Raw genomic sequence first — 67693 nt, forward strand, 5'->3', positions numbered from 1 at the left:
ACTTTAGACGCTGTTTATGAACCCCCTCTGTATTTTCCTTGCTTTTAATGCGTCTTTTGCAGGTTAAAGTACTCGATCGAATGATTTTGTGTTCGATCGAGCACTTTCTGATGCAGCTGTTACTCGATCGAGGGATAATGTCCTCGATCGACCAGATCCAAACCCGTGTTAACTCGATCGAGTGATCCGTCATTCGATCGAGCTCTTCCAATACACCGGTTCACTCGATCGAGCTGTCCCAGGCGCTCGATCGAGTAGTTATGACCTCCATTTCTTTATTTTCGTCTATGGAGCCATTTGCTCGACTTTCTTTGACCTCCCATGTTCATGGTCGGTTTGGGGAGGTCCCTCCTTATGACGTTTTGTAAGTTTTCTGACTCCGTCTCTCTTTTTTCCTTTCAGTTTGCATTTCTTTCCCTATTTTTAGTACAATGAGGACATTGTACGGTTTGGTTTGGGGAGGTATGCATCCATATCTGTGTCTGCATGTTTCATTGCATTTCTGCCTCCATTTTTATTATTTTCGCATGCATCGTTGTTTGTTTCATAAATCCAAAAATTTTCAAAAAATTTCATGTTTAATTTGAGTCGGAACGTTTGAACATTGACGCTACTTTGAACCCTTACTTGAGCCCTGCATTTCCTTGACATTTAGTTGGCGTGATTATGTGCATAATCTACGAGTTTTTGTTTCTTCCTTATCTGAACGAATAGACTTGATTCATTATGTCGGCAAGCTACATTACATTCTGAGGTTAGAGCTTATTAAACTGGTGACATTCATGACCGGTTTCACTTAGGATGTGAGTAGTACTCTCTCTAAGACATGTAACATCAATTTGCATAAGCATGAGTCTAGTCTTCTTAATACCTGTATGCATTCGGTCTGTGGATGGTGACGCGTGTTAGGAGAGGCAGTCCCCTTGTTTCATTCTACCCATGAGCCTCACATAGCCAAATTGCCTTTTTGTCCTATCAACTACTTTCTATAATACTTCCTACCCTAGCTGAGCTAGTAACGAGTAGTTCTTGGAATGTTTTATTGCAATACGGTTATTTTATCTGATTTCAGAAGATGGTGGAAGGATTGAAGGGAAAGAAAGAAAAAGAAAAAAAATGTTGAATTGAAAATGAAAAAAAAAAAAAAAAAAGGAGAACGAAAAGTGCGAAAGAAAGAAAATAATGGAAAATGAAAAATCCTTGATTCGAAATGAAAAAAAAAGAGAATGAGAATTGCACAATCTTTCACACTCCCATGCCTTATCTATTTTTTATGGGGAGTTGACGATTTTTGATGTTTTGTGAGTTTAGTGCATAATTTTGCACCGCTTCATCTTGCTGTTATGAGTACGAAGATGGGATGTAGTTTATATTTGGATCCGTTGTTGCTAGCCTGGCTATTAACCCCACATATCCAAATTCATTTTAGCCCCTTCTTACCCATTACCTCACTAACCCAAATGTAAGTCCTCGGCACGTGTCTTGGTCATTAGTATGGTTGGAATGCATATGTACGGTTGTAGAGACTTTATTCATGTTAACTGCATGCATGTTCTTATAGGTCGAGTTAGGTGAGTGTCTGATTTCTTCCTATCTTTCACGTTTATACTCACCCTGTGCCTGATTTTGAGTGACGAGTGACCCGTGAGAGTCCGACATCTTCTGAATCTTGCAAGGTCGATGGTTCAGTAAGCTTGAAACATTAATTTAACTCGTTTGCACTTTTCAGTTGCCATTTTGTCATTTTGTTGCATTAAATTGGTTCTAGTGGATGATTTGTAGCTGATGCGTTGGTCCCGTTCCATTGTTCACCCTTAGTTACATTCATATTTGCTTGGGGACAAGCAAAGGTTTGGTTTGGGGAGATTTGATGCGTGTCTTTTATATAAGGTTTTCACCTCATTTTTACACGCATTTCTGTGCCTTTTATGTAGCATCTGGCTACAAATACCCCCGAATATTCTACTTTGGTCCGTTTATTGTATTTTGCAGGAATTGACCAGAGAGGAGCTAAATCGAGCCTTAATTGTCCCAATTGTATGCATTCATGGGAAATAAGGAGCCGGAGCTTGGACATCTAACATTTGGAAGACGCATGAGCTGAGTTCGGGAAGCAGTTCAAGTCCTAACATGCCTATATAGCTCGATCGAGTGGTCTACTGCTCGATCGAATGCTCTACACACTCAAGATTGGTCGATCGACCAGTTTAAGGAGTTGATCGAGGAAGTTCTGCAAGCAGTGCTCGATCGAGAGGTTGTTCTAGCTCGATCGAGTGATTTGCGTTCGATCGAGTAATCTTTCTACTCGATCGAGGGGTTTTCGTGTGCTTTTAGTTTATTTCCGCCTAATCTTTTATGGGCCTTTGTAATTAGTCCATAGATTAGGTTTAAGACGATTTTTCAGTATAAGACTGAGGAGAACATCACGTTACTCCCATCTCTTCACTGCGTACATTTTCGACTGCTACTTCTGTCACTATTCTTTGGATTCTACTCTCTACATTTGTTACTCGGATTCGGTATTATCAATCTAGTTATTTCTTAATCGTATTTACTGCTTTTAAATCCTTTTTTCTCTTTGCTTTATAATTGTTCATCAGTCTCTTAATAGTTTATTCATCATGCTTAGTTTTAATTATTTAGTTATTGTAATTGTTAATCCGATGATTATGAGTAGCTAATTTTCCTATGCTAAGACTATAGGGGATCCATAATTTGAAGGGAGAGTAATCGATTTACTAGGTTAATGCCAGTCCCGTCTTTGTTGTTTAAGTGCTACAAATAATTGTAATTGCCTAATTGAGTCGACGCAATTAGACCCTTATTCTTAGTGGACCTTGACCTGGACCGAAAGGTTGGAAGAGGCAGACTAGTAGCGAACAATAGAGTATTGCAGCGAGGGCGAAAGTTAAACTGTTTACACTTTAGGGTGAATTAAGGACCGAAAGGTGACATTCGCTACCCCTTAGACCGTACTGCATTGACCTGGGACCTAGATTACTCGACCGAATGATTATGGTGAACCGTTTGTCTTAGCTATTCTCCTTTATCTGTTAAACTCTTTCTTTTTATTTCTCTTCTCCTTGTCCTCTTAGTTTAGAAATCACATTTTATAAACCCCCAAATTGGTTACCTTGACGATCCTAGTTTTAGCAGACAATTTCCTACCTCTCTGTGGATTCGACCCGACTTCCCTAGCTATATTAGTTAGAGCCAGTTGGTTATTTTTGACAGGTACGCGACAGACGTGTCAACCAACGGAAGAGGTTTGTAGCTTTACAGTCTCGCAAGAAGAGACCAACCCGTTGTGTTAACACGACTATTTTAGAGGACCTGGGTGTTGCGACGGATGTCCGTCATATTTTTGAGACTTTGGGGTTCACTGGTTGTAGCGTTTACGGAAACATTCCTATGCTTTTCTGACCTTGGAGTTCATGAGCTCGTTTAAGTACGAACCGGCTGAGCAGACGGTGCAGTTTCGTCTTATGAACACCAGTTTTATGTTAACCATGGACCTGTTTGCCTCCCACCTTGGTTTGGCTAAACCTCCCAAGGGATCTCTCCGTGACATTCCAGCTGAGTGCGGGGTTTGCCGACTTATGCCCTGTATTACCGGGAAATCAGCCCCCACCGCTAGTAACATGTTGATTAATGATGTGCAACATGTTACCTTGGGGATCTTCCTACGTGCTGTGTCGAATCTTCTTTATGAGCGGCCTGATATGAGTAAGTTGAACTCCCACGAGTTGTTGCTTCTGATGGCCTATCTTAACCCTGACCGGACCGAGAAAGTGGTTTTCAATGCTCCCGCTATGGTTTGTGCCAGCCTTGTTTTGATGGCCTCTTCTAGTACTAGGTTCCTGAGTTGTGGTGCGATTGCCACCCGGCTAGCTGAAAAGCTAGCTTCCTTTGAGGCTTCCTTCGAGTACGTTCCCTTAGCCACCCCCGTACCTACCATGGATAGGGATTATTTCCTCGACCTGAAATGGTTGAGAATTTTGGCGGATGGTAGCCTAGCATGGAGGGTGTGGGGCATGAGCTGGATGAGGATACCGGCTCCTGAGCACCTCCCACCGACTGAGCCTTTACCTGCGACAGTGGTAGTTATCGATTTTGATGAGGAGGAGGAGGGTGCACCACCGGCGAGACAGACATACCTCATTGATGATGCGATCCTTCAGGTTATGTCCGAGCCGAGAAAAGAGGAGAATGTGAGAGCTACAGAGATAGACTCAGGTTAGGGAGATGACCACACCGTGTGAGGGAGAGGATGGTTGAGACCCAGCCATAGCCGGCAGCACCACCACAGCACCCGTTTCCTTGTTACCCTTACCTTGATACCCCGGAGACACGTGATAGCTATCTGACTGAGAGAGTGTCTTCTACCTTGACGCTCTGGAACATGCATGAGATGGCGTATTCTCAGGGCCTTGGGACATCGGGACCACATCCAGTTTGGTGGAGGGGAGTCGGAGATTACAGCGGGGTTTTCCACTCTTACGGGGTGGATGCGTCGACATGGGGAGCGCCTCAGTCCTACCCTTACGGCGGTTTGACCCCTTGGTATGTGAGGTCAGATGCTGGAGCCGGTGGTGATGCGGGTGTTGGTACGTCAGGAGCAGGCACCTCAGGTGGTGGTGGATATGAGTATGATGTTATGGATGAGCAGCAGCAACAGCAGGAGTGATACTCCTTTTCTTACTTTGTTAGTAGTTGTATCGGATGTTAGTTTGCTTTGGTTGGAAATTTATCTTTTCGTGCTTTTATGTTCGGACTTTATTGGTGGCCTTAAGGCCATATTTGCTTTCCTTAGACTTGTTTGCAGGATTTACGGTTGGGTTATCATCCGACTCGTGGCTATGCGATTATGTATATATAGATATTGATGTTGTGTTTGGGAGATTTTGAGCAGTCTTTGACCTGAAGCTACTCGATCGAGTAGCTAAGATACTCGATCGAGTAAGACCAGCTCGACCGAGTACCTAATCCACTCGATCGAGTGTCACTGTTACAGGAACTTTTCGAAAATTTATTTGTTTGAATGTTTTAATTTTGCATATTTTGATACTTATAATGGTCATTGATGGTTAGTGGCATAGTTGGGTCGACCTATTAGTTATACTTGGGTCCGTGCTTGACTTATAAATGACATTTTGTGGGAATAGATGTGACATAAAGGGTTCTTTTATTACATTCACAAGCAAGCCTAACTTATTCATTATCGAAAAGACTTGTTACCTATTTCGCAGAATTTCCATAGCTATATTACATACAATTGATATATGCATGTTTTTATGATTCATGATAATTATCCTCGTAAGGTAGCATATATTTGTATGTATGACAATGTTAGTTGGAATTAACGAGTAATGTCGACAAGGGCAGTTTGTATTGGACAATTTACTTAATGGTGAACTTCGGGGACGAAGTTCCTTTTTAGAGGGGAAGAGTATTGTCGCGAAATAAAAAGGCCGATATTATAATAATCTTGTGGTATATTATACTAATTTCATTGCTGTTAGTAATTCTCTCTATTGTCTCTGTTATGATTCTCGCATGAAGTTGTAATTGTCTTAATTGTTGTAGTTGTTTTAATTGTTTTGATGCGATTGTTTTAATTGTTGCAGTTGTTTCAATTGTTTTGGTGAGTAGTTTGTACGTTTAAGTAAAAGTTGAGTAAACTACAATGAAACGATAGTCATGAAGAGATGAGCGTGTCGGGAACGGTAACGAAGTGTTTGAATAGCTGTGTGGTATGTTTGGTATTGATGGTTATGTACTAATGAAAGTATAGTCCCGTAGTGCGTGGCTAAGAGTTTGGATAGTAGTTTAGCTGTGGGTCGTGTTGGTACATGTTATGAGTTTGGTACTTCAAGTTGTGGGTCGTAGAAGTTGGTATACATAGCGTGTCGGGCAGTGATGATGATGACATAGTGGGGTAATGCTTCTAGAGAGTAGTAACCTATGTCAAGAGAACGGTGCTGTCAACCTTGAGTTCTTGTCGTGAGGTTGGGGAAGGGTGAGTTGAACTTCGGGGACAAAGTTCTTTTAAGGGGTAAAGACTGTAATACCCGTCCTTTTAGGGGTTCGTTGACCGACCCTTGGGGGCAGGCAATAGCCCTTAGTGATGCGTGCCACAGTTACCATTTGCCCTGTTTGACTTTCTTTGTGGGTGGTACTCGATAGAGTAGAGGCTACTCGATCGAGTAGCTTGAGTACTCGATCGAGTAGGGGGCACTCGATCGAGTACGTTAGTTACTCGATCGAGTAGCGTCTTTCCAGCGAGAGTTTATAATCGTGTTTTGTCAAAACCGCATATCATTTCCACCTCCTTCCTTCAGATCTATAGGTCGCCTCCCTCCTTTTCCTTCACCAAATACCTTCCATGGGAGCCCTTGAGGATGCTAGTGTTCCGAGGACGAGTTGCTTGAGTCGGGTAGCGGTCTTAACGCCGTTGTGAGATGCGTAGGTATGTTATCATCATCGTCTTTGTCGTTGTCGTTCTTTGTATGGCTGTAGAGGTAGTAATAGGCTTGTGTATGGTTTGTTTAGGGATGCTTACTTGGTTGATGTCACATGGCTAATCAAGGAATCTCTGCTTTTGGTTAAAGGTAGGTTCGCCTACTCAGTCTCTGTTGGTTGTTAGAGTGTCGGTTGTTGTTGTGGATTGTTGTTATCGTTATTGTGGTTGTTGTTGTTGTCATTGTCGTTATCGTTGTTGTGATACAAGTGCTTGTGACTGATTGTCTGTGGTTCTCGAGGTGCATCCTCGGCTGAGTGGATTCGCTTGCGAGAGTGGCTTCACGCCCTAGTTTCGCCCTCCGTGGAACCCGCCACGGGAGGGGATGTGCACATTAATTGGACAGGGTTATCGCTCGATATGATGAGCGGGGCTTAGGTGGGAACGGCTGCTGTTCCCCACTGGCAGGGCTGGTCCAGTGGATAGTCGGTGACGAAGATTGGTTGGAGTAGTTGTGAATGTGTGGGTGTTTGGTTGTGGTTGTTATAGGTCGGTTATGGTTGTTGTGTCTTGTCTCAGTTACTGACCTTGTTTGGTTTGTCTTGTTTGTTTTGTTGTGTCTGCCGTGATCCCTTATGGTGAGCAGTCATTCTTAGCAGGTGTTGTCTTGGATGATTACTGGAGTCCGGGCTGGGATGCGTCCTCACGAGTTACGACAGGATGTAGTTTATAGTGATGAGTTGTATCTTCCTTTTAGCAGTTTGGTTGTAACACTTGTAAAATAGTTTAAATGTTCTTTTATTGACCTTTGATGATTACTTTCCTCGGGCAACCGAGATGGTGATGTCCTTATATGCTAGGGAAGGTCTTAGTAAGGCTCCTTGGTATATGGGGGTGTCACACATCCTATTGGCTTCTACCCCATTTACTCTCACACATTTACTAGGCCATTTATTTTAGTCATAACTAAACGAGAGTTGGGAGCGTGTTCGCTCTGATACCAAGTGTAACAACCCATATTATATAACAAAAGAAATAACTTAAATAAAGTAGATAATCATAGTATAATAATAATACCAGGGTCAAGGTGGTGAAAACACCTGACCAATCCGGACAGAGACTAAAACCAAATCCAAAAGTCAGTACATTATTAAAGGGGCTTGTAGATACCCGGTATCTGCTGAGACTCCAACAAACACCCGATGATTATCGGACTACAACATGTTTTGGAATCGGGGCGTTTGATCGACAGTTTGTGTACAACTTTATGTCGGAAAACTTAAAACGATTTCGAAAATAAAACATCTCAAAACATTTCAAAAATACCTGGAGTGTTTAATGCACGGCGACGGGGTCGCAATGACACTAACTAGAGTCAAAACCGACACCGGACCAAAAACCGACTCAAAAATTCAAATCCCGACTCCAACAACGAGTCAAACCGAGTCGACCACAAAAAACAAACATTTCAAACCTTCTATGCTAAGATTTCCCGGATTTATGAATGGTCAAGTACCAAACATATGACTACAAATCCTAGGATAGAACAAATCATGATTGCGTTTGTTGTGAAAGCGACAACACAACTCGAAGACCCGCGACGTGGCTCGCACCTCTTTGAGCAGCCCAGGTGGCTACGTCGCTCAAAACTCACACAACCACTCATTCTCCTATAATTACCCCTCAAATGCCACCCATTTGAGACTTACGCGAGTGTCCGCCCCCTCTTTTCTCCCTTAAAATTCTCGACTCGACTTCTTAAGTCACAATCCGACGCGTATTTACGACCTACCGATCGTAAACATGAGCCTTACACATTGTTTGGTACCGTCATCGTGCATTAAATCACTTGACCTACCACTTCGACCACTACACCATCACTAAACTTTTAAAAACACTCTTTTACTTACCAAAACGGTTTTAAACTGAGTTTTTTCCGATCAAACGAGTTGTTACACTTACGTCGGTCACTCGCCATAACCAAACATGTAAGTATGAGGGTGTAAAAATCCTCTTTTATTATGTTTTCATTTGTTTCATGACTCTAACATGCTAAAACATGCATAACATGAACCAAAACATGGAATAAACGAGCCAAAAGCGATTTTTGGTCCGAGGCGAAGCCCCTTAGGTCGCCAAGCGCTCGCGCCTAAATGGGGTATTCAGACCAGAAATCAATCGTGTTTGTTCTCGTCATTTCCCTTAATCCATTTTTCATATTTGTAATCGGTTTTTACCATTTCAAGTATTTCTGAAACCTTTTTGTTTCTTTCACATGTCTTAACCATAAAACATTTTTCACCCTTGGTTCCTCATACCATAGCGGTTAAATCCGTGTTTCGGTGATAATATTTGGTTAATGACATTTAGAAGGTATTTTAAAGCCTTTTATTTCATTTCCTCGCATTTTCAAACAAACATATTACTCACCAACACAAAATCATCCTTGGTTCTACATACCATGCCGGATTTTAACCCGGGTACGATGACGAGTATCGACTAATTACATTCAAAATGGACTTAAAACAATTAGTCCATAATCATTTTTCAAAACTATTCATGTCAAGTTTGTCAAATCGAACCCGACACCGAATATTATCAAATAATGATGATTATTCGAGTCTAGTTCTTCAAATCAACAAATGCGGTCTAAACGACCCTTTCAAAATCAAACCGGGTTCAAATACCCATTTTCAACACGTTTTATAATGTTTTCTAAATAGTCAGAACACGGCATACAATCCTTGGCTAACCCGCGCCTCAAGCAGGCCTTTTCTTTCTCATTTTCAAAACCAGAGGGAGGCCCCTTACATCGCCGGCTGGCTCGCGCCTCTTATAGCCGTCTGGTACAGGGTCTGTTCCCTTCCAACATTAGTCTAGGACGATCCTGACTCCGGCTAACCCGGATATAGGACGGATCAGATGACTATTCGATTATTCAAAACCATATTTGCAAAATGCCTTACTAAGACAAATGGATCATGTTATGCACCCTAAACCTAATACGGTAAATGGATGTTTAATTTCCGTCTTGCATGAAAATCAACCATTAATCCAACTCGATATCTTATACTTGATACTTGGATTAAATCAACCGACTTAGAAAGCTCTCACATGTTAGGTTTAAATCATTGGATGCGCATTCGTGCATTTAAACCGTTTTATCAACTTTTGCATTCAACCAACCAAGATCGATCAGTAGAGGCCGCTAAACGCGGGCGGGATTGGGTGTCTGATTAAAGGGCTTCCCAATACGTACCTTCACCTCTTACTCAGAAACTTTGGATAGTGGACGACCTTATCCAGGGCGTACGAGAGTCATTCTAGAGATAGGATGCTAAAGAGGGACGATTTCCTTATCTTTAGTACCTATGTCAAACGCTGCTTTGTGCTTCGATTTGACCGAGGTATAAAGTGGAATTCAAACGGGTTCCAGGCATCCCACAAATGCTTGGTGGCGACTGCGAACATCTCTAATCGTTGACCCTTACCGAGACGAAACCGACCGATCTAAAACGATCCGGTCGAAAGCATCTTTACGCCGCCGAGCGTGGCTTTCAAAAGACCGCTGCATGTCCACATATTGGCTTGGCGTGCAGGTGGCCCGTGACTACGGATTGGTTGGTGGCCCAAATCCACAGACCGAGACGTGGCCCATGCCCACAGATTGGCGACTCCGCTGGGGAAAACTAGGACACTTACGTCTTTGTGATCCCTAGATGGTGAGAATCGAACGAGGTCTTGGTTGGAATGCATTAATTGATATTACGGTCACAGTCGGGTTTCCTTGTCCGGGCCCACAACCTAACCCTTTTCGACCAGTTGGCTCGTTTTCGTCGGCGTGAGTTTTTCTCTTCCCTGCGTTTCGAATCCCGATTGAGTCAAGCATACCGTTGACGTTACACATTTCTGTTTCGTCAAAGAGCTTTCATCACTTTCGAGCACGAGGCTAGGGCACCCTCCTTACACATTTTGTTTGGATTGGTATCCCTCTCGCAAATCGGGGTTTGATTGCTTGGTGTGTAACCCACCCTTCTAAGCCAAAACCCATGTCAGCATGATGCATAATATAATGAACTGTGAGTGCTTATGTGCTATCTGATCATAAGTCCTTCCGTGTCATTTTCAAACTTTCAAAAACACCATTTTCGCGCCGTTATAATGGCCATTTCAAACCTCGGTCTTTCGCCGACCGATGCACGCCTTTCTAGGCCGTCGTAATGACGATTTTCAAAACCCGGTTTTGTATAACCATTTCAACACGCCTTTCTAGGTCGTCGTAATGACGATTTTCAAACCTTGTTTTGTATAACCATTTCAACACGCCTTTCTAGGCCGTCGTAATGACGATTTTCAAACCCGGTTTTGTATAACCATTTCAACACGCCTTTCTAGGCCGTCGTAATGACGATTTTCAAACCCGGTTTTATATAACCATTTCAAATCGCCTTTTTACGCCGTTATAATCGCCGCGTCTAGACACGGATTTTAACCCGTTTCGCGCAGACAATGGTTTTCTTTCAAAACCCGAGAAAAGCACACACCCTTTTCTCGAGACACTTTCAGATCCCGAGGATCATGCACCGTCCCCGAGACCTTTTCAAACATTTCAAACTCGATTTTCAAAACATACAATTTTGAATTTCAAAACCGTCTTGGGAAGCAACACACTGTTTTCCGAGCCGACTCAAACTCAAACCGTCTTTTGCAAATAAACTTAAGACAACCCTTTTCAACTGATCGACTTGCGGATATCTCTATCTTCGAAAGCCGTCAATAAAAGCGACAAATGAATCTTTTTGAAAATTCCTATTTTCGAAAACTTCAGTCCACCATTCCAATTCCGCCTCGTGTCTATCGAGTCAAAGCAAGCGTACTTATGGGTCTTTACTTATGAGTCGTATCATCACGAGACCTGTCCAATGGCGTCACGCCGTCATGTTGGACTCGTGTCAAAGGTTCGGTCAAACACCGTCACGTCATAAATCGAGTTAGCGCCGAGGGACCACACACGGTCACCCCGTCTTGTTGAGTCGATCTTTGTCTCGTCCTCTGTGTTGTCTGCGTTCAGTCTTGGAACCGTGTCGGATTGAGTTGTAATGTGAGCCGTTTTTCTGCCTCAGAGCCATGGCCCCGTCTTCAACTTCGTCTGTCAACCACAACAACAATGATAACAACAGAGATGTCATAACTGATCAGCTAGCCAGCCTGCTTACCGCTCTTAAGATCACCCTGGATCACGTCGAGACTCGTATCGATGCCCTGGAGAACAAGGAAATTGGGGAACATAATACCCCACCTCGATCGAAACGAGAGAAGAGGTGAAACTCTTGGAAGAACAGCTCCTTGCCCGGGGTAACAATATCCACCTTGAAAATAACCGAAGGTTCGAACCTGTTGGGGATCAGTTACCTGACAACTTCACCCTGACCTATGTGCCTAAGTTCAAGGGAGTGGAGGACCCACTTAACCACATCCGTGCTTTCAAAGACTACATGGCCATTAAAGGGGTCAAACAGGAGCTTTTTACCAGGATCTTCCCATCCTCTTTGGAGCCGATTCCTCGCCAATGGTACTACTCCTTGGACCCGAAAAACCTTACTACTTGGGATGAGATCGCAGTTGAGTTTGCCAAACAGTATGCCGACAATGTCGAGATCCAGGCCAACATCCATACTCTCGAAGTGCAAACCCAAAACGACAAGGAAGGGTTCACTGAGTTCCTAACCCGTTGGAGGAGGGTGAACACTCAGTTGTGTAGATACCTCATTTCTGCACCTCCGCAAACCACCCGGTGATGATTGGGCCGCATGTTTGCTATGCGGAACGATTTGTGACAGTTCGTAAGTTTATCGTCAAGTGATTGCTCAAATACTAATGTCTACCTCTTAGTTGTCATCTACGTGCCGATACAGTCGTTTTGAAAGTAATTAGAGTACATTTGGAGTCCGGGCCTAAAACCGTCTTCATTTTCTGATAACCGTTAAATCCCGAGTCAGGATGTTCTGGAATGTTCCGGATATTTCTATTCCATATTTTTATAAATATTTCACAATCTTTATCCTTTGGTAAACAATTTCCCGTAATATTCACATAAAATATTAAGGAAAACCAAATTATTCCGTCCTTCCATAACTCAAACACGGAAATCTTTCTTCGGCAGGAGGAAACCACCTGGGAACAGACGCAGCAGGTGTTGCGCCTCTTCCAAGAGACGCAGTGGCTGCTGCGCCTCTTCCCAGGTCCTTTTCTGCGTAATTTTCGTATCTTTTTCATATCTTTCCGAGATTCACTTCCAAAGACTCTCCGAAACCCTAATTCCTTCACGTGAGTAGTATAAATAGGAGCCTTCGCTCCTCATATTTCTCACGCGAGTGTCCGCCCTTCTCTTCTCCCTTTGCATTCTAGACCATTGTTCTTACTTTTTGGCGTCTACGTGCTTGAAATTTCGACCACGTAAGCTCAGATCCTTCTGAGTACCAGCCTCGTTTGCATGACCGACCAATTTGACCAACTCCACAATCAATCAACATAATTAATCTAATCGTTTTCCTCTTACGAGGGCACTTTCTTTACATTCGCGTCGAGCATCACTAATCGATATCTTAGTTCATCTCGTTTCGTCAAACATGTAAGTCTGAGGGTGTAAATCTCTCTTTTATTTATTGTATTTTACTTTTTGTAATCATCAATGTAAGGTTTATGTCGAAAACACCTTGTTAAAACCGATTTCTAAAACCATGCTTTAAAACATCTTTTTACGGATTTCCAGAAGACAAACCGTCGAGAAAGGACGCAGCAACTGCTGCGCCTCTTCGAAGGAGCGCAGTTCCTGCTGCGCCTCTTCGTGAGGCTGCCGCAGTTCCTGCTTCCTTTCTTCTTCCTTCGTCCTCTGTAATTTGTCAATCTTTTGTTTGTTTCCTGTTAATTCTTTGACATAATAGTCTAATAATTCACATGTATATTATCATTCATTCATTAGCATGTAATCTAATCATTAAATCCGACTTAAATCCCTTATAATCTCATATTTGCGGGTTTTCGTCATAAAATTCAATCTGGGTTGTAGAAATTCGATTTGTTCATATTGAGTTTCTGGAATTCGACCTTTGGCATATTTTCATCTGTTTATTGTCATGTTCATCGCATGTTTGTCGTTAATTCATCATGTTTAGTTTATTTCGTTCACCCATGTCACTAATCAATCATTCATTCATGTAATTAATTCGTAATATTTCGTCTCATCCATGTTTATTGTTTTATGACCCCCTTAATCACATGTAATTAACCTATTAATCACTTTCATCCGAGTAAATATCATAATCAATCATTAAATTTACCGACGAGTATTAACAACACGCAATTCGCTTACACGAGTAGAGTCAAAGTCAGAACAGACGCAAGAATGCTGCGCTTATTCAAAGGACGCAGCTTCTGCTGCTTTATTCGAGTTGAATTTCGCCTCGAACTCCGTTGTTGCCTTGACTTAGGTTAATTAGCTTACGTATAATTGACTATTATTCGTATTACCGCCTTCTATTTGGTTCGTTGATTTATTCTTTTATTATTTTTCTCAAATCATCCATTTTAAAGGTATTTTCGACATAAATCGCTTATCCCAATGTAATTATTGTAATTTTCATTATTGTAATTTTCATTATTGTATTTATCATTGTATTTTGTATCATTTGTATGTTTTCACATGTAATTGAACATTAAATCCTACTTCGACCCAATTGTATGTTAAACTAATTGTCCACCGACTTAGTTAATTCTCACATGCTAGGATTAAAACTTGGATGTTGCATTGCATGCATATAGCCGACGATATATTAAGTATAGATGATGTCCCTAATCATTAGTAGAGGCCGCTATCGAGGCGGGCGGGATTAGGTGTTCGATCAAAAGAGCTTCCTAATACGTACCCTCACCCCTTACTCCAGATCTCCGTGAACACCCGTGTTCATTGGCATACACGAGAGTCATTCTAGACATAGAATGCTAAGGGTAACGATTGCTTAGTGTTCATGTCTCTACTTTGTGTCTTGACATGGCACGAGGTATTCGAACGGTTCCAATTTCCCATAAAAATTGGTGGCGACTCCAACAAAAATGCAAACGCTTGTTCTCTTCCTCCCAAGCGCCCCCGTGGGCCCCCCACTGTCCACAGTTTGGCGACTCCACTGGGGATAATACACTTACGTGTAGCCAAGGGTGAAACTTTAACAAGGTTAGAGAATAATTTGTACTAGACAATTGTCGGTTTTCATAACTCGGTCTTCCTAGACCGTTTTATTCGGCCTTCCTAGGCCCAACCCAACCCATTCGACCAATCGTCCCGTCTAAACGGTCTTAATTCTTATTTGGGCCTAAGGATGGATAGCGTTTGACGTCATCCATATCATGATGCTTACTCTTGTTTGTATCAAGGGCCTTCACTACTTGAGGAAATGGACTAGGAATCGGCCTTACTCTTGTTTGGTACGAGCCTCTTCACAGACTTCGGGTTTGATGGTTCGGTATGGCAACCCACCCTTTAAACCAAAACCCTTTTAAGTGCACTCAGAATCCCGTTATAATGCTTGTATAAATGTTTGTACCTTACGTGATCACCATTTCTAAACGAAACCATGACAATTTTTGTAAAAATCAAAATTTCGAAAAAGGCCATTTGATTAGCGCAAAACCCAGTCAAAACTTTGTCCATTTGTCGAGTCAAAGTCCGGGTCACAAGCCTATTTCAAAACCTCACTTCGAGTCCACTCCTACAACTATACTATAGTTGACTAGGATACACATTTTCAAAATTCTTGTCCTTTCTTCAAAGCTCACTCAACACAAGTGGCACACACCCACTTCACGAGTCAAAACATTTCTTCTTTTAGCAAGTGTGTTAGAATGGTCGATCGTGTTTTGATTCGTCATCGATCTCTAATACAGTTTTCAAGATACCTGGATCCAGCGAAACAAACCTCCACCAACTTCAAGATGGTTATGATCGAATCCTAGCCGCGCTAGCCCAAATCCAAGTTACCCAAGACCAAGTCCATGATCGCCTTGAAATCATCGAGGGCCGGATCTATGCCGTAGAGGGGAGATTGCCTCCTCATGAAAGTGAAGTAATAGGTGACTCCGCGGATGAATCCTGGGATGAAAATCCTCCCATGGGACTAACTGTAGCCGAGAAAAGACTCCAATACTTAGAGGAGCAATTGATGTACCTTAAAGGGGATGACATTTATAGGGAGAATAACCGCAAGTACGAGGCCGTCAATTCCAAATTGCCAACCAACTTCAACATGATGGATATCCCTAAATTCAAGGGACATGAAAACCCTTTGAATCACATCCGTGCCTTCAAGGATTATATGTCAATCAAAGGCATCAAACCCGAGATGTTCTTAAGGATCTTTCCTTTATCTCTTGACACCATCCTGAAGCAATGGTTCTACTCCTTAGAACACAAGAAGGTCGCTACTTGGGAAGATGCCGCGATCGAGTTTTCTAAGCAATATACGGATAATGCCGAGATCCAAGTTAACATGCGCACTCTAGAGGTTCTTACCCAAAATGACAAAGAAGGATTCACCGACTTCCTAAGTAGGTGGAGGAAGACTAGTACCCAACTAGTTGAACGCCCGGATGAGGCAACCCTTGTGGAGAAGTTTGTGGATAATCTCAAACCCATTTATGCCAACCATTTGAGATACCAAAACATCAAGACTTTCAAGGACTTAACCGTACTAGGGACAAGGATTGAAGATGACATCCGTATATGGCTCTTGTCCAAAACGGTAGGTCGAGGATATCAAGGCTCAACAAGTCGTTCATACGGCTCCACTAGAAAAACCGATGAAGTTAACCTTCTCGAGCCATCCAAGAAGAGTACTCCACCAAGGAAATTCACAAATCTTGGGGACACTTACTCCAACGCTCTAAAAAGGTTAATGAAGCAAGGCAAACATCAACCCATTGGACCTACTCCCGAACCCGAAAGGAAATCCAAATTCTGGGACGAGAACTCGTATTGTGAATACCATAGGGGTAAGGGGCATGACACGAAAAAATGCTACAAGTTGAAAAATGTGCTTCAAGACATGATTGAAGATGGTCGACTACCAATACCGCCGGGAGGCAAACCTAACAACACTCAGAATCCTCTTGGAGTTCTAGTGATTACAAGTGACGAATCTACCTTAGATTGTTCACACCTCATTTCTCCAATTGAAGACGAAATCCATGCAATCAAGAGTGAGGGGTTCTACTCTACCATCTCCCCTACCATTTCCGACTTCATCACATGGGCAAGGAGTGTGGATAGGCAAGTTTGGGAATTAGAAAATGTGGTGACAACTTTACATGATCCCAACGCAACACCCAAGAAGCATGAGCCACTAATCTTCTCTCAAAACGCTACTATGCAAGAAATAGTCGCCGTGGTTGATAAACTAGTCGACCAAATCATACGACTAGAAAATGAAATCATGAGAATGAGGAAACTAGCTACAATCAATGGCGTTTGGGCCGACGACGATGAGGACGAGTATCTCATTGAGAACTCCCTAGTCAAGGAAATAGTCCAAAATGGTGAAGACCAAGATGTGGACCACCTAACTCGTTCGGGACGTCCATATCAAAGCACTACTCAAAATGGTCCAACCAACGTTGTCACACCAAATGATAACGAAGAGGACTCCACTGACCATTTGCTCAAGCAACTACAAGAAGACAAAGGTGATCTTTCGGTCGGCAATTAATAAGCGAGCTCATTCCCACATCGCCAAGCTTTACTGCAAGATTTGGCCAAACTAAATGTAGCACATAACTCGACACCCGAAGATGTAGTCAACTTGGTCTTCCAAGAATCACCAAAGTTAAGTAATCCTATTACTTTCTCAGATGAAGATTTGCCACCTTTTGGCGCTAGTCACAATCTAGCTCTTTACATCACTGTAATTTGTCTAAAGAAAAATGTGCCAATGACCTTGGTAGATGATGGCTCCGCGGTCAACATCATACCCCTCAAAACGGCATACAAATTAGGCATAAAAGAATCGGATTGGACCCCTACCAATAAAGGTGTGCTTGCATACGATGGTACACGACGAAAGGTGGTAGGACTGGTTAACATAACCATAGCCACAAGGCCAATTGAGCGAAAGGTTAACTTCCAAATAGTGGACATCGAAGCTTCCTTCAACATACTCCTAGGAAGACCTTGGATTCACGCTTCCAAAGCGGTAACATCCACCCTTCATCAAAAGATCAAGATCCCACTAAATGGCAAAGTAGTAACAATCACTTCGTCACCCATCAAGGCAATAATCGAAAAGCAGTCGAACAATCAAGTCCTTGCAGATCCAGTATATGAACTTTGGGGCTTCCAAAGCGTAAATGTCATAGGAAGCGAATTGTCACCCTTATACTATGATCCCTACTCCAACTTGGTGGTCAACCACATACTCAAAACCCAGGGATACTTCCCTGGAATGCCTTTGAACCCTACTCGAAGAAACACCTTCGCACCATACAAGGAAGGCAACTCAAAGAGGATACCACTCGGACTAGGGTACAAACCCACTAAAGAAGAGGTTCTCGAAATGCTCGCTCAAGTTCAAAACCGTAAGCATGTAGGAGTCCAAATGCGACCCTATCTCCCTACCCTAAACGGGTACTTTGTTGAAGAAGGAAGTCTAGAACTCTTTCACGGATTTCCCGAGCCTTGGCATTATCTCGAGAAGAAGCTAGCCGGAATCGAGATCTTTCACGATTGCTACTTCATCCCTCCAGAAACGGTTCCTACCGTCAAAACCCGTCAAGCACCTTGCTTAGACGAACAAGCTGCTAGTCTATTGTTCGGAGAAAATCGATTTGTTAGGGCCGCGCAGGATGAGATCATTACCATGATACTTCAAGACGATCGTTTCAACCCCACCGCGTTAATCATAGAAACCAACGCGAGTCAGCAGAAAGGATGGAGAAAATCAGTCAAGTGGACCAATAATCAAGGAAGACTCTTCAAACTCACCACTGGAGAAGGAGAGATGTTCAAAGGAGAACCAGAATACGATGAGTTCGAGTCGGAGTCGGAGTCAGAGTCGGAGTCTAGAGAAGTCATTAGAGGGTCTCCTCCTGTCGTCATCCCCACTCCCTTTGTTTCTCCTAGCTTAGCCTCGAGTAGTCACAGTACTTCGGGAAATGTCCCAACCAGTGTCCCTTTGCCGCCACTGACCATGGATCAGATGGCTTCTTTGTTTCAACTTTACTTAAACCTTAATATGAATAAATCAGGTTTTGCTTACTCTTTGTGTTATCTTGAGTCCAATTCTGTTTACGATGATACTGAGGATGACCAGGACCCAGACTCAATCGGAATACCTCCCCACGTAGCCAAAGAAATACTACAGGAAGAGGAAGGGGGACCAGTAATAGAGGACACCGAACCCATCAACGTAGGAACCGAACTAGAACCCCAAGAACTTAGGATAAGGACTACCTTGAGCTCTACCGAAAGGGCCGATTTCATAGACCTCCTAAACGAGTTCAAAGACGTTTTTGCTTGGTCCTACAAAGACATGCCAGGGATCGACAGGGATATCGCCGAACATAGAATCCCGATTAAGCCAGGTTTCAAACCTGTAAAACAGAAGCTTCGACGAATGAGGACGGAATGGGCTCTCAAGATTAAAGAAGAAGTTGACAAGCAGTTCAAAGCCGGGTTCATCAAAGTTTCCGAGTATTCTGACTGGGTAGCCAACATAGTGCCTGTACCCAAAAAGGATGGGAGAATCCGTGTTTGTGTTGATTTTAGGGACTTAAACAAAGCAAGCCCCAAAGATGACTTCCCTCTACCACACATCGACATATTGGTGGACAATACTGCAGACCACGCATTACTATCCTTCATGGATGGGTACGCGGGTTATAACCAAATCAAGATGGCCATAGAAGACATGCACAAGACCGCCTTTGTCACTCAATGGGGAACCTATTGTTATATGGTCATGCCATTTGGATTGATCAACGCCGGAGCTACATATCAACGCACCGCAACTACACTCTTACATGACATGATGGACAAAGAAGTTGAGGTATACGTAGATGACATGATTGTCAAATCCAATGATAGAGAGGGGCATATTGCGAACCTTCGCAAATTTTTCACAAGGCTACGAAAGTACAACATGAGGCTCAATCCTCAGAAATGCACATTCGGAGTAACATCTGGCAAACTCCTGGGATACGTCGTTAGCCAACGAGGTATAGAAATAGACCCTTACAAGATCAAGGCTCTGATCGAAATGCCACAACCTCAAACAGAAAAAGAAGTCAAAGGATTCCTGGGAAAAGTGCAATATATAAGTCGATTCATATCGAAACTCACCATGATTTGCGAGCCTATCTTCAAGAAGCTCAAGAAAACAGACCACGCCATGTGGGATGATGATTGTCAAAAGGCGTTCGACCGAATCAAAGAGATATTGGCTAAACCACCAGTGCTCATGCCACCTCAACGAGATCAACCTCTTGGTTTATTACCCACAGTAATCTCACAGTAACCGAAACAGCCATGGGTGCCATGCTAGCTCAGACCGTAGGAAGTGAACAAAGGGTTATCTACTACCTTAGTAAGAAGTTCTTGGAGTACGAGTGCAAATACTCACAACTTGAAAAGACATGCCTCGCTCTTGTGTGGGTGACGAAGAAGCTACGCCATTACATGCTTAGCTACTCCGTCAAAATATACTCCAAAATGGATCCAGACAAATATCTCTTCGAAAAACCCGTCCTCAATGGACGCCTAGCAAGATGGACTTTGATGCTCTCAGAATTTGACCTCAAATACGTGCCTCTGAAAGTTATAAAAGGTCGTGCCGTTGCTGAATTCTTCGCAGAAAATCCCATCAATAATGCACAAACAATAGATACTTGGTCACTTCCGGATGAGGATATACTCCAAACTGATGTAGACTCCTGGGACCTTTACTTTGATGGGGCATCAAATTTAAGAGGATTTGGAATAGGAGTGTTGCTCCTTTCTCCTGAAGGTGAGCATACACCAATCGCTGTCAAACTCGACTTCGAGGTGACAAACAACGCTGCAGAATACGAAGCTTGTCTAATCGGATTACAAGCGGCAGTAAGCTTGGGCATTAAAAACCTCCGAGTACATGGGAATTCATCACTGATCATCAACCAAGTTACAGGATCTTGGAAGATTCGAAGCGAAAGCCTAGCACCCTATCAAGCCAGAATAGACCAAGTTGCCCAATTCTTTGATCACGTGACATATCTACACCTACCTTGGGAAGAAAATCAATTTGCAGATGCTCTTGCAAAACTTGCATCTTTGATTAATATGCCAGATGACATGGTGGAAATGCCTTTGTGCATCGAACGACGGTCAGAGCCGGCTTATGTACGCCAAATCACCAATGAAGAGGAAATCGCACAGGAACCCTGGTTCCAAGCAATCCTGAATTTCAAGCTCAATGGTACCTATCCACCCGATATGGACAAGAGGGGACAACGTGCTATACGCCTACTATCTTCCCAATACGTTCTCATGCAAGGAGAGTTATACAAAAGAACACCTCTTGGTGTAATCCTACGTTGCCTTGATCATTCACAGGCACAAAAGGTGATGGAAGAAGTCCACGATGGAGAATGTGGTCCTCACATGAGTGGGCCCATGATGGCAAAGAAAATCATACGTTTAGGATATTATTGGACCACAATGGAATCCGATTGCATCAAATACGTAAGACATTGCCACAATTGCCAAATCTTCGGGAATATACAACACGTCCCTCCTTCATTGCTCTATACGATGACCTCACCTTGGCCATTTTCTGCTTGGGGAATTGACATAATCGGGAAGATAACCCCAGCCAGAACAGGAGGTCCCTGTTTCATCCTAGTGGCAATCGACTATTTCACCAAATGGGTAGAAGCGGCTTTCTACACTAGTCTCACGGCTAAAAATGTGGCAAAGTTCATACAAAACAACATCATCTGTCGATACAGTTGCCCACATGAGATCATTAGCGATAACGGATCACATTTCCAAGCTGAGACTGAGCAATTTCTAGCCAAGTATAAAATTAGGCATCACCACTCTTCGCCCTATAGGCCACAGACTAATGGCGCGGAGAGGCAGCAAACAAGAATGTTGTCACAATTCTCAAGAAGATGATCGACAACTATCGAGATTGGCCAAGCAAGATACCCTTTGCTTTGTGGGGATATCGTACATCTGTTAGGACGCCCACTGGGGCTACTCCTTTCTATTTGACCTACGGCATGGAAGCTGTACAACCAGTCGAGCTAGAGATACCATCCTTGCGTATTTTACTCGAAAGTCAAATCCCAGAAGCCGATTGGAAGAGGGATAGGTATGAAGAACTCATCCTCCTGGATGAACGTAGGCTACGCGCTTTGCATAATGTCCAAACATATCAAGCATGTATCAAACGAGCTTTCAACAAAAGGGTTAAGCCAAGAAACATCAAGGAAGGAGACTTAGTACTCAAATCGGTTAGAGCTCTTCTACCTGTTGACCCACGGGGAAAATTCAAACCTAATTGGGCCGGACCATTTCTAGTCAAATCCATACTTCCAGGGGGTGCGGTTAGAATCACAGACCTATACGGGAATGAGTTTTCCAACCCAACAAACCTCGACCAACTAAAACGGTACTATGCCTAGAATAGGAACAAAAAACGCGCCTCGCGTAACCTCACGTGTCGCTCTTGTGGCACTAAATAAACGGCCCCTGGTCAAGCTGAAATAAGCTAATGTCACTTTGCTCTTGCACTTTGACAATTTTCGTCATCCTGATATCATCAAATAAACTAAATTTGCACCTTCAGAGTAAGCAAAAAGCTCATGCTTATTTTCTAAGTTCACTACAAGCTCTTGTTTAGAACAATTATTCTTTTACATTTACTCGAACTACGCGCAAGGGTTTGATTTCATTTTTTTAAGTGAATACGTAGGCAATCCTTCACAGGATACAACCCACTATTTTTAAAATGTAAATAGAAGGATATTTGCATTGCATTTAGAATTCGACAAGAATAATAAATAGAAAATCACAACGGTTTCATAACCATTTAACCTTTTTATTTCATTCGTTCCCTAATAATAATAGTATGCTACATAATAAAAATAGAATAGGCTAGGATTCTAAAAACCCCACCTTTTTATTACAACAATAAATAATAATAATAATAATAATAATAATAATAATAATAATAAATAATAAATAAAGACTTGGGCTATTCCTCCATCTTTCCTTTGCCCTTGTCATTCTTGTCATACTTCCTGTCGCGACCTCGAGCCGGACGCTCTTGCGCCACTTCAGACCTAATCACTAACGATCTTTCTCGAGGCCTAGACTTCCCATTCTTGCCAGTCACCATCTCTACGACAGGAGAAGTTTTCGGTTTCTTCGAAGGATGAACAACTCGAAACCCGGCTTCTTCCTCTCCCTCAGTCAAATGCTTTTCTTTCTCTTTCTCCACCTCGCGCACCTTGTAGTCAGCGGGCTCGCGCTTCCTCAATCTCTCGCGCTCTTCTGGAGTAGTAGCTTTCCTCCATCGCAGATAAGAATCTGACACCCATAAGGCATTTGCAGAAGAGTTCAAGAACCATACATTTCTTTGAGCCCATTTAATGGCCCACTCCCTTCGGCTCTCTGTAGTAAGCGCCACAGCAGTCTGCGGGACAGTATCAACCTTCGAGATCGTCTGTTTTAGTCCAACTTGTCTCACCAGACTTTCCGGGAAAATGCACATCATAAATTCCAAGCCAGGAATGCGCACGGACCGAGTAGGATCCAAAGAAGACACTCCAGTGACAGATTTGAGATGCCACCACGGCACAATCCACCTAATCAACGAGTCATCATCACTCTTCAGTTTGTTCTCCCAATAATTGCAGACTCGGGTGAAATCCACCATGTAAAGCCCGGTCCTCATCGCAATTGAATGAGCATGATAGGAAGGAACATGAACTGGGGGCTCGATCAATCGAAGTCGTTCCATAAGCCAAACCTACCAAAAGCGGGTATTAGACATCGGAAAAGGGAAAAAAAAAAACGAAAAAAAAAAGAGAAAGAAATGTTCTTTTACCTGCAGAATGACGGGACTTCCCAAATACGGTAGGTCACGGTTGGCTTTCCTATTATCCAAGCCCAAAAGGATCTCTCCTAAGCATAAACAAGCTGGGCTCTTGCGCAGCTCTATTTGCTCAACAAGGCCCAGAAGACGGGGATCACCTCTCAAGTCTTCATCAACATGCCCTTGGAAGACATACACATGCAACAAGCAAAACCCGAATGCCCTTCGCCTGGCAACATGAGAAACGGTGGGGTCAGCCCTGTTAATAAATTGGTCAATGAACTCCAACATTCGCACTCCCTTCGAGGTCACTAAACGGTCCACCTTGAGTCTAGTCAACCCAAGCAAGTCTATAAACTTGCTCTTGTACCCTTGCGAAGTAGAAGGAATGACGGGCAAGTGTTCAGGATCCCACCCACCAATAGCAGCAATTTCTTCAGGAAATGGGCAAATATCGCCTCCAGGGAACGCAAAAACATGGTAATTCGGGTCCCAATAGTCAAGACAAGCATCCAAGAACAGTTTGACAACCTTGACGAGCTTTAAACTCAACAATGATCCAAGATTATAGGCGCCCATATCATATTTCTCCACGTTTGAAAATTCGTGGTCCATTCCTTTAAGCGAATCTCCAAAGTATTCATGATGAAGGATTATTTTTGAGAATTTTATGTAATACGACGAAGAAGAGACGGAAGATTTGTGTGAATAAAAGCTCTATCGACGTCTCTATTTATACTAATTTCTGTTTCCAAAAATGCGCCGACGAGTAACTTTTTGGGAACAAAGCGCAGACTCTTTGCGCCTCTTCAAAGGACGCACTCATGCTGCGCCTCTTCCTCAGCTTAACTTCTGTGATTTTCCGCGTTGGATCTTTCCTAATTCCATGACGAATAATTTCCTATTCCTACGGGATATTATTTTGGTAAATACGTGAAAGTTACCATATTTCGGGTTTCCTAACTTCCGCGGGCACGCTTTCCGGGACGACATCGACATTTTTGTCATTTTCGCACACTTGTACATTTTCATTTTAGGAAATAATTTTCATTTTTTTAATATTTTTCATTTTAGGAAATAATTTTCATTTTTATAATTCATTTTAGGAAATAAAGTCTAAATTTAAATTTGTTCCATTTATTTTCATTCTTTTAATCATCTCATTTCTAACTTATATATTTCTATTTTTTCTTTTTTTTTAGGGGCTAACCCTCCCTACCGTCCGGTCATTTCCGGCAAAATTTTTGCATTTTTTTTGCATTCTTTTGAGTCATTCGTTTTGCGCTAAGCAACGCAACCCAGCAGCAAAGGCACTCAGGCCATCTTATATACAACCAAAAAGGGAAATGTACAACAAACTGGGGGCTCGAACCCCAAACAAAGTCCAGAATGTTCAAAATGAAGGTCCAAATGTACAACTGTGCAAAATACAGCCAACAAGCAAAGAAAAACTAAAACAAAACTCTCTGGTCGCCCCTCCACTCTGCTGACCCTTGCCGCAAGAGCGGACAATCTCGGCGTCTCGAACCTCGAGCTCCCTCAACAAGCGAGCTGTCTCCTCCCGAGACTGGGTCAACTCTCGCTCCAGCTCGCGGTCCCCCTGTAAACAACAAAATTGGCTCATGTCAATCATTCCAAGCAATCGTTTCAAGAAAAGTTGGAAAATCGAAATTCGAAAATGAAATAGGCACAAGGTTCATACCTGACGGCCTCGACCACCGACAAGCGCCTCGACGGCAGTAGCTCGCAGCCGGTTGGCCACCCTCCATAACGCCACGAACCGAGACGGCACAACCTGCATTTTCAAAAGGAAGTTCTCAATAATTGAATAAACTCAATCAAATGTGTTCTTACACAAAAATCACACAAAATTAGAGGTTTACCCTCCGAATCAGATGCTGCCAGTCGTCCAGGCCAGCATCCGTCACAGCCACGTCAAAGTCGCGTAGCTCGGAGATCGTCGTCCTCCCGGTCGCTTCAGTGTACTCGAGGGTCTCAGGGTACTCTGGGGGCTCGATGCCCGCCGCCTCAACCTCCTGCAAAACCAAATATTTTTCATTAATCCATGATCTTTCATCATAGTTCTCGAAAAATCAAGTAAAGAGGAAGAATAAAGATGCTTACCACTACGGCCGCACGCCATGACCTCCCGTAGAGGAACGCAGGAGTAGTCCTCGCCGGGAAGAAGGAGGGCGTCACCACTAGCGCCGACCAAGTCCGCCTCCCTCTCGGTCTCGAAGGCTCACGAACATCGTCTGGGAGGATCGACGAGAACCGTCAACACGTCCCGATAGCACCGACGAGCCAAACGCTCGCCAGTACCACACGGGACCCATCGCGTCCTCCGGCGGCCGGCTCGAGCTCCTAGGTCGAAGGACCTCAGCCACAAAAGGAGGCGCGTCAGGGTACTCCACCCAAGGCTTGGGCACCCACTGAGACAAGATAAACAACGGAATCATTCTTATGATCAATTTAAGAGCAATATAGAAGCAAATGAATATAAGAGAAATGCTTACGCTGTCTAGCTGAAGAGCGTTCACATCCCGCCGGTAGACACCGTGCGAAGAACGCTTGCTCTTCGTCCTGCACATCACCCAATCCCTCACCACGGGATAGGCCTTCTCCAGCGGCTCCGTCCTCTTGGGCGCAAGGCCTGGAAAGTAGGAGTACACCCACGCCTGTAAAGCAAGATAGTCAATAACGATCTTTCGTGATTTGCTAAAGAAAGGAATGGATTTCGGTCTAAATGAAGGTTCATACCTCCAGCAGTAGTCAAGGTCCGACAGCGCCAGGAGAAGTCCCCTTCTCCATCAACTCCGGACGAACCATGGCCCTCATGAAACGATGAGGACCGCAAAACCAAGAATGACCCGGTCCCAACGCCCTAAGGAGCTCGGGTCGAAAGGAAGGGAAGAAGCTTCGTCGACAGACCTCTCTCCCTTGTCTCCGAGGTAAATCGAAGACAGAAACCACGAGCCACAAACGGACCCTGCTCGGGTTGACGGGGAGGAGGAGCCGTCTCCCTCTCGTCAATCGTCACCGTACCGCCGGGATCTTTCCCAAAGTAGTCTCGAACGTAGGAGCTGGGCACCAAACCCAGCATTGTGATGCCCTCGGCGACAAGTTCCGGCCGATCAACCTCCTAGCCTCGGCCGAGTCCACCCTCATGGCGGAGACTCGGCCACTCCGCCTCGATCCCGCACGGTAGACCGAGAAATCATGCGTAGTCCTCGAGTGACTCCCACCTCACCAAAAGGCATGTGAAACGTGGAAGTCGTATCCCAGAACCGGTCCAAGAAAGCGCGGACCAGGCTAAGGTTAGCCCGCAGCTTCCTCTTCGCTATATCCCTCCAGGCCTGCACCAAGGCACCGAACGCTCCGCGCTCGATCATGGCACGCTCCTCCACCGACAGCCACTCGTAGCACTCCATCGCTGTCGTGTAGCCCGAGAACGACCTAATGTTCCCGACCTCCTATTATGATTTGAAACAAAAGCTATCTTTAGTTTTTGAATGAAAATTGGAAGAGATATGAACAAATGAATGAAAGAAGATGAATAATGAGTAGTGAATTCCTATTTACCAAGCTCTTCACCGTCCTGTAGAACAGGTGACCCTCTGCAGCCCACAACAAGTGCCTACTCTCCCAGGTCTCAGCCCACGCAGGATCCCCTCTCAGCTGACGACCTCCTCGCCCAACGTTGGCTCGTCTCGGGGCCTCCTCAACAGCCTCCTCCTCATGGATCTCGTCCCCAGCAGCCATCACCGCGGCGGTGAAGGCCTGCTCTAAAGCCTCCTCAACAGTAGCAACATCTATCTCCATGGGAGTCCTCCCAGAAGTAGAAGCCTCATCACCTGCAACATTAAAGCAAATTTAGGCCGCGTCACGCGACGACGAGCCTTAGTTAAGGGATTTTCGAGCCTTTGGAAGCCCTGAAATCGCTCTTTTCTCGCCATCTTTTGCCATATTCTCACAAACCCAAACGCTCATGTGGTAATTTGGGTCACGTCAAGCCTAAATTGAAGCCTAGTTCTGGGTTCAAGTCGAAATTTCGACAGCATTTCGTTATAACAGCGATTATGCCCTAGAAAAGTGTCCTGAAAGAGTTGTCACAAACCAAAATTCCGAGATGATAGGAAGTTTACCCATCATCCAAGGATCCCAAATATCAAGTTTCATCGCAAATGGACAATCCTAAGGCTATTTTCGAAGCAATTTACGGTTTTAGTTTAAAACCGTCTCAAATTCACTCAAATGCTCAAAACTCAACGAAAATTTGAAAAAAATACATGGTTGTGTTCCTTATACTACCAATTACCCGTTTCTAATGTCAATTTGACGAAGCAAATGCATTTGGGGGAAAAGCCCCAAATTTTCGATCAAATTGGGTTGAAAACCCTAATTTTTCGATCCAAAATTAAGCCAATACGGAAGACTAATGCAAGAATGAAGCACATACCTCGATTAGTCATGATTAATGCAAGCTTTTGAATCAAACCTTGGCGGAAATGGTGAAGATTTGAGAGAGAAATGTGTGAATTATGTTTCGAACAAATGAACACAAACCCTTCTGATTATCGCGTTTTTACGCAGAAAATAAACTTTGGGGAATAGACGCAGCAGGCGCTGCGCCTCTTCCAAGAGACACAGCTCTTGCTGTGCCTCTTCCTTGTGTTCCCTCCATACGAGTTTTCAAAAATTCGTTACGAGTTCGTTATTTGTGGGCCCATCCTTGGTGCGCCTCTTCCCTGATGCTATTTTATCCTTTTGATCCGTTTGACGATTTTCTTTCGTTCCGGCCCGCATTTTCCAAGCCAGCAGCAGACTATTATACGTTATTTATTGCTTCCAAGACCTTGCTTGTCGCAACGAGCAAGTATTTTTCGACAGGTGTTTCGACACGCCTTTTCTTCATTATCTTGCCCCCGAGCGAGAGTAAGCGGATATACTTTCCCTCTCAAGGCACAGAGATACAATTCTCGATTACGTTCCCCATACGAGAGTTCATGACCGACATGGAGATCAACATTGTTTTCTCTCAGCAGTTCCCGCCTGTGTCCTGCTATTCGCAATTATTTCTCGAAGACTACCCAGCGATTTTTCTCTCGGCAGTTCCGCTTGTGTCTGCTATTCGCAATTATTTCTCGAAGACTACCCAAGCGTTTTTCTCTCGGCGGTTCCACTTTTGTGTCTGCTATTCGCAATTACTTCTTGAAGACTACCCAAGCAGTTTTCTCTCAGCAGTTCCCGCCTGCGTCCTGCTACTCACCTTATTTAGCTCCCACACATGACCTTAGCTCCTATGCACCTCCGGAGGCGTCTCTCAAGAAGCCTGAGGTATGGTCTCTTCTTATGGCTGGCGAGCATCCTTACGTAGTCTAATGGACTTTAAACGACCCTCCCCGATAGTCAACAGACTCTAAAATGTTCCCGACGACAGGTCCTTGGTTCAGACCCCTTGAGCCGCCTCGCGTCGCCATAGTCGTTAGGTTGTAATCTTCGATTGGCCTGATGGCTATACTTTGACTTTCGCCTTGTCCAAGCCTCAGTTAAAGTGGAGGCTCTGTAGATACCTCATTTCTGCACCTCCCGCAAACCACCCGGTGATGATTGGGCCGCATGTTTGCTACGCGGAACGATTTGTGACAGTTCGTAAGTTTATCGTCAATTGATTGCTCAAATACTAATGTCTACCTCTTAGTTGTCATTTACGTGCCGATACGGTCGTTTTGACAGTAATTAGAGTACATTTGGAGTCCGGGCCTAAAACCGTCTTCATTTTCTGATAACCGTTAAATCCCGAGTCAGGATGTTTTGGAATGTTCCGGATATTTCTATTCCATATTTTTATAAATATTTCACAATCTTTATCCTTTGGTAAACAATTTCCCGTAGTATTCACATAAAATATTAAGGAAAACCAAATTATTCCGTCCTTCCATAACTCAAACACGGAAATCTTTCTTCCGCAGGAGGAAACCACTTGGGAACAGACGCAGCAGGTGCTGCGCCTCTTCCAAGAGACGCAGTGGCTGCTGCGCCTCTTCCCAGGTCCTTTTATGCGTAATTTTCGTATCTTTTTCATATCTTTCCGAGATTCACTTCCAAAGACTCTCCGAAACCCTAATTCCTTCACGTGAGTAGTATAAATAGGAGCCTTCGCTCCTCATATTTCTCACGCGAGTGTTCGCCCTTCTCTTCTCCTTTTGCATTCTAGACCATTGTTCTTACTTTTTGGCGTCTGCGTGCTTGAACTTTCGACCACGTAAGCTTGGATCCTTCTGAGTACCAGCCTCGTTTGAATGACCGACCAATTTGACCAACTCCACAATCAATCAACATAATTAATCTAATCGTTTTCATCTTACGAGGGCACTTTCTTTACATTCGCGTCTAGCATCACTAATCGATATCTTAGTTCATTTCGTTTCGTCAAACATGTAAGTCTGAGGGTGTAAATCTCTCTTTTATTTATTGTATTTTACTTTTTGTAATCACCAATGTAAGGTTTATGTCGAAAACACCTTGTTAAAACGGATTTCTAAAACCATGCTTTAAAACCTCTTTTTACGGATTTCCAGAAGACAAACCGTCGAGAAAGGACGCAGCAACTGTTGCGCCTCTTCGAAGGAGCGCAGTTCCTGCTGCGCCTCTTCGTGAGGCTGCCGCAGTTCCTGCTTCCTTTCTTCCTCCTTCGTCCTCTGTAATTCGTCAATATTTTGTTTGTTTCGTTTTTTTCCTGTTAATTCTTTGACATAATAGTCTAATAATTCACATGTATATTATCATTCATTCATTAGCATGTAATATAATCATTAAATCCGACTTAAATCCCTTATAATCTCATATTTGCGGGTTTTCGTCATAAAATTCAATCCGGGTTGTAGAAATTCGATTTGTTCATATTGAGTTTCTGGAATTCGACCTTTGGCATATTTTCATCTGTTTATTGTCATGTTCATCGCATGTTTTTCGTTAATTCATCATGTTTAGTTTATTTCGTTCACCCATGTCACTAATCAATCATTCATTCATGTAATTAATTCGTAATATTCCGTCTCATCCATGTTTATTGTTTTATGACCCCCTTAATCACATGTAATTAACCTATTAATCACTTTCATCCGAGTAAATATCATAATCAATCATTAAATTTACCGATGAGTATTAACAACACGCAATTCCGGCTTCACAGCCAGAATTCAGGTCAGGAACAGACGCAACAACTGTTGCGCCTATTCCAAAGGACGCAGCTCTGCTGCGCCTGTTCCGGGTTAAATTCTGCCTCCGAACTCCGTTGTTGCCTTGACTTAGTTTAATTAGCTTACGTATAATTGACTATTATTCGTATTACCGCCTTCTATTTGGTTCGTTGATTTATTCTTTTATTCTTTTTCTCAAATCATCCGTTTTAAAGGTATTTTCGACATAAATCGCCTATCCCAATGTAATTATTGTAATTTTCATTATTGTAATTTTATTTATTGTATTTAGCATTGTATTTTGTATCATTTGTATGTTTTCACATGTAATTGAACATTAAATCCTACTTCGACCCAATTGTATGTTAAACTAATTGTCCACCGACTTAGTTAATTCTCACATGCTAGGATTAAAACTTGGATGTTGCATTGCATGCATATAGCCGACGATATATCAAGTATAGATGATGTCCCTAATCATTAGTAGAGGCCGCTATCGAGGCGGGCGGGATTAGGTGTTCGATCAAAAGAGCTTCCTAATACGTACCCTCACCCCTTACTCCAGATCTCCGTGAACACCCGTGTTCATTGGCATCCACGAGAGTCATTCTAGACATAGAATGCTAAGGGTAACGATTGCTTAGTGTTCATGTCTCTACTTTGTGTCTTGACATGGCACGAGGTATTCGAACGGTTCCAATTTCCCATAAAAATTGGTGGCGACTCCAACAAAAATGCAAACGCTTGTTCTCTTCCTCCCAAGCGCCCCCGTGGGCCCCCCGCTGTCCACAAGTTGGTCAGTAAGCCGAGTGAATCAACTCTGGTCGAGAAGTTTGTCAACAACCTCCGCCCGGTTTATGCCAACCTACTGAGGTATCAGAATATCAAAACTTTTCAAGATCTGCAGATTCTAGGGACACGTATTGAGGACGGCCTCCGAAAGGGTGTCTTAGCAAAGACCTGGCGCAGGGGTTATCAAGGTCCACCTCAACCGGATCTCGCCCTTACGGTCAGACAAACAAGATTGATGAGGTTAACCTCGTCGAACCATCTACCAAGAAAACTGAACGCCCCCAGAGAGTGTTCACCAACATAGGGTCGACTTATGCAAGTGCCTTGAAAAGGCTCATGGACCAAGGGAAGTTACAACCGATCGGGCCCACCCCGGACCCGGCCGACGCCAAGAAATCCCGATTTTGGAACCCCAACGCCTACTGCCAGTATCATCGAGGGAAAGGGCATGATACCGAAAATTGCTTCAAGCTCAAGCACCACATTCAAGACATGATTGAGAAGGGGATTTGCCTATACCCCCACCAACTAAACCGAACAACAAAACGAATCCCCTGGGAATTCACGCCATCTCTGACGATGAGCCGACCCTAGACTGCTCTCATCTCATCTTGCCGATTGACGGCGAGGTGAATGTTCTGGAAAAGGATCCTTCGGACGGAGTGTTCGTGTTCGATCTTTGCCACCATGCTCACTATGTTTCAGCAAGTGGAAGAGGCCATAGCCAGCCTCTCTGAGAGAATCACCCGACTCAACGACGCCTACCGTCGACTCATCTTCAATCCCCCAACACCACGTCCGAGGGAGAATTCCCCAAGCATTCAAAACTACCCACCCCAGGATGGATTGCTCCCGCGACCATTCTAGCACAGACCTCACGAAAATAACTACCCTCAAAATAACTACCCCCATGAAAATCGCCCTCACAAAAATGTCCCCCACAAGAATTACCCACCGAGGAATACCCCTCCAAAGTATCCTCGGGACCTTGAAATTAACGGCATATGGCGGGATGATGTTGAGGATATTTATATCCTCCCGGGGAAGGAAAAGCGGATAAAGGAAATCAGACATCTCACCCGGTCCGGACGTCCCTATCAGAATCCGAGCAACTCAACGGTCGTTCCTACAACGAATGACCAAATCGTCCCAGAGGTGGACACTCAGCCAAAGGCCCCCGAGAACTCAATCCTGAAACAGCTCCACAAAGCAAAAGCCGAAATCTCAATTTGGCAACTGATCGCAACGTTTTGTGAGCATCGACAGGCCTTGCTGCAGGCCTTGGGAAAATTAACCGGGCCCTCCACCTCTTCCCCAAAAGAAATAGTGGCGCACATGACGAGAGACGCCCCTGATCTGAGCAACCCGATCGTCTTCTCCGACGAGGATATTCCCCTGTTCGGAGCCAATCATAACCTGGCCCTGTACATCACCGTACAATGCCTCCAAAAGAATATACCAATGGTCCTCGTGGATGACGGTTCCGCCGTGAATGTCATTCCTCTCAAAAGCGCCACAGTGGGTATCAAGGAATCTGATTTAATCCCAACGAATCAAGGAGTACGCGCCTACGACGGCACTCGTCGCAAGGTCGCTGGGCTAGTCACTTTGACCGTCGCAACCGGTCCATTAGAAAGACAAACCAGTTTTCAAGTGGTCGACATCGACGCGCCCTTCAACATGCTCCTGGGACGTCCCTGGATTCACGCCGTCAAGGCGGTCACATCAACGCTCCACCAAAAGATCAGGGTCCCCTTCAACGGGAAAATGATCACGATTCCCGCTTCCCCAATCAAAGCAGTCATGAGAAGGGGGGTAGCCTCCCAAGCCATTGAGGAGGACGACAATGAAATGTGGGGTTTCCAAGCCGTAAACACCATAACTGATGAACCTGCAACCTCTGAGTGTGACCCGTTCACCAACCTCACGATCAACCGTATCATGATGCGTCAAGGTTATTTCCCGGGTTTGCCGCTCAATCCACTAAAGGACCCATTGCCTCCCTTGAAACAGGCTAAGGTCCCCAACATTCCCTTTGGGCTGGGATACGAACCTACCAATGAAGACATCCAGGAGATGAACCTCCTAATCCGAAAATGCAAGAAGCACGGAGTCATCCTCCGTCCATACCACCTGACTCTCAACGGATACTTTGTCCCCGAGGGAGAGTCTGAACTCTACCACGGCTTTCCAGAGCCGATCTATGACTCTGTAGCAGGGCTAGGTACCGGGAGTGGAAGTCTTCGGGTCATTACTTTATCCCGACAACGTCGAAAGCTCGCATCAACATAGTCCAAACCGTCACCAGGCCTTGACGGACAAGTCATCACACTCCTATTGGGGAAGATAACGTCAAACACCTCGACTATGAGGACATTATCAACATCGCCCAGAAAGACAACCAATTTGATCCAACCGCCTTGATCTCCGATGACGACCCGGAGAAAGCTACCCGAGGTGGAGGAAAACCATCAAATGGACCGATCGCAAGGCCGCATTCTCAAGATAACGATCGAGAAGGCCCTATGTTCAAGGAGGAGGTGAAGAAGGATCGAGTCGAGTCGAGTCGAGTCGGGTCGAGTCGTCATAGCTCCTAACACTCGATGTCCCGGTCAAGGTCCCTTCCCTTTGTTTTATCACAAAGTCGTGTCGATTCGGAGGTCGAGTCCACTAGGGTCACCCCACTCCCATGAAAGGTGACAACCTGGAGCCTGTTCCGGGGGCCACTTCTGTGTTGTGTCGCCCTCCGTCTGACCACGAGATGTCTGTCCTTTCCAAGCTATTCACTCGTGTCAACTTAATGAACGCTAAGTTTGCTTATGACTCGTCTCAATTTAACTGCAATACAATTCTGAATGATTATGAGGAATTTGACTTGAGTGACTACCCACCTCACTTAGCCAAAGAACTTGACAAGCGGGAAACCAGAACCCCCATCATTGAGGAAACAGAACCTATTAACGTAGGAACCGACAATACACCTCAAGAACTTAGGATAGGGATAACCCTGGACCCCTCGGAAAGACAACAGTTCATTGACCTCCTCCACGAATACAAGGACGTATTCGCCTGGTCTTACAGAGACATGTCTGGGATTGACGGAGAAATTGCAGAGCACCGGATACCCATTAAACCCGGGGCTAAATCCGAGAAGCAGAAGCTACGCCGGATGCGTCCTGAGTGGTCCCTAAAAATCAAGGAAGAGGTGGACAAACAGTTCAAGGCTGGGTTCATCAAAGTGCCTGAATACTCGGATTGGGTGGCCAACATTATGCCGGTACCAAAGAAAGACGGAAGAATTCGGGTTTGCATCGACTTCAGGGATCTGAACAAGGCAAGTCCAAAGGACGACTTCCCTTTGCCACATGTTGACATTCTGGTGGACAACACTGCCGAACATGCTCTCCTATCATTCATGGATGGGTATGCCGGGTACAACCAGATTAAAATGGCTGAGGAAGACATGCAAAAGACTGCGTTCACTACACAGTGGGGTACATATTGCTACACGGTCATGCCTTTCGACCTCATCAACGCCGGAGCAACCTATCAGAGGACCGCTACCACTCTTCTACATGATATGATGCACAAGAAGGTAGAGGTATATGTCGATGACATGATTGTCAAATCAAAAGAACGGGACGGCCACATCAATGCCCTCCGGAAATTCTTCGCTCGTCTGCGGAAATATAACATGAGACTAAATTCTCAGAAGTGTGCATTCGGGGTCACCTCCGGAAAACTCTTGGGACATGTCGTTAGCAAAAGAGGCATTGAGATTGATCCAACCAAAATCAAAGCCCTTCAACAAATGCCTCGGCCTAGGAACGAGAAGGAGATTCGGGGATTTCTCGGTCAGGTTCAATACATCAGCCGGTTCATTGCCAAGCTCACTATGATTAGTGAACCGATATTCGAAAAACATCGTGCCTTCGACCACACCGATTGGGACGACGACTATCAAAAGGCGTTCAACAGGATAAAGAAAATCCTATCCAAACCTCCTGTCCTCATGCCACCCCAACCAGGGATTCCTCTATCCCTATACCTGACTGTTACCAACACAGCTATGGGAGCAATGTTAGCACAAACAGTTGGCAACGAGGAGCGAGCCATCTACTACATCAGCAAAAAGTTCATTGAGTACGAGACGAGGTATACCCAACTGAAAAAGATATGCCTTGCCCTAGTATGGTCAACAAAGAAGCTGCGGCATTACTTGCTAAGCTACTCGGTCCACATCTACTCCAAGATGGACCCGGTTAAATACATCTTCGAAAAACCCGTACTAAACAGAAGGCTGTCTAGATGGACACTCATGCTGTCCGAATTTGATCTCAAGTTCGTACCCCTCAAGGTTATCAAGGGAAGAGTAGTCGCTGATTTCCTAGCAGAAAATCCCGTCAATGAGGATCCAACGACCGACACATTGTCACTTCCTGACGAGGACATCCTTTGTTTGTACCGACTCCGACGCATGGGACCTATACTTTGATGGTGCATCTAATCTGAGAGGTTTCGGGGTAGGAATCCTTCTAATATCGCCAGAGGGAGAACACGTTCCGATCTCGGTCAAGCTAGACTTCGCCGTCACCAACAACGCCGCTGAATATGAAGCATGTCTCATCGGCCTACAAGCAGCCATCACACTTGGCATCAAGAGACTGAGGATCCACGGCGATTCCTCACTCATCATCAATCAGGTATCCGGATCATGGAAAATCCGATCTGACAGCTTAGCTCCCTATCGAGCAAAGATCAATCAAGAGGCCGAGTTCTTCGACCAAGTCGACTACTTCCACTTGCCACGAGAGGAAAATCAATTTGCTGATGCCTGGCAAAACTTGCCGCGCTCATCAATATACCCGACGACATGACATTAATACCCCTATGTGTCGAAAGACGGAGCGAGCCAGCTCACATCTGTGCCATTATCGATGACGAGGAAAGCCATGATGAACCTTGGTACCAAGCCATCCTCAATTACAAAACCAAAAACGAATTCCCTCCCAACTCTGATCAAAGAGGACAAAGAGCCATCTGTTTACTTGCATCACAATTCGTGATAAACCAAAATCAACTCTACAAAAGAACACCCCAAGGAATTCTCCTCCTTTGCATTGACCATCACAAAGCCAAAAAAGTCACGGGAGAGGTTCACGACGGAGAATGTGGCCCTCACATGAGTGCAATGATGCTTACACGGAAAATCACGCGGCTAGGTTACTACTGGACCACCATGGAAGCCGATTGCCGTAACTATGTCAAACATTGCCATAATTGCCAAATCTTCGCCAACATACAACACATACCACCATCCCTTTTATACACCATGACATCACCCTGGCCATTCTTAACCTGGGGCATCGACATCATCGGGAAAGTCAACCCGATAGGCACCAAGGGGCATTGCTTCGTCCTCGTCGCCATCGACTACTTTACCAAATGGGTAGAAGCACAATCATATGCAGTCTTGACCGCCAAACAAGTGGCCAAGTTCATCCAAAACAACATCATCGCGTACGGGTACCCCACGAAATCATCAGCGATCAAGGCTCTCACTTCCGGGCGGAAACTCAAGCTTTGCTGGACAAGTACAAGATCAAACGACATCGATCATCCCCCTATCGTCCCCAAACAAACGGAGCGGTGGAGGCAGCGAACAAAACTCTTGTTACCATTATCAAGAAAATGCAAGACAACTACCGCGATTGGCCGAGCAAACTCCCATTCGCACTCTGGGGATACCGAACCTCCATTCGAACACCGACAGGCGCCACACCCTTCTACCTAGCATACGGTATGGAGGCGGTTCAGCCGGTAGAATTAGAGGTCCCATCTCTACGCATCCTACTAGAGAGTCAAGTCCCTGAGGCGGAATGGACCCGTCGAAGGTACGAACAACTCACTCTTCTAGACGAACGGTGACTCAACGCCTTGCTCAATGTCCAGCTATACCAACGACGTATACAACAGGCATTCAACAAGAAGGTTAAACCCAGAAACATCCAGGAGGGCGACTTGGTACTCAAGTCAGTTCGAGCACCATTACCCGTCGATCCGAGGGGAAAATTCAAACCCAACTGGGCCGGGCCATACGTGGTTAAGAAAATACTTTCGGGGAGACGCGGTGAGACTAAGTGACCTAGACAGAAAAGACTTTACATACCCGACCAACCTAGACCAACTCAAGAAATACTACCCTTGAACCCTATCAACCAACAACCTAGCCTAGTTTTACAACTAGCATCGACCTCAACCCTTTTCAAGTCAAGTTCCTCAATATGTTCTGATTTGAAATTGCATATTTTATCGAGTCTAAGCTGCGGCACCTTGCCCGTTTCGAATGTCCTTTGATCCGTCAAAGGCAACGTCCATTTGCACTACAAAAACAAAACCCCTGAACTACGAGCATGGTTTGATTTCACCTCTTCAGGTGGATAAGTCGGCAGTCCCTCTTATGCCCGAGGGATACAACCACAAAACCCAATTCAAATTTACAAAATATTTCGAACTACGATCATGGTTTGATTTCACCTCTTCAGGTGGATACGTAGGCAGTCCTTTCTTATACAAGAAGGATACAACCATTCTCACAATCAAATACAATCATTCCAATACAAAAATCCCTATCAAAAAAAGAGAAAAGGGAAAACCATTCCCTTTCCCATAAAAATACAAAAAATGAGACTTTCTCCCTTTCCACAAAATACTACTTTCCCAAGTGCAAATGTTTAGGACGATTCAAATCGAATTGCCTTTACCAAATGGATGGAAGAAACAAGCGTTCACAATTTTTGACACGAGCAATCCTCTTATTTAATTAATAATGGGAAGGATTACAATTTCAACAACAAATAAAGCTCGACGAGTCTACAACTTGTCAAAGCTAAGGTGTCAACTAACACACCTCACATAGTAAAACTAGCACAAAACACACAATATATAGCTAGTACAACATAATGAAAACCTCACAACAATAATACAACATAATAATAAAATGGGTAATGGAGGTCTTCACTCTTCCATTCTACCCTTGCCTTTTCCCTCGGGGTACATCTTCCCCTTGTTCTTCTTGTTGGCCCGCCTAGCATGGACTTCTTCCTCGGAACGGATCCTAAACGGATCTAAGACGGCGACGGCCTCCGGTCTAGCACAAGACCCCATATTCGACCCGAAAAGAGCCAATGCATGGCCCATCATATTCTTGGGGCCGGAACTCCTCCTCTTCGGTGGTCTCATCACATCGGGGGTAGCTCCATCAATATACTCCTCGAAGAAGGCATGGTTGGCCTTGCCAACCTCTCGATACTTCAAATCGACAACCTCGTCCTTGCGAAATTTGGATCTCTCTTCCAAGGACGGAGCACGTGACCACTTGACATAAGCGGGAGTCACCCATGTCGTGGCAGCGGGGTTTGGCACCTCCCAAAGTGGCCGAGTGGCCCACCACCTTTCAAATAATTCCACGAGCTCAGAGTTCCGGAACACATTCTCTTGGACAAGAGTATCTTGAGCGGGCACCTTTTGTTGACGCCCCATTTGCCTCATGAGCCTTTCGGGATATATGAAGGAAACAACCTTCAAACCCACCACCATCAAAGAACGAGGACTAGCACCCGAAGCGGGCAACCCCGTGAAGGACCTCAAGTGCCACCACGGCACCACCCAACGGATATGAGGACCACCCTCCTCCGCCAATCTTGCGGCCCAATAGGCCTCGGTGGAAGCAAAACTATCCAGGTACAACTTCCTCATGGTTAGTTGACGGAAGGAATAAGAAGAAGAATCAACCAGAGGCTCTACATACCTTAGCCTCTCCAATAGCCACACTTAGAGTATCCTTGGGGATCCGAAAGAGGGAGCTTCTCCACAAGAGCCTTCCTTGTCCAAAGCTTGGATAATCTCTCCAAGCACCAACCATGATGGATCTCTACCATGCTCTATTTGCTCGATCACATGGATGAGGGTCATGCTACCATGGCATCTTGGCCCCTCCAGTAATACTCCGTATTTATGAGTCTTTGGGTACTCTATCGAGTAGGCCTTACTCTGTCGAGTAAGGGTGAGTTGCGTTTTAAAATAGTTTCTGACCTATTGGGTACTCGATCGAGTAACTAGGATACTCGATCGAGTAAGGGGGCACTCGATCGAGTACCTTAGCTACTCGATCGAGTAGCCGGTTTCTGAGGGGAGTTATTTCTCGGGTTTTGTTAATTATGCGATTAAGGTATATAATCTTTTCCGTCATCATTCTAAACACTTTTCAAAACCTAAATTACTGTTAAAGAGAGAAAGCAAGTACGTTCATCCCTTTAATCGCATTGTTAGCAAATCCCGGAGTTTGGAAGGTCGGTTTTCATCGTTTGTTATACCGTTGAGATCCTTGCGTCGAGGGTAAGATCTATGTACCATTTTTACTGTTTTTCCTTTAAGTTGGTTAAACCCTAATATGGGGATTTGGGGGTTTTGTGTAGATTGTGATTTGGTAGTGTTTATGTGTTTGTATGATAGAAGGAGGTTTTGTAGAAGAGGCTTTTTGATCTGACTATTGATACCGTCTCGATCATTGTTGTGCTTTCGGGTAGGATTTCCTACTCAGTATTAGTCCCATAATGGGATGATTGTTGATGTGTTGAGATTGATTGTTTAACATCGTAACTGTTTTGTGACGGCTGTGATTGTGATTGTGATTATGATTGTGATTGTTTGTCTCTGGTTCTCGAGATGCGTTCTCGGCTGAGTGGAGTCACTTGCGGGAGTGGCTTCACGCCCTAGTTTTGCCTCCTGTGGAACCCGCCACAGGGGGGATGTGCACATTAATGGGACTGGGTTATCGCTCGGTATGATGAGCGGGGCTTAGGTGGGAACGGCTGCGGTCCCCCACTGGCAGGACTGGTCCAGTGGACAGTCCGTGACGGAGATTGATGGGAGTGGTGTTATTGTGTGTGTGTGACCGTTTAAATTTGTGTTGTTTGTTGTGTTGTTGGATTTTATAAATTGTGTGATTAATCTCGACCCGTTTAAATGTTTTAAAAGCGTGGTGATCCATTCGGGGTGGGGAGCGATTATTGAGCAGGTATGATATGACGCGTATGGGATAGGGATAGCCGAGGATGAGTCATCACGTGGCGGTTAGAAGTCTTCATTTGTGTCGGACGATGTTTTATAGCTTTGATAGTTTTAGCAGTAGACCGTCTGAGAATCTTGTATTTCTTTTTATCAGTTTGGAATTGTTATGTAATCACTTTAAACTTTATTTACTTTTAAAGTTGTTTCGTTATTGTCTTATGAATATCATGCTTCGGGTAACCGAGATGGTGGCATCCTTATACCTGAGTGGTCCTGGTAAGGTACTTGGAGTATGAGGGTGTTACAAATGGTATCAGAGCGACGATCCTGAAACCTATAACCAATGAATTTAATGAATATAGGGAGTCAATTAAAATGAACCCGGGGTAAAGGTTGTAGGAGCTAATGCAAAGGCTTGGGAGACGTCCTAAAGTCGCGAACTCGCCTTACAATTTTGAACCGGTCACCATGGGATATGAGTCGGGATCGCTATGTGTTTATCTTGTGAATTGTGTACCTATATGGTGATGTGTGGCATGAATCGGTGGATGTATGTATGTGGAGAATGGGGAACGTGTAGAAAAGATGGTGATGATGTGATTTCGTAAGCTATTGATTGAAAGCATGATAGTTGGTTTACAATGTTGTTTTGAATTGTAGTAAAAGTATATGAGAATGATGAATGATGTGGTAGAAAAAGGAAGTAGTTCATATGTGATAGTATGTGATGAATGATGATGTTGCAGGATGGATGATTCATAATGTGGCATAATAATAACATGTGCATAAGAATGTTGTGTCGTATACGTATATTTGGTTTGAATAAGGTTGTATGATAAGTTTATGTACTTGTCCACTATTGTTCATGTGTATATGTGGTAAGAAGTGTGTAGCTGTAATGGATTAATTGGTTGGAAGAGATTAAGTAAGTAATTGCATAAAAATATGAAATTCATGTGTGGAACATGTTTATGTGGGTAATGGATTTTAATAATATTGCAATGTTTGTAACATGTGAATAGGGGATTTTATGTTGTATATTATGTTATTGTGTACGTAAAGTTATAAAATAAAAGCATGTGGTAAATCGTGATTGACAAGTTAAATAATCTATGTGCATGATTAATGTTGTTACTTGGCTTTTGAAAATAGTAACATATGATTATGAATACTGGTTTTATGAGTTTTGGACTGGTATTGTTTGCTTGGTTGTTGTTTAAGTTGTTTGGAAGTAAAATCAAGTAGTTGTGTTTTTCGATTATAAAGAGGTTGTCTTTAGAATGTTATAACTTGAGATGCATAAATGATTTTGATGTGATTCCAATTGGAGGTGATAGCTTGTCCTTTTACGATTCTAACGATAGGTCACACGCCCAAAACGACCAAGTAATGAGTGAGTTATGACTGTTTCTGAAAACTGGACAATCTTTGAGAATTGGGGTACTCGATCGAGTAGCCTTGGTACTCGATCGAGTAAGGGGGAACTCGATCGAGTACGTTAGTTACTCGATCGAGTAGCCCTAGTGATTTGTTTTACGTGCTTCTGATCTTCACCTACTCGATCGAGTAAGTCCCTTACTCGATCGAGTGGCCGGTACTCGATCTAGTGACCCCTGTTTTGGGTCATATGCTTATCTTTTGACATTCGTTGCATATTATGTTTAATTCAAAGTTTTTATTTTACTTCTTTATGCATTGTTTTACATGTAAGTTGGTCTTGATACGTAAGTTACCCAATCTTATGGGGTGGTGAGTGGCACCTTATGGTGAGTATGAGTTTGGTGGGAGGAGATGAGCTATATGTGGTTGTGCTGAGAAGTGGATGGTGCAAGTTTTGGTGAGACGTGGTGAGTGATTTATTCGCGAAATTGAATGATGTAAAAGTAAGTGAAAGTGGGTCTAAGGAACGTGAGAATGAAAAGATTGAAAGGAAGGTTTGGGTAGTGGCAACTTGAGATGTGTAAAGAATTATGGAGTGAGATGGTTAGGAGTCGTGTGGGTCAAGAATATATGTAGCGAAAGTTCGTTTTAAAGGGGTTGAGAAGAGTGGTATATAGTGAACTGAGATGGAGACATGCCGCGAGGTGGACTTGTAGACAATGAGTGAGTTTGGGAGATTTGGTTTATTAAGAGGTGAAACTACGTGTGATTTCTTTGGGCATTTAACGGCATAAAATGAAGTTGTTTAAACAGTGAACGTTGATTTTATGGATAGGTTAGTGACAAGTGTGAGCGATAGCATAATAAGAGAAGATCCATGGTAAGAAAGAGTGAGATGATATCGACATGAAATAATGGGATTTGAGCTTTGGCGGAATGAGAAGGTAACCGGAGCACTAAAGAATTAGATAGAAGTAATAAGGAGTTGAGCTATTAATTGGTATTGTTGAATGTGAAGAGAAAAGAAGAGTAAAAAGTAGGCTAAGGAAAATTTTCACTGGAGTTATGTGATATAAAGGTAAGGAATCATCGAAATGTGTGATATTATCATGAGGATGTTAGTTAATGGTTATATGGGAGCTTCAGGACAACATGATTAATAATGAGTTTCGAGGAATTAAGGGAGTAAGAGTTGGTGGAGTATTTACACGATATGAGATTTTTGGTGGAAAGTTAGATGACGATACAATTAAGATAGTATTGGGAATAATGTTGAGGTAATTTTGTTGATGGGTTTGATGTTTTTTATTTGGGGATGTTAACCAAAGATAGGAGAAAAACCGTGTTGTTTTGATATGAGTGTAAGAGGTTTGATATACGAGCAGTGGTGGTATTGTGATGTTGTCACTAGTGGTTAAGGGTGATGATAGATAAGAAAGACAGAAGTCCTAGAGAGGTTGATTTTACAAAGGCCGGATTGATATGTATGGTTGTAAGGGAGTATAAGATGTGGTTATATGAGGCGAGCGCTAGTGGTTGAATATTAATGGTATGGCATGAGGTGATGGTTATGCGAATTGGAAAATATGTTATGAGGGGCATATGAGTTAAGCTCGGGCGACAGGTAACCTTTATCGAGTGGTAACTTACGTGATCAGGATTGACTAGTTGGATGTGATTATGGGTCTATGATGTGTATAAATGTTTGTGTGAGGTTCTGAACTCACGAGAAGCGGTATGGTGTGATAGTTATAAAGATGTTATATGAATGTTTGTGATATATGTAGGGTACGACAATCTGATGGAATGAGGCTAAAAAGGTAATAATTTGATTGATTTGGCATGGCTAGTTATAATTTTATGTGTATTGATAACACATGCGTATTCCGTGAAATGGTAGAGATGATATTCATGAGGTGCTTATCTGTTTATCCATATAATATCTTGCGTTGTGATTTAATAAAGTGGATTTGAGTAAGTTTTTCTTGTCTGAGAAGTTATGCTGAGTCAGTGTTTATGGGTTTGAGTAAATTGTGATGTCTATCGGTGCGGTTGTGGTGCCTCGGGTGGTGATCCGGGCACGGTACTTCGTGTTGTGATGCGGGTATTTTCGCACTGCGGTGCGGTTGTTGGTGACGGTGTTGTGATACCGTCACCGGTTGTGGTAGAGTAGGCGGGATGATTATGATACGATTTTTCGAAAGTGCATACCAGTTATACATAGATTGTTGTTTTGTTTGCTGTTGTTCTTTGTGAGTTTTGGTTGAACATGTAGACTGTTGTTTTGCTTGTTGATATTTCTTACCAGTTTCAACTTGGGTGTGAGGGTAGAGTATGGTATGGGAGAAAGTTGTGTATGTTTTGTTGTTGTGATGGTATAGTGATTTTCTGTTGATCGGGCACAGTTGTAAGAGGTTGTACAGAACATTTAACCTTGTTGTAGATGAGACATCGGTGCACATAGTCATGGCAAGTGATTCGTAGAACATGTGTGGTAATGATCTGAAACCTGCAGGTGGTTTTAATCTTTCGTTGGGCCAGTGAGGGAAGGGTGTTTGGATTTAGTGTCTTGTTAAGTCATGTATGAGTTTTGCAGTGATGAAAGAAAAGAACTTGAGTCTTGAGAATCTTGTGTGAGTGTACGTAACAAGTGTGGATCGTGAGTTATGCTTTTGGCGATAGAGGTTTTATATAGTCTATATAGAGAGAGGTATATGTCATGTTGCGGTAATGTGGAAGAGTTGGAGTATTGGTTAGGCTAAGGGTTTTGCGGTATTAGTTAGATGGAGTGCAGAGTGAATTGAAGTATGAGAACTGTTTAAGTAAGAAAGCCTTGGAAATAGGAATGGTTATAGAAATGAGGTTATAGGCGGTTATCTTTGACATGTGGTGGTGATGAGGATGATGAGATGATTTAACTAAGGATTTAGTATTAGTGAGTTACGAGGACGTAACATTTGTCTTAAGAGGAGTAGGATGCGATAAAAGTGAGTTTCATGGTTGTGCATGTTGTAAAATAATTGGAAGTAGAGTGTTAGCATAGCGTAAAGGACGGATTTGTTTTGTGGTTGATGTTGTTAAAAGGTCATGGCCGTGCTTGTAGTAGTGTGATGTTTAGGAGTTCGAGAGTTTTGATAGTGGCATGATGATGTTTATGAGTGTAAGTAAACTTCGAGGACGAAGTTCCTTTTAAGGGTGGTAGAATGTAACATTCCGTTTGATGTTATGGGTATTTTGATATTGGATTGGCTCTGGATGATGTATTACGGAGCTAGTTGGTAGTGTATGGAGTTAGTGTTGAGAGAGATATAATGGAGTCGATACGATATCGTGAGCCATGTTGTGGAGGTAGGAATAGTTAGTGGAGTTGGTGTTACGAGTTCATGTTTGGGTTGGAGTTTTATTTTGAGTCCTTAGTCACGTTGTTGTGTCTTGATCGAGTTAGTATGTTTGTTTTTGAGTATGGGTTGAACTTCGGGGACGAAGTTCTTTTTAAGGAGGGAAGACTGTAATACTCCGTATTTATGAGTCTTTGGGTACTCTATCGAGTAGGCCTTACTCTGTCGAGTAAGAGTGAGTTGCGTTTTAAAATAGTTTCTGACCTATTGGGTACTCGATCGAGTAACTAGGATACTCGATCGAGTAAGGGGGCACTCGATCGAGTACCTTAGCTACTCGATCGAGTAGCCGATTCTGAGGAGTTATTTCTCGGGTTTTGTTAATTATGCGATTAAGGTATATAATCTTTTCCGTCATCATTCTAAACACTTTTCAAAACCTAAATTACTGTCAAAGAGAGAAAGCAAGTACGTTCATCCCTTTAATCGCATTGTTAGCAAATCCCGGAGTTTGGAAGGTCGGTTTTCATCGTTTGTTATACCGTTGAGATCCTTGCGTCGAGGGTAAGATCTATGTACCCTTTTTACTGTTTTTCCTTTAAGTTGGTTAAACCCTAATATGGGGATTTGGGGGTTTTGTGTAGATTGTGATTTGGTAGTGTTTATGTGTTTGTATGATAGGAGGAGGTTTTGTAGAAGAGGCTTTTTGATACAGCTGTTGATACCGTTTGACTGTTATGCTTTCCAGGTAGGATTTCCTACTCAGTATTAGTCCCATAATGGGATGATTGTTGATGTGTTGAGATTGATTGTTTAACATCGTAATTGTTTTGTGACGGCTGTGATTGTGATTGTGATTGTGATTGTTTGTCTCTGGTTCTCGAGATGCGTTCTCGGCTGAGTGGAGTCACTTGCGGGAGTGGCTTCACGCCCTAGTTTCGCCTCCTGTGGAACCCGCCACAGGGGGGATGTGCACATTAATAGGACAGGGTTATCGCTCGGTATGATGAGCGGGGCTTAGATGGGAACGGCTGCGGTCCCCCACTGGCAGGGCTGGTCCAGTGGACAGTCCGTGACGGAGATTGATGGGAGTGGTGTGATTGTGTGTGTGTGTGTGTGACCGTTTGAGCTGTGTTGTTTGTTGTGTTGTTGGATTTTATAAATTGTGTGATTAGTACTGACCCTGTTTAAATGTTTTAAAAACTGTGGTGATCCATTCGGGGGTGCTGAGCAGTTATTGAGCAGGTATGATATGACGCGTATGGGATAGCTGGGATGAGTCATCACGTGGCAGTTAGAAGTCTTCCATTTGTGTCGACGATGTTTTATAGCTTTGATAGTTTTAGATGAGAGACCGTCCCGAGAATCTTGTATTTCTTTTTATCAGTTTGGAATTGCTATGTAATCACTTTAAACTTTATTGACTTTTAAAGTTGTTTCGTTATTGTCTTATGAATATCATGCCTCGGGTAACCGAGATGGTGGCATCCTTATACCTGAGTGGTCCTGGTAAGGTACTTGGAGTATGGGGGTGTTACACCTCCTTCTTCAAGACATCAACGAAGAGGTACACATGGACAAGGCAAAATGCAAGAGCCCTTCTCCTAGCCACCTCCGAGACATTAGCATCTAATCGGTTTGAAAAGATGTTGATAAGAGCCAACATATCCACACCATGTGGAGCAAGAAGAAAGTTGATTTGGCTTGTTGATAAGCCCAACATGGAACGAAATTTCTCCTTGTAGCACAACCGAGTCGGAGGAAGCACCAGAACACAACCCGGCCACCCACCCATGGCTCCAACTTCTTCCGTAAGAGGGCAAATTTCGCCTTTCGGGAACACGAAAACATGATGTTTCGAATCCCAAAACCGAGAACATGCTTCAAGAAACGAAGGTTGCACCTTGACTTGGCGAAGCACCAACAATTGACCAACTCCCATGCTAACGAGTTGATGCTTTTCGGGAGGCGACAAATCCCGGCACCATTGTCGCAATGCGTTCTCAAAAACATCCATGAAATATTTTTGTGGAAGAAGATGAAGTTTTGTAGAGATGTTTTTGTGTTTCGGATGATGAAACAATAAAGCGCAAACGTCCCTATTTATACGAAATGATCACCGCATTTTTCAGAAAAAAGGGGAGAACCAGCTTCCATCGCCAGGCTGCTCGCACCTCTTTGAGGCTCCTTCAGGATTCCCGCTGTTGACTTGTCTCTTTCAACATGTGTTTTCTCCTGACACCTCAAACCTCCCGCCGGGAACCTCGCGCCTCTTCGGGATGATTCAGGAAATTTTGTGTTTCCTCACACTCACATTTCCTTGTTTTTGCGTTTTACGAAATCCGACACGGTTTCCATGACGCAGCTTTAAACATACGGATTTTTCTTTCTTTTTTTTTTAAAGGGGGGAAGGGCTAGTCGCCCCGATCCGCGATGGATCGTTTCCATGTCAGTCGAAATGCCGAAAATTTTTCGCTTTTTCGCAATTTTCCGGTAAATATCAAAATCGAAAATTGATAACACGACATCAATTTTCGTCAAAATTAAAGCACTCACAAATTCGAGTCTTGACATCAAAAGCCAAATATACTCGCAAAAATCCTTTTCTAAAATTATTTCCTGACGGTTTGAGTTTTATTTTTTTCGAGTCAATTTTCAAAAATTTCGATGCAATTTAATTCACGACACGAGTTAATTGCTCAAATGTTCAAATCAATTCCTTTTGAATTCCAAACGCGACGATTTGTCACGGAATCTTCAAAATTCATTTCAAAACTCAATTTTAACTTCAAGTCATCTTGGTTAATTTTGATTTTCAAACAAATGTTTTACGTGTTTTCAACCAAATGCTTCTACGTGTTTACGTTTTTGCGTATGTGCTATCTGTTGCCTGTTTTCTACAGCTAACGATGCAGGAACTGGTGCAAAGCAAAAGGAGAATCAACAGCCGACAGCGCTCCTCCGAAACACAACACAAAAAAAGCCAAAAATCACAAAATGAACCATAATCGAAAAACACATATATACAAACCGCCTTACGCAAAATACATAAATAAACGTCTATCATACAGACACTGGCCTAAAACAAACGTCTATCATACAGACACTGGCCTAAGACAACGAACTGGGGGCTATCCGCCACCTACCGAACTAAGCACTCTCTATCCTCTCAAACGGAAAAGAAAGAGAGCAACATGGGAAACAGGGGAGCAACGGCGGAAGCAGAGGTGGTTACCATGACAGTAACACCTCGTTCCTGCTCCACGACAAAAAGAAAAATGGTGCCTGGCAGATTTTGGACGACGCGATGATCGAGACTCGTAGCTTAGCGCGCTACCCCGACGTTGGCCTCCAATCGTCAGAATTCGAGGATGAAAAGGGATCAGGACAACGGATACTACCCCGATGTTGAACCTCACTCAGCTGAATTCAACAACGACTGAAAGCGACAACGTGGGATAACACACTCGTACTGAACCCCACTCATCGGACGTCCAGACCTCCGCAGGTAACGACCAACGATCAATACCCGATCATTGGCCGGACAAAGGCCGCCAGGCAGAAACACAACCAAGCCTGTAACAAAAAACAGTCGTCTTTCCCCCTCCAGGATCGACTTCCTCCTCCAAAGCCTCAATGACGGACCCCATAGGTCCCAGACGATACCCTGCGATCAAAAAACAACAAAAAAAACGTCAGCCGAAATTTCGGCATTACGACGGCATGAAATGGATAAATCCAAAAAGAAAAAAACACAACCTGCAATACAAAAACAAGGGGCAATCCCGCCCCAAACCATTCACAAAAAAAAACACACAAAAACGACTCGCCCCTCTTTTCAAGCAAAAGACGAGTCAAAATCACAAAAACGGCATTTCAAGACCCATACAAGGTCCGCCAACAACCCAAAATACATTCCCGACACAATGGGGATTTTTCTACGGTTCAAAAAGGCAATTCATACGCTAATTTGAACCCAAACCGGTCAAAAATTCAAAAACGACCGCAAAAAGGCAAACGTGATTTTATCACGCCTCAAGGTGACCTAAAATACCAATAAGGTCCATTTCAAGGCAAACTGACTCGATTCAAGCCCAAACAGGCGCTTATTTTGTCAGACGTAAGACCGTCGCAAAAGGCAAAAATCCAATTTTGCCCACAAACATCCAACGAAGGTCCTTAGATGGCAAACACGGGTTTTCCCAACTACAATGCAACATAGTGGGACCCACTACCCAAGCAAATAAACTTGGCATTGTGAAATGAGACGGTTTCTCGCCTCATTCACGTTTTTCGAGCACAGGGAGCGGGAACGGGGACCAAAATGCAAACTAAAAGCACCCCTATGCTCCTAAACAGGTTTCTAACCTAATGCAAACATCAATTTCACTCGAAATTGGCTCAATAAAAAACGCCCAATTCGATTTTAGGGCAAAATTTCGCCCTAATTCAATCAAGCTAAAAATCAACAAATTTGAATGGATTCAAGAGGAAATACTTACCTTGAGATGACATTGTTGATGAAAGGCAAGAACTCAAACACGCAAGAAGGTCCCTTAATGGCGATTTTGCGAGATTTTGAGGTTGAAGATGAATAATCATCCGCAGCTCAACCTCGCGTCTTTTTAACAGAAAATAGGGAAGCCGACTTCCATCGCCAGATGGCTCGCGCCTAAACCAGGCCTCTCCCTTGCCTTTTCAGCGAAATTTGGGCTTTAGCCCAATTTCCACACAACAAATTCGGATTTTCGTTGACGATATTGAATGTCGTCATTTCCTCAAAAACAAACAAAACCAAATAGTGAAAATTCAAATTCGCTATTTTCAAAAATTTCAAGCAAACGACGATCAAAACCGCCAACTTCAAAAATAATGGCGAAAATTCAAAATCGCTATTTCCTCAAAATACGAACGACGGCAATTAAAACCGTCAATTCCAAAAATAATAGCGAAAATTCAAAAACCGCTATTTCTCCAAATTTCAGTCAACGGCGGCACATAAACCGTCACTTCGATCAATAGTGAAGATTCAAAATTCACTATTTCCATCACCTGTCAACGGCGGCACATAAACCGTCACTTCAATCAATAGTGAAGATTCCAAATTCACTATTTCCATCAAATGTCAACGGCGGCACATAAACCGTCACTTCAATTAATAGAGAAGATTCCAAATTCACTATTTTCAATCACATGTCAACGGCGGCACATAAACCGTCACTTCAATCAATAGTGAAGATTCCAAATTCACTATTTCCATCAAATGTCAACGGCGGCACATAAACCATCACTTCAAACGCTATAGCAAACTCAAATTTTTTATTTTCCTTCAAAATTAGAACAAACGGCGATCAAAACCGCCACTGCTGGAATAAAGTGCATAATAAAGTTTGTAGTGATTGGGCTATTTTGCACTAATAACTCTAGTCATAAAGGTGGTAGGATTTGGTTAATTTGGAAACCTAGTTTGTTTACTATTAATGTGCTGGAGGTTACTGCTCAGTGTATTTTTGCTGAGGTGTTGGATAATGCTAAGGGTATCATGTTCAGAATTACTGTGGTTTATGGCTTCAATAAGCTTGCTGAGAGATCTGCTCTCTGGTCTGCTTTGAAAGGTCATGCTGTTAGGGGAGGGGGTCCTTGGGCTGTGTTTGGGGACTTCAATAATGTTTTATTTCCTGATGAAAGGATTGGTACTGATATTAGTTGGGCTGAAATCAAGCACTTCCAGGATACTTGTCATGCCTGTGGTCTGGTTACTGTAAAGACTATTGGTAATTTTTTTACCTGGAATAATAAACATGAAGCTGGCTCTAGGGTGTTTAGCAGGATTGATAGAGTCTTGGGAAATGATGATTGGGGAATTGAGTTTCCTGATTGTGTGGCTAAGTTCCTTCCTGAGGGGTTATATGATCATTCTCCTTGTATTATTACCCTCAGGGAGCAGTATGATAGGTGTCCTAGGCCTTTTAAATACTTTAATATGTGGGCACTTGCTGATGATTTCATGGATGTTATTAGTCATACTTGGGAGATTGTTGTTCCTGGGACTCCTATGTTCTGTCTGGCTAATAAGTTAAAACTTCTAAAAAAACCTCTGAAGGGGCTCAATCAGGAAGGGTTTCATAATATTGAGCATACTTATAGCTTGGCTCATAAAGCTTTGCTACTTATGCAAGAGGAGATGCAGAGTAATCCTTTGAATTCTGAGCTGTGTGATAATGAAAGGGTTATTGCTAAGGAGGTTGATAGGCTTCTCAAGGCTAAGCATCAGTTTGTTAGTCAGAAAGCTAATATGCAGTGGATTGAGGATGGTGATGATAACACAGCGTTTTTCCATGCTTCTATTAAAAGAAGAAGGGCTGTTAATAAAGTCTTTCAAATTAGTGATAACACTGGGGTGCTCCATGAGGATCCTGATGGTATTAATAAGGCATTTGAACTGTATTATATGGAGTTGCTGGGGACGGCTAAGGAGCCTCAACATGTTGATAGAAGTGTAGTCCAATGTGGGAGGATGGTGCAGCCTGCTCATTCTGCAATTTTAATGAAGCCAGTTACTCCTGAAGAAATTAAAGCTGCTATGTTCTCCATTCCTGGAACTAAAGCAGCAGGGCCTGATGGCTACTCTAGCCAGTTCTTTTAGGATTCATGGGAGGTGACTGGGGACACTGTCATTCAGGCAGTTCTGGATTTTTTTGAGCAGGGTAGGCTATTGAAACAGGTTAATCATACGGTGCTCACCTTAATTCCAAAAGTTGATATGCCCAAGTTAGTGACTCAATTCCGACCTATAGCTTGTTGTAATGTGGTGTATAAATGCATTACAAAGCTTATTTGCAATAGGTTAAGGGATGTGTTGCCTGAGATTGTTAGTGATAATCAGAGTGCATTTGTTAAAGGGAGGGATATTGTTGAGAACATTTTGATTTGCCAAGATTTGGTGAAGCTTTATAATAGGAAAACCTGTACCCCTAGAGTGATGATGAAAATAGACCTTCAAAAAGCGTATGATACTGTTGAATGGGGTTTTGTGAAGGAAATGTTGGATGCTTTAGGTTTCCCTTCTGCTTTTATTGACAGGGTGATGGAATGTATCACCACCCCTTCTTATTCTATTTCTCTTAATGGAGGGGTGTTTGGGCACTTCAAAGGTAGGAGGGGTTTGAGACAAGGAGATCCCTTGTCTCCTTTACTCTTTACACTTTGTATGGAGTATCTTAGCCGTCTGCTAATGGTGGCTCAAGAGAAGCAGGAATTCAAATATCATTCTCTATGTAGGAGACTTAAACTCTCCCATTTGTGTTTTGCTGATGACTTATTAATGTTCTGTCATGGTGATTTGGGGTCTGTCAAGGTGATGCTGAGTGCGTTTGTAACTTTTTTACAAGCTACTGGGTTACAAATGAATGTGGATAAATCTAATGTGTATATGAATGGGGTTGATGCATTGGAGAGGGAGCAAATCCTAGAGGATACTGGTATGATACCTGCTAAGTTGCCTTTTAGGTATTTAGGGGTACCTATTTCAGCTAAAAAATTATCTGTGTTGGATTGTGCTGTCTTAGTTGAGAGAGTGGTGGAGAGGATTCGTGCTCTTGGGGCACGCAAGCTTTCTTATGGAGGAAGACTGGTGCTTGTGAGGTCAGTGCTTGGTACTCTTCACAATTATTGGGCTAGAATTTTTGTTTTGCCCAAGACGGTTATAAGGAGTATTGAGGCTGTTTGTAGGAACTTTTTGTGGCAAGGAAGTGAGCATTATGATAAAGCTCCTGCTGTTTCATGGGAGAAGGTGTGTATGCCCAAGAAGTATGGAGGACTAGGGCTCATTAATGCTGGGATGTGGAATATTGCAGCAATGGGTAAGTATGTTTGGTGGATTATGAATAAGAAAGATCATTTGTGGGTGAAATGGGTTCATGCAATCTATATTAAAGAGAAGGATTGGCTGAGTTATTCTCCTTCTACTAATGCTAGCTGGTCCTGGAAGCAACTTTTTAAGGTGAAAGAGATTCTCAAAGGAGGGTACACTGGTAACAGTTGGCGCAGTGTGGATCAAAAGTATACCATTACTGATGGGTATCATTGGCTGCTTCCTAGTGGGTCTGAGATGCTCTGGCATCATTTGGTATGGTCGAGAATTGGTACTGGTAAAGTTAATTTTATTGCTTGGCTTGCAGTTCAGAGCAGGCTGATGACTAGAGATAGGTTAATTCGTTGGGTACCAGGTGAGAGTGGCTGTCTGCTGTGTGGTTTGATGGATGAGTCGCATACTCATCTGTTCTTCTCTTGTGCATTCAGTAGCAGATGTTTGAAGTTGGTGTCTGACTGGCTTGGTGTTGACATTCCTGGCCAGAATACTGTCTCCTGGTGGCTGGCTATGCGATGCAGGTCCTTGCTACTGAAGAGAATCATTGGAGCAACCATTTGTTCTCTTTTTTATCAAGTATGGTTTGCTAGGAATAGGTGTTTACATGATCAGGTGTTGATGTTACCGAAAGTTGTTGTTCAAACAATTAAGAATGTAATTTGTACTAGAGTAAGGAAAGTTGTAGGTAGCAAAATGCAAGTGAAAAACGCTCGGTTGATTGGGAAGCTTATGTCCTAGTCGATTGGAGTTGTATCGTTTTGATGTTTGGTAATATATGACTTACATTTCGACCAAAAAAAAAAAAACCGCCACTGCAAATTCAAGCAAACGAATGGTGAAGATTCCAAATTCACTATTCCTTCAAATACCAGCAGGGGGCTTCCTCGCGGAACCCGCTCATTCCAAAAACAGTGATAGTGAAAATCCCTACTCACTATTTCCCCAGCGACATCACGAGTTCGCTACTTTCAAAACAATCCCATTCGACGCGGCTATTCCCATGGTCCATTAACCGACCGTTACATTTGGCTGGCGAGCCTTTGCCCGCAACACATCAAGAATACATCCCGAAAATGCCTCGGGTACATTTCCTTATCAGTGGCTGGCGAGCCTTTTTCCGCAAGCATTCAAGGACAGATCCCGAAGATGCCTCGGTTACATTTCCTTATCAGTGGCTAGCGAGCCTTTGTCCGCAACCTTTCAAGGACAGATCCCGAAGATGCCTCGGGTACATTTCCTTACCATGGCTGGCGAGCCTTTGTCCGCAACCTTTCAAGGACAGATCCCGAAGATGCCTCGGGTACATTTTCTTACCATCGGCTGGCGAGCCTTTGTCCGCACCCATTCAAGAACAGATCCCGAAGATGCCTCGGGTACATTTCCTTATCATTCGGCTGGCGAGCCTTTGTCCGCGACCATTCAAGGACACAGCCCGAAGATGGCTCGGGTACATTTCCTTACCATGGCTGGCGAGCCTTTGTCCGCACCCATTCAATGACAGATCCCGAAGATGCCTCGGGTACATTTCCTTATCACAGCTGGCGAGCCTTTGTCCGCAACCTTTCAAGGACAGATCCCGAAGATGCCTCGGGTACATTTCCTTATCACAGCTGGCGAGCCTTTGTCCGTAACACAATCAAGGACAGATCCCGAAGATGCCCCGGGTACATTTCCATACAACAGCTGGCGAGCCTTTATCCGCAAACCTGCAAGGACATATCCGAAGATGCCTCAGGTATGACTCCTTCTTATGGCTGGCGAGCCTTTGTACGTAGTCTAATGGACTTTAAACGACCCGCACGGACAGTCGACAGACTCTAAACTGTTCCTGACGACAGGCCCTTGACTCGTACCCTCGAGTCGCCTTGGCGTTGCCCTTCCCGACGGCAGGTCCTTGGACCGAATCCTTTCGAGCCGCCTCGACGTCGCTTGGGTCTCCAGGTTGTAATCTTCGATTGACCTAGAGGCTCTACTTTGACTTTCGCCCTATCCAAGCCTCAGTCAAAGAGGGGGCTCTGTAGATACCCGGTATCTGCTGAGACTCCAACAAACACCCGATGATTATCGGACTACAACATGTTTTGGAATCGCGGCGTTTGATCGACAGTTTGTGTACAACTTTACGTCGGAAAACTTAAAATGATTTCGAAAATAAAACATCTCAAAACATTTCAAAAATACCTGGAGTGTTTAATGCAAGGCGACGGGGTCGCAATGACACTAACTAGAGTCAAAACGACACCGGACCAAAAACCGACTCAAAAATTCAAATCCCGACTCTAACAACAAGTCAAACCGAGTCAACCACAAAAAACAAACATTTCAAACCTTCTATGCTAAGATTTCCCGGATTTATGAATGGTCAAGTACCAAACATATGACTACAAATCCTAGGATAGAACAAATCATGATTGCGTTTGTTGTGAAAGCGACAACACAACTCGAAGACCCGCGACGTGGCTCGCGCCTCTTTGAGCAGCCCAGGTGGCCACGTCGCTCAAAACTCACACAACCACTCATTCTCCTATAAATACCCCTCAAATGCCACCCATTTGAGACTTACGCGAGTGTCCGCCCCCTCTTTTCTCCCTTAAAATTCTCGACTCGACTTCTTAAGTCACAATCCGACGCGTATTTACGACCTACCGATCGTAAACACGAGCCTTACACATTGTTTGGTACCGTCATCGTGCATTAAATCACTTGACCTACCACTTCGACCACTACACCATCACTAAACTTTTAAAAACACTCTTTTACTTACCAAAACGGATTTAAACCGAGTTTTTTTTCCGATCAAACGAGTTGTTACACTTACGTCGGTCACTCGCCATAACCAAACATGTAAGTATGAGGGTGTAAAAATCCTCTTTTATTATGTTTTCATTTGTTTCATGACTCTAACATGCTAAAACATGCATAACATGAACCAAAACATGGAATAAACGAGCCAAAAGCGATTTTTGGTCCGAGGCGAAGTCCCTTAGGTCGCCAACGGCGCTCGCGCCTAAATGGGGTATTGGACGAGAAATCAACCGTGTTTGTTCTCGTCATTTCCCTTAATCCATTTTTCATATTTGTAATCGGTTTTTACCATTTCAAGTATTTCTGAAACCTTTTTGTTTCATTTCACATGTCTTAACCATAAAACATTTTTCACCCTTGGTTCCTCATACCATGGCGGTTAAATCCGTGTTTCGGTGATAATATTTGGTTAATGACATTTAGAAGGTATTTTAAAGCCTTTTATTTCATTTCCTTACATTTTCAAACAAACATATTAGTCACCAACACAAAATCATCCTTGGTTTTACATACCATGCCGGATTTTAACAAGATGCGATGACGAGTATCGACTAATTACATTCAAAATGGACTTAAAACAATTAGTCCATAATCATTTTTCAAAACTATTCATGTCAAGTTTGTCAAATCGAACCCGACACCGAATATTATCAAATAATGATGATTATTCGAGTCTAGTTCTTCAAATCAACAAATGCGGTCTAAACGACCCTTTCAAAATCAAACCGGGTTCAAATACCCATTTTCAACACGTTTTATAACGTTTTCTAAATAGTCAGAACACGGCATATAACCGTTGGCTAACCCGCGCCTCAAGCAGGCCTTTTCTTTCTCATTTTCAAAACCAGAGGGAGGCCCCTTACACCGCCGGCTGGCTCGTGCCTCTTATAGCCATCTGGTACAGGGCATGTTCCCTTCCAGCATTAGTCTAGGACGATCCCGACTCCGGCTAACCCGGATATAGGACGGATCAGATGACTATTCGATTATTCAAAACCATATTTGTAAAATGCCTTACTAAGACAAATGGATCATGTTATACACCCTAAACCTAATGATACCCGTCGTGAGGTGTCAAAAATAAATTTATAATCTCCAACTACAACTATAGCTAGCGGCAGTCGGGTCGAACCACAGAGAGGCAGACGTAATTTCTAGTTGTTTAAATTCGGTCTAAGGTAACAATAAAGTAGGGGGTTGATTGGATTTGGTCTACAACTAATAGCAGTAAAAGAAATGTAAGCTAATGAAATATATGAAATCAAGTATAAAAAGAGGTACTAGGATGGTCGGTTCGTTATAGTTTCGGCGGCAGCATACTAAACAATTCTAAATCAAACACATGAGGCGGGAAATAAAGAGGTCCTCTCGGTCCACTCTTAACAAATAGCATCTTTCGATATCGCTATAGGTCCCTAATATCACTAATACTAACTTTCGTCCTGAAAAGTGATTTACGGTCTAAACTTTACCTATCTTTCGATCTTAGCATAGTTTAGTCATTTTAATTGGTGATCTAACAATTGTCCCTATCTCTCGATCTAATGGGTCAGTCATATCCTAAGCATTCAACTAGTCGTGTGCACTCGATTCATCGAATAAAGAATTAAAACAATTAAAACGAAAATAAAACCTCACGTGGTCAGTCGATCGACCAGGTATGGCAGTCGATCGACCAACACGCGAATCAGGACGTGTTCATTATATTGCCGCCTACACTATAATTCCCCTACATCCTAGCACAAACTATTTAGCTACTCATGCTAAGGGCGATAACAACAATAAAACTAATAAGATAGACAGAAGAATTCATGCTTGAAACGGTAAAATAAACAATTAACAAAAGATGGCAATTCGGCTTGGGAACTGACCTAGAAATTCGACAACTATGAACGAAAATAAAATGACAGAATAAAACCAGAGAGTACCGTGTGAATTTCGAAGGAAAAGAACAAAGCCGAATGACAAAGCGAATTGTATTCAATACCGAAAGTAATCTTGAACCCTAATTATTTCTAAAGAACTCTATGTAAAACTTGGTAAATTTCTGAATAAAAACTGGATCCCTGTGTCTGTCGAACTAGGTTACGTTATATAGAAAGTATACGTAACATAATTCCTAAAACCTAAACATAATGGGCTTCAAGTTCCTCGATCTTTTAATTCTCGTCTGAAGCAGCGATGTGGTCGATCGACTGAGTATGGTGGTCGATCGACTGACTAGCAGTGTAAAGTAGCTTCTGGAACCCGATAGTTGGTCGATCGACTGAAGGTAGTGGTCGATCGACTGCTTTAGCTGCTACTTGACTTTCATAATCTCGTGGATTTGTCTTTTGGGCCTTGGATTGCGCACCAAACTCGTTCCTTAAGCGAATACTTCACGTCCAATGCAATGCAGGATACTCGGGGACGGATTTAGCTCGATTTCCGCTGGATTCTTCACATTTCTGCAATAATGTACAAAAATACGGAAGTAGGCGGAAATAGGGAGAAATGTAGCATAAACTACATGAATGAGCTCTGAAATGCGTGTAAAATGGGATGTAAAACATCATATAAATGACACGCATCACCTAATACGGTAAATGGATGTTTAATTTCCGTCTTGCATGCAAATCAACCATTAATCCAACACGACATCTTATACTTGATACTTGGATTAAATAAACCGACTTAGAAAGCTCTCACATGTTAGGTTTAAATCATTGGATACGCATTCATGCATTTAAACCGTTTTATCAACTTTTGCATTCAACCAACCAAGATCGATCAGTAGAGGCCGCTAAACGCGGGCGGGATTGGGTGTCTGATTAAAGGGCTTCCCAATACGTACCTTCACCTTTTACTCAGAAACTTTGGAAAGTGGACGACCTTATTCAGGGCGTACGAGAGTCATTCTAGAGATAAGATGCTAAAGAGGGACGATTTCCTTATCTTTAGTACCTATGTCAAACGCTGCTTTGTGCTTCGATTTGACCGAGGTATAAAGTGGAATTCGAACAGGTTCCAGGCATCCCACAAATGCTTGGTGGCGACTCCGAACATCTCTAATCGTTTCGAGACCCTTACCGAGACGAAACCGACCGATCTAAAACGATCCGGTCGAAAGCATCTTTACGCCGCCGAGCGTGGCTTTCAAAAGACCGCTGCATGTCCACAGATTGGCTTGGCGTGCAGGTGGCCCGTGACTACGGATTGGTAGGTGGCCCAAATCCACAGACCGAGACGTGGCCCATGCCCACAGGGCTCTCAAAACCTGAAATCAAAACTCCTAAACTAATTATTCATCTCGCCGCACAAAACGTCCTAAGCAAGATATCCTCCCATCAACAATAATCTGAACAACCTGAGAATGAGAGGTCGACAATTCGTTGGGAGTAACTAGATGCTCTCCCAGTCATGTTTACAACAATTAAATATAACCAACAATCAATAACAATTGAAATGCAAAACCAATAAACATGTGAGACCATCTATGCTCATGAAAACTCGACATCAACTTAACATAATACAATGTTCTCAACACTAGACGAATGAAACCATGCGATCCTAGACCAGATGCAACCACTAGACCATGGACACTCACAAACCTAAGTAGCACACGATCCATAGCAACATAAGGCACAAAGCTAGCATCAAAGCATAACGAATAGAGCGAACGCCCGTTAGAGCGTATCACCACTGCCTCTAACTTATCAGAGCGTATCACCATGCCTCTGACTGATAAAACGTATCACCACTGCCTCCATCGGTGTGGAGCGTATCACCACTGCCTACACAATGATATGTATAGCGTATTACCACTGCCTATGTGCCTAAGACCAGACCAGACCCCTCGATGGAATAATTGTATACCGAACGACACTCGGGACCCAGAGCGTATAACCGACGACCCTGACCACCCTCGAACATAGACGAAAATAAATCCCATATCAATGGGCGGTATTAGTTCATTCTGATAGTATATAACTGATACCACCGTCATTTATTCAAACTAGCCAACAAACAAATGCACAGTAACTGACTGTACCAACATTTGTGAACAACATCACGACTCAACCCATAGGATACTATAACTGACTATCCTACAATCATATGAACATGAGTAACCAAAGAGATATGCAAACATAGTGTCCTATAGCAACCGTACACAACACAACATGTGAAACGAATACTAACGATCAATGTTATAATAACCTTAACCATAACATGAACTCTAGATGTGACGTTATACTAGCCTCGACTATAACTTCAACAATTACCTTTGAGGTTATACTAACCTCACCCATAACCTTGACACGAAACTCAAAGTTATACTAGTTCCAACTATAACCTTGAGCGATAATCCCAGAGTTACGTTAGTTTCAGCCATAACCTTAACTCGTATCCCAAAGTTATAGTAATTTCAGCTATAACCTTCCTTCATATTTCCAAGGTTATACCTGTTTCAGCCATAACCTGAGTCATAACCCGAGGTTGTAATAGATTCATCCATAACCTTGAATCATATTTTCAAGGTCATACCAACTTCAACTATATCCCATTAAGCAACACTCATGGCCGCAAGTCTTGCCGCCGCAAGGGTTTCACTCATGAACTCTAGTTGCGCGCACGACACCCATAACGACGCATCAACAACATACGCTTCGCAATTAGGACAATAAACATGTACAAATATATGAAACATATTAATCATGATGATAAATCATCAAACATGTACTAATCATACAAAGAAGTTATTAAATCATATTAATTACATCAATTATTGGCATAAATACAATTAAAAGAGAAACAACTAGTTACCTTTTTAGCAGATAAATCTAGAGATCTTCGTCAACAACATAGACATCTTCTCTAGGTGCGACTTCCACACCTTTATTGTTGTATCAAACGTGCCAAAGAAGAGAACGAATCTAATAAAAATACTAATTATACAAAACTAACGAAAAAACGCTGAAAAGAAAACGGAACTTATGACAAAGATTGATAGATACAAGGAATAAAATCAATCAAGGCTCGAAAAACGATGAATAAAGGAGAGATAAGAGGGGCACAAAACCCTAATTAGATTATTTCACTAATTATGGTAAATATGAGTTTCAACTCTAATTTATCATGAAATATTCTCAACAGCATTTCCCTAATTAGATTATTATAATGTGCCCTAAGGGCACATGTTAGAAAATCCGTTTATTTTATCGTAATTTTAAGATATGTCATAGAAAAAATATATTAATGATAAATTTATGAGTTATACAAGTTTAAAGTAGTTTTATTTAATTGAAAATAAATATTAATGTTAAATAGAAGTAGCCCGGGTGGGGTCGAACACCAATACTAGTTACTTATATAATAGTTGTATCTCACTAATTGTTCATATTTCTCGTTATTGTATTTTTCTTTGAAGAAAAAAAAGTTGTAACTGCTAATTAATAAAGAGCATTGAGTAATGTGTTGAGATGTATTTTAAACAAATTTTTTTTGTAATTTATTTTCGCAGTATGATTTTTACTCATTTTAGTACATTTTGTCTAATGCTTTTCATTGTCTACCCTTGATTAAAAAAACGGGAGATTTGCAGTACAAACATATACTGCGTTGTTTAACATTCACCCACCTAATTCCAATCAACGTTGTACACAGCCGCCGCCATCACCACCTTATCCCCACTACTGGCCGACCGCTCTTCCCTCCACCTCCAGTGAACGCCCTCAAGCCATATGCTGAGAAATTAGTCGACAATATTGAAACCATGAATAACATAATTAAACAACACTATAACATTCTTAAAATTACCTATCCAATTGATTTACAATACCAATTAATCAAGAAACAATCAAATTGCATTTTTCATATACAATTCAAGAGTATAATTAAAACGAGAAAATCAAGACCCTGCCACAATCAATCCGTCACTTTTGGATGAAAATTCACCATGGTTAGAATTCGTCTTCAGATTGATACTTGACATGTACAAACATTCAGGGCTAACTTCTGGATCTATAGATTGTTTATCTTTAAGGCGCTACATCGAAAACACCGATGCGGTGTCCCACTACGCTCGAGGATGGCGCGGTGCAATCACGTCGGTGGTTGGGTATTTCGGATCGAGACTGAGTTCGGATACAAAGTCGTCTAATTTTAACCCAGTAATTTAAATTGAATAAAGTATCATTTTTATATACGATGGTGACATGGCTGGATATTTTGATGGCATTGAGGGAGACAAAGTGTAACACTCCACGGTAATTGAAGAGGTCCAGTGATAGGCTTAAATGACTAGTGCTAAAAGGGATTGGAAGTACTGCTCATATCAACAAAGTGCACTTTCTTTTATGGTCATCCATGCGAAAGAACTCCAAAGTTAAGCGTGCTTGGCTGGGAGTAGTCTTAGGATGGGTGACCTCGTGGGAAGGTTCCCGGGATGCGCATGAGTGAGGACAAAATGCGCTATAAAGGACCCGTGTTGATCTGTGGGCCATGTACACAGCCTGGTGAGCTATCATAAGTAACCGCTCCCGACCCGGTTTAGGCCAGGGTGTTACATAAAGTTATCAAACATGGTGGTACTTTGAGAAAGGGAGGAGTTCGGAGGAAGTTGGTAGGTTAGAAAAGATAAGAGAGGGAAAAAAAAGTAAGAGGAAGAATTAGTGGAGAAATGGGAAGGGTAGGATGATCAAAATGTATTACAATGAGTAAAATATGTACGCGAAAATTAGCATCCAATATTTTTTATACAACAAAGCTAATTGTTCCGGGTGTAATTCCGGAGCAGGATTATGACCACGTAAGCTTGTTGAATGATGTCTTTGCTTGACTCTTCCTTTCGCTCTTTCCTGTTTAAGATGAAAAAACTGAGGGCTCGGCTTGGTACCGAGCGTACTCACTCCGACGCTCAAGTCAGTAAACTTTAAGAGATTAAGTTGTGTGTTACTTCGCAAAGTAAATTGTAGAGAGATAAGGGAGTTTATACCAGATTAATAGTGAGTTTTGGGATAGTTTTCGGATCCTTTTCTCAATGAGAGAAGTGGAGTATTTATAGACTTTCACCTTTTGTCACGTAGTGGCCAAGTGAAAAAGTGGCTAGCAGGTGGAAAGACTGTTCTACCCTCGGCCGAGGGACCCATGGCAGGCCGGCTGGCCTGGTTGACTCCATGCCGAGGGGACTGGATGTGAGTACGCGGATATGCCTCCCGGCTGGCTAGTTGCCTAGCCGAGACCCAAGTGACAGGCCGACAGGCTACGTCGGTTAGGCTGTCTAATACGTTGACTTGCCGTCTTTTGGTTTTGACCTTGCTCAATATGTTGACTCGGTCAGCGGGTGCAGAATATGCCCCATCAATTTGCCCCCAGCGTAGTCTATGCCGTGGTATGGACCTTCGATGAGTGTTGAGCGTATTCTGCGCATGTTGAACTTCTTCCCCGACTTCTTCTTCCTCGGCTTGGTTCTGTTCAGGCCGTACCATATCCCCCCTCCACATGGTTGTGTAATGGACATCCGATGTGGAAAAGAAAAAATGGCGCTGGCCGAGACCAAGGTTGAGAGAGCCGTGTGCTTTTGATTGCCCCCGGCCGGTGATGCCAAGCTTGGTTGATCAGCTGGCCGTTGGCAAGTAGATATCAAGGAGCGTGTCGAAGAAGATTGGTAACTGTATGTCGATTGACATTCCGTGGCTGCATGCCTGACACGTGGCTTGGCATTGATTGGTGGACGTTTCATGGGCTTTGCCCTGATTGGTCCGCTTCATGGGCTTTGCTCTATAAATAGAGCAGTTACCCCCTCATTTTGGCTATCAAACTTCATTTTCTCAAAAAATTTCCTCTCTCTTAGCTTTTTCGAAGAAATTTCTCTCTAGTCTTCAAAGCGTTACTCGGCGTAACACTTTTTCCAAGGTAAACAAACAAATTTCTCCAACTTTTATTTGTTAAGTATTTATTGTTACCTTGTCTTCTCGCGATGCTCAAACCCAAAGACCTCTGCGCCGGGGCGAACGTCGCGTCCGATGAAGAGGAGCCCTGGTTGTCACCCGATAGGGTTTGGGGTCCAAGTCGCCTTCTCCGAAATTGATGAGCAATTTTGGAGGGTTTTGATGATGACGATGATGAGGCGACCCCTTATGTCGTAAAGAGGCCGCATTTCTCGTGGCACGGCGACGCATGTTCGATCAATCCTGATCGTGCTTGGACGAACAAGTTCGCTAGTTGTTCCGGTTCTGACCTTTTTGAAGATCATTACTCCTTCGGCAGGGGGTATAGAATTATTGTTCCTGAGGGTTATCAGGCCGTTTGTTGCCCTCCCGAGGGTTGTATCGGCGTGTACAGCAGACACCTGGAGTATGGGCTCCGGTTTCCTCTTAATGAATAAGTTGCTGCCATAATTAAAGCCATGAATGTCGTCGTGGCCCAACTGCATCCGTTGGCCATCAGGACGATTGTTGGCTTTGTATGGTTATGTCTTTTTAAAGGGGAGCCCCCAACGGTGAACCTCTTCCGCCGGCTCCACCATCTTTGGCAGACTACCCTAGGTGGCACGGGGTTGTACAGCATACAGACCGAGGCGGGTTATGTTACCGTTTCCAAGTTGACATCTTGCAAGGACTGGAAGGGGCGGTGGGTATACGTCGAGGTTCCGGAGGACTATCCACTACCCCGGTCCTTTCAGAGCCGCGTCAATTTGCGGTGTGAGAATCAAGGGGAGCATGACAAATATGTCTCCCGGAATAAGCTTAAGATGGACGCCTTGAAGGTCTATCTTAATGAGGACGAAACGCGGGCAATGAGGCTGTTTGAGGCTGAGAAGGATGGCACGCCGAACGGATGGATGCCCCCGACGTAGATCGTTCTTTAGGATGAGCTGCTTTGCCACGTCGGCCTCATACCGGCCCTCAACCAGGGTGAGTGGGGTCGGTATGAGGCCCATCTTTGTTTTTTATGTTTCTGTATTTGAGCCTTGGTTTATTTCTTTTGCTTAACTCCTGCTTCGTTTCTTTTGCAGACCGATTTGGCCGGGAACTGCCTGTCTCAGTCCTCGAGAGGTTGGGACTTAACGAGAACGGGAGAGTTGTTGAGCTGCATCCTAAGGTTGCGCCACGTGATCGCAGACCGGCCCCTCACGAACTTATGGAGCATCAGTTGAAGGCAATGGATGTGGCGGCGGCTCAAGCGCAGATTCTTTGGTAACGTGCGCCCAGGAGACCAAAGACAACGTCTACTGGCGGCAACGGCGTCAACTCCACTCAATCTTCAATCCCGTAATCCAAAAGGAGCAGGTGGTCGTCGATGTTGAAGAGGAGGTCACCGTTGTGGAGGGTCCTCCTCCTTCAAATAAGAGGAAGGAAAAGACGCCTTTCGCTTCTTCATTCGAGGCGGGGAAAAGAAAGGGGGGTCAGCCCCCTCCGCCCCAAGAAGGCTAGGACCGTCTGAGATCTAACCCATGGCTCGGATTTAGCGGGTTCCTAGGCGTCACGATGACAAAGCTTTCGATATGTCGATGAATGTTGACATGGATGCTTTGTCTGGATTTTTTGTAGATCAGCCGCCGTCAGCGGTCGTTCTCACTGAACGGCAATTGGAGAAGCAGCCTGCGCAGACGGGCGATAGAAATGTCACCGTCGACTCCTTATCCCAGAAGGTTTCCCCCGCTCAGCTTACGGCGGAAGGCATAAGGTTGTCCAAGAGGCTGGTGAAGTGGGCTGAGCTAGCCGACGCTCATATTATGGAGCAAGAAAAGGTCATGGCTCGAGCTTCCCCTGCGCTTGAACGGCTTAGTCTCGAGCTTGCCGCCGCTAAGAAGGAGGCCGAGAGGTCGAAGGAGGACTTCCAGGCCGCCAAAAATGATTTCCTCGCTGAGCGAAAGCTTAGGGAGGACGCTGAGAAGGCGGTCCTGGCCGAGAGAGCTAAGGTTGAGTCTGCCTTGGCCGATGCTGCTAAGCTGCGGGAGGAGAAAGACAAATTTGAGGGCGGCTATAAGGTCGTGGTTGAGCAGAAGGAGATATGGAAGACTCTGCATTCGGCTGAGGCGAAGGAGCACAAGAACACCAAGGCTATCCTTGCTCTGAGGGAGAAGGACATTGAGACGCTGAAGACTATCATCATCCCTGACATGTGTGCCCAGTACCGGGACCAAGATGAAGATGCTACCAGGGATATGATCAAAGAGCTCCTTCCAGAAGGCAACTTCCCGTGGCAAGAGTTTGACCGGCTTCTGGATGAGAAGGCCGCTGCTGCGGAGGCCAAGGCTGCGGATGAGGCGAAGGCGGCGAAGGCTACTCAGGAAGCCGAGGAGAAGGCGGCCCGGGATGCTAAGGTGAAGGAGGCCAGAGAGGAGGCTGAGAGGGCAAAGGCAAGTGAAGCTGCCAAGCTCTCCTCAGGGCCGTCCACCGTTGGTGATCTTTGCCATCGCTGCTGGGTGGCGAGCAAAGAACAAGCATAGGGAGACGGGCGGTCGTCACCAAATTCACCCGGCCCTTCTGATAGCTTTAGCTGTTCGGGGGCCAACTATTAAGCCTTTCCTCCCTGCCATCCTTTTGGCGCTTCAAGTCTTATGTCTGTAACCTTTTCTTGTACCTTCTCTTTTTCTGATAAACTTTGGTAGGTTGTGTTTAGGCTATCCCTATGGGGACGGCCGTCGACTTTGTTTTGCTCCACCTGTAAACACTTTTAATAAAGCTTGTTTATTTGCCTTTAGTGGTCTTCTCACGTTTTTAACATATTGAGCGCTTCTTTCTTTTTTGTTTTACCTTCGGCGTGGCCGAGACAATTACATCGCGTATCTCAACTGTACTTAAACGTTTTTAAACATGTTGGCATGTCGTTCGCTTCCTCCTCCACTCCCGGTCTTAGCCGAGGCGGTCAGATTTGCGCTTCCCAACTGCTGTTGTGAACATGTTAGCGTATCGGTCGTTTCCTCGTTGCTCCCGGCTTTGGCCGAGGCAATCGAGGTTACGGCTCGACAGCGTTCGTATCTATAGACTATATTGATCGCTTCCTTTGCCACTCCCGGATTGGCCGAGGTAGTCATATTTGCGTCTCAACTGTACTTATACGTTCTTAAGCATGTTGGTCGCTTTCGCGAGTATCAACTGCTGTTGGCAGATCGGTCGTTTCCCTCGTCACTCCCGGCTTTGGCCGAGGCAATCGAGTTTACGTTTATTTGCGTTCGTATCTATGGACATATTGATCGCTTCCTCCGCCGCTCCCGGATTGGCCGGGGCAGTCGAATTTGCGTTCTCAACTGTACTTATACGCTTTTAAGCATGTTGGTCGCTTTCGCGAGTATCAACTGTCATTGTGGTGACTGCCCGGCTTTGGCCGTGGCGTCTACCTTGGTACTACTACGGAGGGGATTCTTCATTTTGATGGAAAACTTGGATCACTCTTCATTAGATATAATCACGCGTTGGGGTGTCCACAACGGTCTCGGACACCTCCGCCGCTATATGAAGTATTTTCTAAGGTTGTCTGTGTTCCAGTGGCTCATTAGAGGCACTCCCTCCATGTCTGTCAGCCGGTATGTCCCCGGCCTCATTTCTTCAGCCACTTTGTAGGGTCCTTCCCAGTTGGCCGTCATTTTACCATGGATGTTCCCTTTGTTTGTTGCGGCCGACTTTCTTCGGACTAGATCTCCTACTCTTAAGTCCCTTTTGTGGACC

At 43.7% G+C, this 67693-nt stretch overlaps 1 protein-coding gene across 1 annotated transcript; it reads left to right on the forward strand.

Moving 5' to 3' along the window:
• Positions 1-3509: 3509 nt before the first annotated feature.
• On the forward strand, positions 3510-52013 carry LOC141602277 (uncharacterized). The gene is made up of 2 exons (XM_074422580.1): positions 3510-3815; positions 50871-52013. The coding sequence occupies exons 1-2, from the start codon at positions 3510-3512 to the stop codon at positions 52011-52013; spliced, it is 1449 nt and encodes a 482-aa protein (XP_074278681.1).
• Positions 52014-67693: the final 15680 nt, after the last annotated feature.

The sequence above is a fragment of the Silene latifolia genome, chromosome 9, assembly GCF_048544455.1.
Source record: "Silene latifolia isolate original U9 population chromosome 9, ASM4854445v1, whole genome shotgun sequence".
NCBI lineage: Eukaryota > Viridiplantae > Streptophyta > Magnoliopsida > Caryophyllales > Caryophyllaceae > Silene > Silene latifolia.

Excerpts from the sequence above, each read along its gene's own strand:
- LOC141602277 (XM_074422580.1), top strand. The coding sequence starts at position 3,510 with ATGGACCTGTTTGCCTCCCACCTTGGTTTGGCTAAACCTCCCAAGGGA. Across the intron at positions 3,816-50,870 it reads TTTTCAATGCTCCCGCTATG|TGTATTTTTGCTGAGGTGTT; the intron begins GTTTGTGCCAGC and ends GTTACTGCTCAG.